Source organism: Homalodisca vitripennis, chromosome 3, assembly GCF_021130785.1.
Source record: "Homalodisca vitripennis isolate AUS2020 chromosome 3, UT_GWSS_2.1, whole genome shotgun sequence".
NCBI lineage: Eukaryota > Metazoa > Arthropoda > Insecta > Hemiptera > Cicadellidae > Homalodisca > Homalodisca vitripennis.
Window position 1 is genome coordinate 72,782,456 of NC_060209.1, and position 72,089 is coordinate 72,854,544.

Genomic DNA, 72,089 nt, shown 5'->3' on the forward strand with positions numbered 1-72,089 from the left:
TACAAAACCATTACGAGTTCCTCTACGCATATATATTCTTAGTGAAGGAAAAATAATTTTTTTCCGGACATTTTCCACCGTTCAGCGAACTAAAAAACCAACAACACTACGTTTTGAGATCTGCAATCTGATTCTTCTTCAGGTAAATAACTAAGCTAACACATAATTACATACCTGGTTAAAATAAACAAATCATACCAGAGCGTAGTGACACGCCTGTCAGGAATCACGACCACCATGTTCTGTTCCAACTTTCCTAACTCAAAAACATGCACTTAATAAAAAAACTAAACACAACACTAATCATTAAAACTGAACTACGGAATACAGGTCACAATACTTCTTCATTCGTCAACCAACCACCTACGACTGACCAGAAGTCAATAGCAAATGGCGATCGTCATGGCAGAAACAAGATGGCGGCAATAAAAAGGAAAGGGTACAGAAATGGGACCTTTTTTATTTTTGGTTAATGCTAAATAAACTTCTTAAAACCATATTGTGGCCTTGTTTTATTACGAATTTCTAAACTGGTTGTTACATTAAATTTTCTTTTTGGTTATGTTAAGAATTTTCATCGAAAGCGTCCTATTCTTGACTGACGGTTGAGTGATTGGTTAGTCTAGTAATTTAATGTATGTTGTCTCTATTGATTTACTTTTAAAATAACGAGGTTTCCAAAGTGTTATGTTCGCTTTAACCCAGTTTATATGATAGTGATCGGACGAACAATGGTGTGCAATTTTTGACTTTTCTTGTTTTTTTCAATATATCTTATTTCAATTGTGTATGAAGTTATTTCTTACTATATTTATTGTACGCTGAATATCAATAGTTTATTGTATTCACATTTCTAAGGTAAATCCTCATAATTATATCCATCTTTAAAACTATTCAAGTGTTAATTTCACATAATACAAAAAGTATAGTTGTTATGAATGGTAGTAACTGGGTTATACAAAGTGTACATTACAAAACAATGTTATGGCTCACTTTGACTCATTTGAAGTAAGGTTTTGAAAATTTAGATAAGTTGAAAAGAAAAGTTGGATTTTATATATTTTTAACAAAAGAGGTAATTTTGCGATAAAGAAAGGGCATGCAAAACATTTATCAATCATGATAAAATAATCAATGTAGTGAATATCACTTCAAGCGAATACATATTTAAGGAATATTTTGTCACTGAAAAGGTCTAATATTTACGTGTCAGAAAATAGTGACACACAACGCACACAAAACGTATAGTAAACTGTACATTTCAGTATAGAATTATACATGTAAAGTGGTAATCTACAAAACAGACAAGTCCACGATTGCGACTACGAGAATTGTGACTGAAACTGAAGCATGATCACTAGATATGTCGTCACAGCTGCAGCAATCGAAGTTAAAGTTTGTTTGTTGATCTGGAAAAATCCCGCTGCAGAAAATTCCACGCGTTTGTTTAACAACTGCAGCAAAGTTGACTTTAACTGTTCCCTCAGATCCGAGCTCATTTCCATGTTGATCTGCTTGCGGACGAGCGATGCAGTCTCGCCAGCCGCCTCGGAGACACCAGAGCTAGACACAGCGACCAGCATCAGGAAACTGGCGTCGGAAAAGATAGCAGCTCCGATACTACAAAGGACAATTTTGTCTATCATTTGAAAAAAACATATAAAGAAGTACAATAATTCCGTGATGTCTATAAATGTAAAAAGTATGTTGGTCAGCAGTAAGTTGCCATAAAAACCATTGGCTTCGTTCATGGCGTCACATAACGTATGGTAGGCGCTCATGAGGGTCTTCATCTTCTTACAGGAGATACAGCTAAATCTGTGGTTGCAATTTGTTGGGTTCTGGCTTAGTATAGATTGTCTAAGCCTCTCACTGATTACTACTGCTCTGATCCTGACGTTAATGAGCCTGAATCTTTTGGCCATGTTATAGGCAACTTGGTTGAAGAGGATTACCATACCACTTCGTCCGCAGTATACAAAAATCATAAAGACATATGCCATAATTCTCCTTACAATTAATGCATGTTCTTCTGTTTGTGATGTCAAATACTGATGTATTCCTTCAAATACTAATGGAGCACTCGTGGACAGGATTATAATCGTTAACTTTACCGTGTTAGAGTACTCAGATGTTACTAGTTATAAAGTCTGATCGAACTTTTCTAGAAGATTGTAGACCTCTAGATACTGAGGATATTTTGTGGCGTAATTAATGAACATAGTCAGTCCCATCAATAGTGCACTTCCTTCGATCAGACTTAAAGCAAGAATAGAAGTGGGAGATTCTATTTCAGGGATTATTACTGAAGGATTTTGCACCAATTTCCTGTAAATTTCAAACCACTTAAACCCTACTTCTAGAAGAAATAGAGTTAAACTCCACCAAAAAATCGATTTAGAAAATATGAGTCTGATCACTCCAGCAGATTCCGGTACATATTTGAGAGGGAACCCTGTGAATAACTGGCAGTAGAAAAGAGCCCTTTGTGAGAGCACAGGCATTATAATACAGTATTTTTGTGTTAATTTAGTGCTTAGGTTAGTATCATGAAAATTATTAAATTTATTTGCAACATTAATTTTAAGTAATGGCAATAAATTCTATATTTCATTCCATAAATAAATGGGTTTGTAAATTTGTAGCAAAGTTTAATCAATTCGGAAAATATTAACTATAAAGATCAATTTACAAGTCAATGATTTAGTTTAGTAAATATAGAAATAATGCTGTTTGTAAATAATTTTACATTACAAATTTTAAGGTATTGCATAGAGTAAGAATTTGCTTGCCGATTTGTGTATGCACACTGCTGGTTACCAGTAGCAATCATCTGAAACTATTATATAATGGCTTCAACTGTCAAAAATGTACTCTCAATGCCTCGTGCAGACAATTTAAGTACACTTCATATGACAATTATTTAATACTTAAAAACACATTCCAGATAAAATTAAAACCTCTTCGTCACTTGTAAGAAATTTAATACATAGAAATTACTTTAACCTACAACGTGTGACAATAAAATACTTCTAAAATAATCTATTAACTGACGGAGATTAAAAACCTTGTAAGTCAGTTTTATAAAAGACATAATCATATTTCACATGATTCAGCTGATTAAAACATAATAACACTTTGCGCTGAAATCTGTGGAAGAAATTACTAAAGAAAGAAAATGTTTATTTTCGCACTCCAACACAATACAAAGATAAGAGTCTTAGTATATCACACATTATTTATTGCTTACAAAACAGTACTATATAATATAGAATAACCAAAAGTGATTAAATTTTCTTTGAAACATATATATATATATATATATATATATATATATATATATACATATATAATAAAAAAAAACAACTATGAACACCGTAGAGACATGGTTTTGGAGTATATAACAATTAAAGTACTTGTGTTGATTTTGTTTTTTAATGTTAAATTTGTAATAATATATTTATACAAAAATTTTATTTAAACAAATTTCAAACGGCTTTAGTAAACGTTAGCACATTTTTAAGAACAAAGGGAACCAATTTTCGCCGCGATTTCCCCTAAATCACAAAAGAAAAGAAGACATGTGGGGAGACAATCCCATCAATGAAACGTATTTGTGGGGAACCAATCTCTGTCTGGCGTCTGGCCCAGCCAAAGTCAATGTGATGTGTGGACTCAAGCCTACAGTTATCGGATAAAAGTATTCTTCAGGCTACATCGGAAATTCAGTGCAATGGAATATTCTGGAACAGCGCTAGTGTGAAATCTGAGACCGAATATACCAAGCTAAAATAATATTAATTCCATCTATCTGTAGTATTTAATATAAATTTTACGGGATCTGTAAAATGTTTCTGCGGTGTTTCTAAAGGCCTTCCTGAACATATTGTACAAGAATTGTACTGCACGAAGTATTAAAAGTTGAATATATAATATATGTTGTAACAATGGAAATATAGACCGTTAGTCTTCATCAGACAACAAACACCATAATAGCTAAACAATTCAAATAAAAATAAAATATTAATTCTTATTAAGCTCTACCATATTAGTTAAAGGAAAAAAGCTTTAAGGGTTGCAATAATTAATTGAATGAGAAATACATACAAAATATCCTTTCGTAATTAAAATATAACGGCTTTTAAAACCCAGATATACGATATTTGGAGCAGATACTTTACTCAGTGGTGTAAAAGAGAAACCTTATTACGAATTGGCCATAACCAATGTCGCACGTAATGTTGATCATATTTACTGGGGCTATAGAGGACAATTAGAAAGCAATGTGAAGAACTTAAAATGTGCAGAAAATATTGTTTCAATTTGCAGTTTTGTTTACCCAACGGTTTTTGTGATTCAGGAAATTCAGGCAAGAGACTGGTGTTTTTTTATTGGAGATTTCTATATTTTACCTGTATTTAATATATTTGTACAAGTTATTGCATAACTATTTTTAAAACTATATTACGTATAGTATTGGTAACAAAAAGAAACATAAATATAATACATTTCACTATATTATGAAACACGCTTCCTACTTGTGTAAGCTTTTTGACTGAGGCTATAGAGGACAATTAGAAAGCCATGTGAAGACCTTTAAATGTGCAGAAACTATTGTTTCAATTTGCAGTTTTATTTACTAAATGGTTTTTGTGATTGGGAAATTTAAGCATGAGACTGGTGTTTTTTATTGGTGGTTTCCATATTCTGTCTTCATTTAATATATTTGTACAAGTTATTGCATAACCATTTTTAAAATCTCTAGAATACTAAAGTCAGTTATATTCCAATAATAATTTTCCATACAATCAATGTTGTATTCAATAAATAGAATATTAATAACATAAACATCCCATATATTTCTAAATTAACCGCAGTTATAAGAAGAAAAGAAAGTTGATTTTGAATCATGTAGGATAGAACACATATGATATGATTAGAACACGAGACCTCATGATAGTGTTTCGATTACTTCAAAATAGTATTAATTTCACTGGAATTAAAAGTTCTGTTACGAATGAGATAACCAGTGTTTAACTCACAACCACCGGTATGAGCAGCGGAGATAGGATGTGTATGTAACGGGGCAGAATAGCGTAAACTTGACGGAAGCGGTGACACTGCCTTGCTGTAGCTCCTGACACTGACATCCTGCTGTTAATCTGAAGTCTCTGTTGTATCAATCTGGACAGGTGGAAATGAAAGGGGTTACAAATCTACATCAGTCACTCTTACATGTTGTTGTAAAATTGAATCTTCCTGATAATAATGAAACCAAATATTGATAAAATGAAATAAAAGTAACGGTTATCGCAATGCTATGTAAATATGATGTTGTTTCCTATGCTTAAATACAAATGTTTACAAACAGATGTTATAGCTCTTTTAAAATTAAGGTTTCTTTTTTTAAATAATTTATTTCCATACAAATTTGACTCCTTCAAATAACATAGGTTGGAATAAAAATAATGAATACTTTCTTTCTAATCATATAACATATTTACTTAATGTGTAATCAAGAATTAAATACTGTGACGGTTACATTTATTTTACTGTGTAAAATTGGGTACATCAGTTATAATTTCCAAATGAAAATAAATTTTATTTTTAATTCCCGGTTATATGACTATTTAAAAATATAATTCAGTCGATAAAGTAATATGTAAGGATTATCAAACTTTCAAGTTAGGTGTTATTTGCAAAAAGGTGTGAGTTTTTTTGTAACAAACTACGTTTTTGCTATGGTTTTGTTCAAGTAAAACTCCACATCTTTATTTATTTATTTAAATATTATTATATCTACAGAAATTCCTTGATATAAAAAGAATCTTTACAAATTAAATAACAAACAGTGCTTTTAGGTACGTTGAAAAATATGTAATAGAAAACATCTAGTATTGGTAACAAAAAGAAAAATTTCACTATATTATGAAGCACGCTTCCTAATTGTGTAAGCTTTTTGACTGAAGAATACATTTCTAACTATGAAGTAGTACATACCTGTGTAGTACATTTCGTCCGAATTTTTAGGCAGCATTCCACGTATATTGAACAGCTCCCACAATTTTAGTAACACTCGAACTATTGCTAAAAAATGTGGAACTCCAAAGTGCAAGATTATAACTTTCTTAATGCATGCACTTATTAATTAATAAGATAGGGTCCTATTATATTTTGAAATGGAATTAGTCCTATATCATGCATCTGGTAACGATGATCTCTCAGTGTTCATGGCTGGAGGATAACGAAATTCCAGTAATTAATATTTCAGGTTTTGCACTTTTACACATTTTCTGGTTCAAAATAATTATATTTTACTAGTGAGGTTGGATTAAAACCAGTACCTTTATGATATTTTAGGTATACAGTGTTATTGAAAATTATATAAAGAAAACTAAAATCATTATCAATAATAATAACACATTTCAATACTTACATTATGACAGATATCACCTAACCTACGGTGGGTTCTTTATATAAAAATATTTTTTTTAGATAAAGTGTCTCAGTAATCAATTATTAAAAAAAACATTAATCCAATTTTGTAAGTGAATAAACATGTTACATACTTTGATCTAAATATTGTACTACATTTAGAGTGTTCACTCCACACAAGCACTTAAAAGTGTATTCCACCTCGGTTAAAAACCTCCATAGCTACTACCAGCAGAGAATAAATTGATTTTGTAAATTTTGACCACTTTTAAATTTGAGCTTAATTAATTAAACCTGAAAAATTAATTAATCATTATAAGTAATCACAATTATAAGTCATTGTAACAAAATCAGGTTTTTATCTCACTCCCTAAGCCTAAATTATTGATGACAACAAATTTAAAACAAGGTATTTACTTATAAAAGAAATTCAATTTGTTATGTAAATCAAATTGTTTAATCCATTATAAGTGAATAAATTAATTACTAAATTGCACAGAAAATTTATTTCTTCCCTTAACTTAGTTTCCTTGGGTCCAGTTATTATCAACGTGAACTTGAACGATTCGTTATTTGTAAAATATGTAAAATGGTATACAATTAAAAAGTGCTATTTATATTTTAATATGTATGGCTATAACACCTAATGAAGATATTCTTGGCTTTCCAGCAATTAATTTATGGGGTCTTTGTAGTTTAAAAATTAAAATAGGCTTACTTTAGGTATATATGATATCAGTGTTTATGGTTAACAGCTTCTGATTGCAGAAAAGGTGGAAATAAGAAATATGTTGCTACCAAGCTTACGATATGCTTTAAAGAATATACATGGCAACGAATTAACATGGGTTATACAGAACAGTTGATATAATTTAAAAAGACAACGTCATTCAGTAACATCCGTTTGCAGCAATGCGTTAATCTATAGTGAATAAGATGTGTCTATATACAACATTTCCTGTTTCAACTGAATTGGATTTTGTTTGGTGTTTATGAATCAGTCGGTCAGCTATTCAGGACATCTTTTTTTAGACTTATATAAAACTCTTTTATAAATATATATATATATAATATATATATATATATATACATATATATATATATATATATATATATATATATATATATATATATATATATACATATACATGTTTTTCTGATGTAAGACCAAGGCAAATATTACAGCAATAATAATATAATTTTTTCGTATAGTGTTATAAATATTCTTAAGAAGTCTTATGTTAAAAGACTATAACAAAATATTTATAATAAAATTATTAATTGTATTAGTGCCTTACCGTTAAATTTTCTACTCAAATAATACAAATGTGTTCCTTTACACAATATTGACACAGTTCGTAGTATCGTTAGAGACACTTGTAAATATGTAGCGGGAGACATATACATCATTCGTGCCTACTTGAGCTCTCAATACCATTCATTCTATCTGTACTCTCCAACTTCGGTACCAATTATTTTATATATAAAAGATATGGTTATGTATCTGGCTTCGCTAAAGTTGCATAAAACATTTATCATCGGATACATGTTTTCTATAGCACATAATAACATTTTATGGGATTTCACCCAGTGCGGTGTAAAAGTTATTTGCACCAGTATTAACACTGCTCCTAAAATTTCAAGTCTTATCATTCCGAAGCGGATAATATTTTAAATTTATATCAGCTCATATACATTAGTATAGTTACCGTAGGCCTACTGGATGTAGTATGCCAAAAGTACAACAAAATATGTTTCAATTATAGTTTTGAAATGAAACAAGAAGTTTGTTTCATAATTATGCCACACAGTTATTGCCTTCTAGCTACAGCACTCAAGTTTCAAGGAGTTTTTAGTTTTATTAATTTCTTTGCAATATATGGCAATAAGTAAAATATTGTGTATAAAAAAATCCAGTGTACGCATAATATTTCACGATATAAATTAAAACATATATATTCGTTAACTCTGTAGTACTCTCTGACTGCACACTGTTAGTTTATGCTTATATTTGTGCATGTAAGCGTTAGCCTTAAAAGTGCAAAACCCGTGATAAATTAGTGAATTTTAATTAAAATAGGCATTTTTGTGTTTTAATATCATATAAATAAGTCCATTATTAAATATTGTGTAGATAAAAATATCCAGTGTACGCATAATATTTGAATGTATATATATTCATGCATGTAAGCATTAGCCTTAACAGAGCAAACCCGTGAGAAATTTGTGAATTTTAAGAAAAATAGGCATTTTTGTGTTTTAATGACATATAAATATGTCATTTATTAAATTCTAACCCATTAATTTGTTAGTAGATTTGAACTCTGAAAATTTATTTTGCTTAACACATCTGAATCATATAAAATAAATTAATGAAATTTTAATCTGTAGTATATGTTCATACTATACATATTAGAAGATAATTCTTAGTCGTTTTCGTGTCAACATATTTTTTTATGTTTTTTATCGGGGCTCAGAATAAACAGCGAGCTGCTTGGAATGTGGTTAAGGATCTCATTCCTGATAAGAAAGCTAATGCCTTCACACATCGTCGCTTAATGACGAGAATGGCGATCTGATGAACAATCCTAGGATGATTTCAGAGAAATTCAACATCCATTTTGCAGAAATAAGCCAGAGTTTGAGAGATTCTGAGGGTAATTCTTCATTTGTTCCTCCAAAATCATTGTCTTCATCTAGTATGAGTTCCTCTATATTTTTTGCTCCAACTGATAAGAATGAAATCATCTCAGTCGTAAAATCCTTGAAAACAAGCAACTCATCAGGATCTGATGGAGTTTCATCCAGGATTTTGTTGAGCTGTATAGATATATTGGCTGATCCTCTTGCACAGATTGCGAACTCGTCATTTGAATCTGGGAAGTTCCCATCATACTTGAAGCTCTTAATTGTAAAACCTATATTTAAGAAAAAAGGAAGTCCAAATGAACTTAGCAATTACCGCCCCATTTCGATCCTTTCTATATTTTCAAAAGTTCTTGAAAGGCTTGTGCTAACCAGACTTTCCAATTACCTGTCTGTCAATGGACTTTTACATGACCATCAATTTGGCTTTCGTGAGGGATTGTCTACAGTCAATGCAATTTTTAGTCTTCTAACTGAGGTATAAAACTCATTGGATAACAGGAATCAAGTGTTTGGCCTATTTTTGGATCTTACGAAGGCTTTCGACGTTGTGGATCACGGGTTGTTGCTCAGAAAACTTGAAAACTTGAGTATTAGAGGGAAAGCTTTTGATTGGATTGCTTCTTATCTCCTGAACCGTAGACAGATTGTTGAAATTCCTTTTATTGATGATACAGGGTGCTTGAGAAAACAATTTTCTGAGGAGCGAGAAGTACGCACTGGAGTTCCCCAAGGCTCCGTACTTGGTCCTTTAATATTTTTACTATTCATAAATGACATCCATCGAAGCGTGAAAGGTTCCAAGTTATTTTTGTTTGCTGATGATACCTCCTTGGTCATCTCTGGTTGCAATCGAGCCGAGCTTGAAATCCAAACCTTTGTTCAGGCCAGTAATCTGCTGCAGTGGTTGGGTGAAAACTCTCTGTTTGTAAATACATCTAAAACCAATTTTCTTGATTTTGGAATTAGAAAGTCTGCTAAAACGTTGATTGAATCTCAAAACATTATGATTGGAGAGTCAGAAATGTGTCCTTCTTTGAATTTTAATTATCTTGGAATTGTTTTGGAAGATCAACTAAACTTTTTTAGTCACATTGATAAAGTCACGAAAAAACTAAGCAGCTGCATATTTTTGATGTATAGACTATCCTGTTTTGCTAGTGAGGAAATTCTTTTGCTTGCTTACTATGGCTGTTTTTATCCTTACCTTTGCTATGGAGTCTCTATATGGGGATACGAGAGTAAAAAAACTCAATATGTTTTTCGTCTCCAGAAAAGAGCTATAAGGATTATTTTCAAGTTGAGTCGTTCCCAGTCTTGTAGAAGTTTCTTTCGCAGTAATAATATCCTTACGTTCCCATCCATTTATATCCTTCAGTGTCTTTATTTTTACAAAAAGTATCCCCACCTTTTTTCAGTCAACGTTAATCCAGCCCATAATTACTCCTTAAGAAAAAGAAACAACCTAATCCTACCCTGCCATAAAACATCTTTTTTTGAAAAACAAAGTCTTTACTCCTGCATCCGCCTTTTTAAGTCTTTGCCATCCTGCTTGAAAATTGTTGTGGACGATAGGGAATTCCAATATCGTCTGAAAAAATTTCTTATTTCGAGAGAATATTACAGTGTCCGGGAATACGTTGAGGATAATAAATTGTAGATCACTCCTGTTATATTGATTTGGTCTTGTTGTGTTTGATCTGTCAGTAGTGTATACTTTAAGTTACGATATTATAATTTTCTTGACGAATGCCTATGCATGTTATGTTTTTGGCAATAAATGAATTGATTGATTGATATCTGCCTATACGTCCGTAGGCCATTTGGACTAAAATTAGCTATACATTTTAAATTTAGCATGAAACTTTAGCGAAGCCTGTTACGACACGTGGCGTAGTGTCCTTCAGCATTGTTGTAATTAGTATTCAGGTTCAAAAATTAATTATTTTCATTTGGATAAGGTCCCGATTAGATAGATGTCCTTGACTACAACGACACCATCGTCAAGAAGAAAGATAGAATTAAAAATAAGGGATTAACTCTTGTTTTGATCATGAATTAACTTACGACTCTATTGTTTATTAAATCGTAGGTAGAAATCCACTTTAACGTATGGTACGTTAATAAATTTATCACACATTTTTATGACTACACAATATTATTTTTTTCTATTTTTATAGTTAAGAGAATTTTCTCCATACCACTTAATATTTTCCTTTAATTTTTATTTAATTTATTAAACATCTGCATTCTATGTACGTTATTAAATAATAATAACATATTTATCTATATATGAAAAAATATATGTAATTAATTAATTAAAATCTTATTTCATTTCACACTTTTTACTGTGTAATGTAATGACCATAGTAAAATCACTATATTAAAAAGCTTATTTTTCAATCATGCAGTTGTTTTTAATAATCCTCTCGGCTGTGTTACTCTTTATTTGCCATTATTTTCCACCAGTTATATCTCTTCTCTCATATTGATTAATGAATCTCATTAACTGACTTTTTTCCTACACTACCCTCTGTTAACAATAAGCACATATAAACCCTGCATATCGCAGGTAATACCCCACATTGCATTGCTTCTAGGCTCCATTCACTCACAAACATTGCTTATATAATTTAGATATTTGGATTTTCAAACAAAGAGGGAATTTTCTCGTTATTATTCTATAACAACGCTTGCAGAAATACTTAATTGGTACATATATATATATATATATATATATATATATATATATATATATATATATATAAGTTTTTGTTAAAATATATTTCTCTTTAATAATCTTACACATACAATGACTATATATTATATGGATGTAATTTATTATTAAGTGTATGTCAGGTCAGTTTCAAATATAATTGAAAAAATTGTTTTAATATAATCTAAATAATAAATAATTTTCCAGTATAAACTACACCATGGCTTTGTTAGTTAGAAAAGATCTAATCAATTTATTTGTAATTATTTTCAGACAAGTAATGAACTAGAACAGCAATTAATATTAACAGTGCTAACATTCAATTTATAATCCAATCAGTATTAAATACTGCTATTAAAGTTTGCAGCAAGCAACCAATGTTTCGTTGGATGCATTAATAAATAAAAAAAGTTTTACACAAATGTATTCTGACTTATATATTTTAGTCTCCTTGCAACATTTATTCGGCGTTGAAAGTGTTTTAATGTGTTAATGTCAGCATGGCTACTAATAGCTAAGAATTACTTTTGGAAATTTTGACAGCTTTTAAATTGGATATTAAGCAACTTAAACTGAAACATTCCATAACCAAGGAAAGTCTGCAGAAACAGGGAGAGATCCAGACAATGCGATATTTCGGACAAAATTTAGGTAAATAATATTATGAGTAAACTGATAAAAGAGTTAAAAAACAAATCATTGTAAAACACTACTAGATTAGAGAAGATTTTCGTCGATTTCCTTTTTATTTATAATTTATTATGTTATTGTGGTTTATTTTTGCCTTTAAACCTCTAGTAACAGATTATTCGTGAAGAACCTTTGGTTCGTTCAGATTAGATATTTACATAATGGTATTTGTACGTTTCGGTAAGTTTTTGTGTTGTAGTTTGAAAGCATGTAAAAAACAAAAACATGCGTTACGTTCCGTGACCCTAAAGGAATTTTTTTTTCATTTTTCAAAACATGCTTTGATATCCCTCCAAAAGAAGTAGTCCCTTCAAAAATTTTCTATATTTAATGACTTTTTACCCTCGCTAATTAATGGCTTTCTGACATTTTAATCATAATTCCTGGAATGAAATAATTAATCAATATTAGTAAAAATATATTATTTAAATGTATACGCAATTTTATTAAAGATAAAACCTCGTAATTTGATATTTGTTTGAATTTCTAGTGTTGATCATTTGAGGTTTGTGAGTCAGTAATGCTCAAATTAAAGGTGTGATTAAATATGTTAATTAACGAATATCATCGCATGATGCTTTAAAATTCCAATACTAACAATTTTATTTAGGACTATTGAAGCAGGATATTTTTGAAGTTTAATTTTTTTATTTGTAACAGAAAATATATTTCCGGGTTTAGTAACTATGTACCTGACACTGGGAACCGGATTAACGAAAACTTAAATTCGGTTAGATTGTAACATTTGAAAAGATATTAAGCACAATAGTTATATTTCACACCTTTTGCTAAATTTAACAACTATTAGTTGATGTTTGACAAGACTCGTAAGTTCCCGAGCACGGACCTGCAATACACCACTCCCTTAATTGTACTGTAACAACTGAAAATTGATTAAAACATTTTTGAATAAATATAAAATATTTTTTTTTATTGAGAAAAGAAAATCCTGAGCAAATCAAGCCGTTCCAAAAGGCTGGTGCATGCATGTGGTTGTTTATGTTGGCATATATTATCAAAAACAGTTTAGCAGATATATTTAGCATGAAAGCAGATCTATTACATAGTAGGCTCTGTGGAGTTATATCTTTACTCCAATTCTTTTTATGGAAGTAGGTTGTAACACTAGGATGTAGACGAAAGTAGATGAACGTATGTATATGATTTCTCAATCGATGCAACATGCTAAACTAAAGTATGGTATTAAGAAAAATATTTATAGCTGAAATGTACCTACAGGTGTAATATTAATTTAACTTCCTGAAGATAAAAATACAACAAGTAAAACATATCAAGTACATATATTGGTATTTACGTGTTATAATTAATACAAATGTACTGGTAGAAGACGTAGAAATTCACTCACTGCTATAATTAATTACTAACTCTATAGTGAATCTATACACCTAGTAATTTTAAAGAATTAAAGGAAATGGCGTTATTCATCGACTCTATACATTATACTTGTATTAATAATAAATTGAAGAAAAGCAAACACCCGATAGCTCAGAACTATCACTTTACTAAAAACTAAAATCTAAATCTCTCTTTAAATATAAATTTATGTTTAAAAAAAAACTACGAAAATTCTAATTATAGTAAAAACACAACAAGACACAACAGTAAAGTTCTTGTTCCAGGGAGCAATACAGTAGCTTATTTGCCCAAGTGACGTCAGGTCCATTTGTACTATTGATGTAACCTGTAGTTCTGACCACAAAGGCTACAGATTATGTCATTGCCAGCGCCAAGCCGCGGTTTGTGTTACAAGGGCTAGACTATCTCACCTTCCCCCTCAAGTTTACGCCGGTTCCGCATCGTTACTCGTCCTATCGCAACACTGATTGGCGTGTGGTTAAGGATATCACAGATGTGATGATTTAATACTTCTAGTAACTTCAATGGTGAATTGAAAAATATTTTATATAAAAGTAATCTTCATTGGATAAATCATCCGTCAAACCTCAAAAAAATATGAATTTCACTCGATAGTCAAAACTTAGTTGTGAGAATGAATAGGAAATTTAAAATACCAGAACAATAAAACAAAATAGTATGAAATCTAACTATCTAACATAATAAAAGTTCATGAAAAATTTCAGGTAGCCTAGAAGGTGATAGCCGCCTAAATAATTGACTGAGGGATTCCATTTAATTCCAGCTTCCAAAATGTTGTAGGATCCCTCTTTTCTCTATGAGAACTTTCTATAAAATGTAAGTTTTACGAATGCCTATTTTAAAAAGTATTATTGGAGTTTAAGGAAATATGTTTCTAAATACAGTTAAAACTTTAAAAATTGAATTGCTGAACTTTGAACAGTAAATACGAGATGTTTAGTTACATTTTCAGGTATTGCAATTTATTGTAAATTTACAATATATTTCTGCAATATAGTACTAAATATAAATTGTATTTTTTAAGAAATCGCGTATTAAGTGTAACGGAGTTAAGATTAGGAAGGTGTATTACTCAAGGTGCTAAAGAATATTATTGCTTTCTGTTATACCTCTAAGACAGACATAAAATAAACTTTCCAAATTTTTATATAGAAAATTATGAGTTTCATGAAAGTGTATGTCGATCCCTGATGTTTGACAGACCGTCACAGAATTATATCATCCAATTGGCTCACAGATTGCCTGTTAATCTGTCGGTACACAGGACATATCGAGAATATGACTTGAGCGAAGCATATAAAGTTATATATGATGTGACATACTCCAACTTTGAAAACATCAAGAAGTCAAACAATATATTTAACTATATACACAAGTACCCTTACTATATTGTTTCAATTAGTGGTATTTAATAAGTCCATTATTCTTTTTTATGTGGGTTTAAATCACGGCTTGTGCTTATAACATAGTTTATCATAGTAACATAGTTTCGTATGATATGACTCATATACAGGTATATCTGCAGGTAAAATTTGGTAAAATATGGTTATATATTTAAAATATAACAAAATTAATATTTTCTACAAATAAAATGTATATCAGAAAATTCTGAACTGATCTAAAACTTAGTGTCATTATTATACTAAACAGCAATTACCAAAAATAAATAAGATTTTTTATTGTACTAAGAAGGAATATTACCAATAACGTTTTTGTGTTTATGAGTTGTATGTATACATTACTCTGAAATATGTTTTGTGAACTATTCCTGAAAGAATGTTTTTTTTTAAGATTAGTTTACTAAAGAATAATTGGACTGAAAATGTATATTCGTGAAGCTACATAGAGTAAAAATAACTATCCTTCTTGCATAGAGCCTATCCAACCAAGCTAATTAAGTTTGTAATTGCATTGAGTGTAACGCTTTCTGCCTTGCTGTGGCAACGAAACTATATTGCAATGTATGTATGTAGCTGTAGTCAAGTTTCTTTATAACCTTATCATAAATTTATATTACAGAAACTTTGATTTATCATCACAATAAGATGATGTTTAATTGATTTGTTAATCAATGTTATTCAATATTTGTATCTATTTTTAGTTTATACGTAGTAATAATCTATCTATAAGAGATATTAAAGAAAAATTTAAAAAAGTTTACTGGTTGTCATAAGTATCAGTAATATGGGATAACTATTCTTTAAACTAAGTAATATAATATCATTATATGTAAAGTGCTACAGAATGAATTTGGTTACCAAAATATAAAAAATGGCGGATGAGTTAAATTTTATGAAATAATAAAATGGTTTCTTTAAAATGTTTATGCATTATATCACTATAAAATGCCATATTATCAACGTAATGACTCATTTTTACTGCTGTTATTTTATTTTATGATAAAAGCAAGTGATCAAGCTCAAAAATAAGTTGAATCCATTTGTCAGAAGTTTCACATACTTAACTTTATATGATTAAAAATTATACATGGTTTAAAAGGAGCAAAAATGTAAAAATAATTATATAACAGCTAATAATTAAGTTTATTGAACAAGGTTTTTACATAAAAACGCAAAACATAAAATTGAAAAGAACGGTGTTGAGAACTCTCCACGGAGTATTTTCTCCACTTTGAGGTAATTAGCCAAGTAAACAGAGCTACATGCTTTGTTTGGTTATGTTAAGTACACTAGAAAACCTACCAAGTACACTTGTTTCTACCTAATTGAATGCATTTTTTAGCGATCTTATGAAAGCCAACTTAGAAACATATGTAACCAAATAAGTGATACGTATAATCAGTTTTGATATTTTTAAGCTGTAACAATTACCTATAAGTTTATCTTTTTTATCTAATATAATGTTCAAAATTTTGACCACATTTATACGAATAAGATACCTGTTATCAACCCTTTAGACCAACTAGACGGTTTTAAATGAAACTTTCTTTAAACATTTTCCAATTTGTAATATTTTTTTAACTTGAATTAGATTATTATCAGCATAAAGTAATATGGCCAATCAGCTGCAATTCAATGTGAGCAGTAACCCTAACCAGCTGATATGTGTCTATTATCTTTATAAATATGGGATAATATAAAATAAACAACTATTTATATACACCAATGTTCTTTAGTTTTATCTTGGGTAACAACTTTAAGCCATATTCTTGATATATTTTTATTCAGTTTAAGTATATGAGTTTCATGGAATTTTCATGGAATCCAATTTATATAACTTGATAGTTTAATAGCAATTAGTGAATTAACGGGAGCCAGTAATTGAACTATTTTGTCAACGGCCGCGGTCAAGGTTTATCTATCTTTCCCTACACAAGGGATTTCCTTAATTTTAGCACTGTTATTATGTTATTATGTGGTCCATTTTCTCATAAATATTGCAATAACTCAACAGCACTATATGATGTACGAAATTTGTAGGCTGAGCGTAAACGCATTAGAAGGGTTTAAAAATGTACATTTTCGTCCTCTGTCAGCACGATATAACAATAACAATAAATAAAATTACAACAACATAGACAATAACTTTTACATGAAGTTTCCTTTCATACAAGCTCCATCGAGTTTCATGATGGTGCATGTCACTTCATGGGAGTTCGTGAGCGTTAGCAAATTTCATAAACATAATAGTTTCATAACAAACTGAGTACATTCATATTTAATGTTAAAATGCAAAATAGTAATACATTTAGCCTAATGTAATGAGCAACTTATTTACAATCTTCCATTCAACCTCAATGAATACTTGTTACAAGACACGTCCTTTTGTGTTACACCATCTTAGATTCTTATTTGAATATATAGTGTACCTCCATGTTAATTGAACAATATTGTTATGTTCCACGTATATTATTTCTCAGATGCCATATAAATAACTGTTTTTTTCTTTTTTTCAGAGAGCTTCATTAGCGAGTGGTTAGAGTTTGTTGTTACTAAATTGGATTTATAGTATACTTTATGATGTTGCGTCTTGTTGATGTGTTTTACTTCCATCCTTGAATGCTTTATCTTAGCGTAGATCGTTTTGTTTACACTGCAATTAACATACATCAAAGCCTCAGATGTATAAGATGTGCATTATTTCATACAAAATGAATGCCAGAGTTGAACATTACATGTAAATACTATAGAAATCAATTAATTAATGATTGCAAGATTTACTGTAGTACTTGTAGTATAGTGTTTGAACTTCAACAATTCTTAATATATCCTTTTTAATATAAGGATAAGGACGAAAAAAGAGGACAATATGGTTCTTACGCCTTTCTTTAATCATATGTTTTTTTTTTAGTTACAGATAATTGCCTAGTAGAAAGTACGTTAGTTTCCGTGAATGCAGCAGCGGAATATTCTACTTTAAACTAGGGTTCGGCAATAAGCAATAATGTTTTTTTAATTCTGTCTTTAATGAATATAAAAAACCTTTTAGGAACAACCGGAGCCAGTACTTTTAAATCCATTAATGTATATAATGAATATCAATGCTGTTTATATTTGTTAATAATAAATATGTTTATATTTGTTAATAATAAATATGTTTTTATTTAATGAATAATAACATGGATTTGGTTTGATGTTTTAGATTCGAAACAGTTTTACTTATTACGTTGTATGTTTTTTTTAATTTTTTGATAAATATTAAACAAACCCATCTCATTAATTGCTTTAGCAGGACTTTTACTGGCGCTATCACACGTACTTGTGAAATATTGTTTCCATAAGTAAGTAAACAGAAATCTGTTTAGATTTCATTATGCATTATATTCCATTGTTTTAAATATTTGCTACCGATCAATTTAGAAACGATACATTAGATCACATATATTAAAAGGTAGGAATTAAGTATGAAGATAATATTATGTGATATTATAATGTTTCTTTCTTAATAGAGATAAAAGTACTAAAATACATTTTCACGTCTTATTATCACACTTACTTTAAAAACACATTTGTCACAGAAATAGTCAAATACAAAATAGCTGAATCACAATACGTGAGGACATTGTGGCGTAGTGGTAACAAATTATTATCCCATTATTAAAAATGTAACGGATTTTACCCGCATCGTAAGAGATTTTGGTTCGAGTTCCGATGGAACATGTACTTTTTATGAACCTATACCTTTGTATACTTATACCTAAGCCATTTTCAATGAGTACAATTCTCACGGTTACTAACATATGTTTTGAGGGGAACGACTTTCGTTCGTTGGTCTTAGACTTGAAACCAATTCTATTCTGAAGATTCTATCGTGATATATATTTATCAAAAGACACATATCTTTTGTTAAATCTGTAAGAGTTTAAGGGTTTTTATGATAAAGTAGGTGGTATGACTGAAAGTGTTGTGAAATTAATTAATCAGGTTGATATTGCTTTGGATAACATCCATGTAGGTAACGAAAACAAATAAAAGTTAATTAGTTTCACAAACATCCCGTATACATCACAAAGGTCTGAAATTAAATGAAAATACCTGATAATTAGTTTAAAAAAATACAGTATAGTAGTTTTAGCAAACTCGGAACTAATTTATTATTCTCGCAACTTTATTTTAACGGTTACAGTATTGTGGTACTAAAGAAAATCATCTACGTTTTACACAAAAAATGTGAGTATTAATTAAGCAGCTTGTTACAATAATAATGGTCTGTACACTACTCTATTGTAGTGTAGTAAAACAAAACTTTCTGGTAAGAATAAATCTAAAAATTAATTGCTATAAAGGACATAGGTAAATCAGAGTGACCGTGATAGCATGAATTTAAGGCTACACAGTCTTGATAGCACCTACCTTAACGCGAGCCTCTTAATAACACGAATGTTTCCCAAGTCACCTTGATACTCTTGCGATCGGGGTTTAACTCTATATCATATTGATACACAGTTGGACTTTAATTAAAGAATTTAAAAGTAAAATTATTTTTCAGAAAGTTTTCTATCTTTTATATTAAACATTAACTTAAATTTTAAGTAGATAAGGTAATAATTATTTCCTGTTTTTATTAGCTTCGATAATGTATGTAACGAATCATCTCATGTAAATACATTAATGGTTTGTTGTAATTTTCCATATGTTTATAATTTGTTTTAATATGTTGTATATAGATCAAGTTTTCGTACTTTTTAAAGGAAATATACACGTTTTGTTCTGCTGGCTTATTCGATAGTGGAAGAATACTTTTTTTAGAACTTAAATAATAATATGGTTTATTGAAGAATCGCAAATTCTAACTAAATTTGTACAAAAAGAATTATTGTATAGCTCTAACCCCACACATAATGTAAGTTTAGCAAACATTAAGTATGCATTGCTTGGTTAGTATTGCGATACAGTTATCAGAGAAAAAGATGCAATCTAAGTCTCACTGTTAATTTAAAGCCTGTTATAAGACCCACCATACTTATCTTTTGAAAGAAGTAATCTTCTAAGATTCGTATATGTCTATTTATTTCTTTGGTAAAATAAATAAGGAAAAACCAATCGTAGAACAAAAGCCGTGTGTAACTTCTTGTTAAGAAAACCCCGTAACATTATTTTTTCTGATATTTTCTAATGTTTTGTTCCAAACCCGTTTTAAAAACTAAGTCTGTACAAGCACTTGGCTTTAAAATATATGAATCACGATAATGGTGAGGTGGCACCTGTGAATGTTGGGTTTCGGCCAACTGCAGCAAGTTATCCCTCGCTATCGGCACCTATAATGTAGACGTACGAAGTTCAGTATAAATAATGTAAAATATTATACCTGTGATTTTAGCACCACAAATTTAGTGTTAATAAAACTGGCTAAATTGTTACACATAGAGTTCAAGTACAGGATGTTCTCTGAGGTGTAACGGATAGAGGGAGGTTAGGGTTGGGATAAGAGGGATAGATAGAAGTAAGCTAAGTTATACATAGTTCCAATGTGATACTGAGTTTTTAATCTGATTACAGTAACTGTGTTGTTATCTGTCGTGCTTATTATGTGATCTCAAAGTTACGTTAACCTTAATTTATAAAACTCTAATTTTATAGAAAATAATAATATGTATTTGGAACAACTCTCATCATCACGTTTATGCACCAAAAATGCGTGAAACCTATTCTGTTTGTATAATTTGTAATCTTTAATGTAATACCCATACTAATGTGAGTAATTTACTCAATAACTGAATTTAATATTTATTTTTAGGTAGCATTTTGTAAATAAACATTTTTGTATCTCAAATGTTTTAATGGTTCTAAGTTATAACTCAATAGTGCATTAAAAGAAAAGCTTGTACTCGTATGTTTAAAATATTTTACTTTTAAACTTTTTCATATCAAATTTGTTACCGAGAATGGAGATATTGAATACATGTATCTCCCATGAGAATAAATGAATAATGTTTTCAGTGCTACACAAACCAGTACTTTGTAAAATGTTTCTTATACATTCAAGCATACATAAAGAGTTTTGTATTCATTTCTGCATAGATTGTTCCAAGCCTACCATTTTCTACGCTACTGTAAAACATATGATTCGCAAAACCTGTTATAACAGTATAAAATGTATGCACAAATATAATAATAGATAATTTTGAAATTATATTATTTTTTTCTTTATTAAATAGGAAATGGAATTTTAAGGTATAAAATCAATTATGTATGACATTAAACCATGTACAAATTTAGAATTTGATTTTACTATAGAATTACATTTCGTTCTAGTTGTTTTAAACACATTAAATTGTAAAAAAACTGTTGGCTGTGTTAATCCATAATGGTTATATTCTTTTGTATCTTAGCAAAATCAACTTTGTGAAAATAGTTCACGTTTCAATACCAGAAAGACCCACTTGCATCAAAACAGAATCCCATAATTAAATTGTTTTAGAAATACGAAGTCTGTTAATTTACTCGCAACAAACAATACTAAAAATAATATTACAAATGGTTTAAAAATGTACCTTTTTAATTTTTTGAAACATGTCAGTTTAAATTGAAGTTTACTTCTAGGAATGGAGCATTATTAAATGCTTTATATTTTGAAATTTCAAGCCATTCCGTGATTGCATTTGATTCTTTATTAATGCAAGTACTTCAACAGCGTAAATGTATAATCAATGGAAAATCGACGTAAGGAAGGTCATCCTTAATCGTTGTATGAGTTTAATAAGTCAATTAAAAACTATATACTAACAGTATAGTTTTGTTATTTATAATTTAAGCTAATTGAAGTCAATTAATTATAAATTGATACGTACATGTGTTATGTTGTGAATTGTCTGACTTTTTATTTAATATCCACTAGTTTCTCAAATTCTACACATGTTTACATTTCTGAAACCTTTTGGCAAATTACTCTAAGATACAACATGCTCTATAGAGCATGTTGTATATTATAATATAATATCTTACTATTATAATAGTAAGATACAGGTACAAAAATAAACACCGCAATACTACACACATACTGTTTAGTGCGATTTTTATAACCGTACACTTGAGCTCGAAAAGCTGCAGTTGTCTTTGGGTGGAGAGGGGGTATTGTAAAGGGCGTTCTAAATACATTTCAAACGTCAAAGTTAAGCTCTAGTCCTGACTTATTGTTGGACGAAGACAGCTGATAACAACTGTGTTGTTTTATTACAATGCCGACAGTTTAAATACGTCCACTCAGAAGTACTTTTAAATGTTTGATAATAGTTTTTAATTTCATACAAAATATATATTGAAAATATTTATCATAGCACTCTTAGGTGTGTGATTGAATAAAAGCACCATACAATTTAAATTGTCATAATGACTTGAAAACTCCTCCTGATGACCGATGTGACAAGAAAAGGGCTCTAATTAAGAGAAAACGCATTGTTTCATAGCTCCTATCATTATAATTAAATTTGTATAATGTTCAAGCTGACTTAAGCTGTTAAAATAAAGAGGTAAAGCCGAGATGAAAAAAAAAATAATTTCAAGTGATATCTGCTCAGTTTAATTTCTGAACACATTTTTGTAATATTTATCCAAATGTACTGTTTCATCCACGACTTATAAAAGAGCTGATAAATAAATAAAATAGAAATAAAACTAAATTCAAACAAATTCTGGCTTTAAAACCTATAACGGAAAATAACGACGGGATGGCTCCACTGAATGTTGGGGTTCGGCCAACTGGCGCGGGAAGTTATCCTTCGCTATCGGCACCTTTAATGTGGACTGGAATATGTTCAACATGTCATATAAAATATAACTCGGAATTTTACAGACATATTCAAAAAACCCCTGACAGTACCTTCGGCTACCTTTAACGATACACAATAAGTAGTAATTATTATTATACATAAAATAAGGTAATATTTTCCCATTGTAATTAAATTAACTGTGTTTACAAGACAAATTTGTATTTAAATGTTACAAAATCATTAAAAACTATAAAAAAGATAATAGATGATTTGGTTTAATAAGATATATTCCTATTTGTCATAAATACAACTCTTTTGTGTACCTATGGATGGAATTATCCATAGGTACACATCCTTAATCGTAATTATTTATAAATTAATCTGCTGTCCTGCTATTACAACATATTCACACTTTCTCTTTGTGGTCCTTTGGTTTGCTAAATTGAGTTCACACTTCTTTACATCAAAGGGGCTCGGATAATGTCTCATATTTTATTGGTTAAAGCGGTGGACTTTGGTAACTGCAAAAGTATTTATGTAAAATAGGGGATTGTTTGTTTATAAAAGTTTTACGAACATTTAAAACCTATCAGTGTTATAAATTTAATGGATTTATTATTCGGTAAAACAATGATAATTAAAAAGTAAATGATTATATTCTTACCGTAAATAAAATAAATATATTTTAAACAGTATCAGGTTTTTTAATGGAGTTTGTTCCCAGCTGCAATATCATAATCTGACACAGAATTGATAAAAAAAGACATTATTAATTATTCGTTTAGTCAAATTAGATTAAAATTTTAAAAAAATTCAGTCTAGGTTTACAATACCACTCTTGATATTATTTAATTAAAATTATAGTGAAAAAATTGTCAACTGTTAAAATTTTTAGGAGATATTCGTTATAACATGTTTGAATATTGATAGAATATTTGTGCACATACACATTATACAGTATATTGCAATTCTATTACCGTGTTCAATATTGAATATAACTGAGCTTTAAGTTTTGACAAAGAAAATTATTATGCATCTCAGGGAAGAACTGTGACTTAACATGTTCATCCTCAAAGATGTTCTATTTATACTGTTGTATTTGTCAGTGGTGATTTTATGCTTTTTAATAGTTCCTATTGTACATATATCATATCTAATACTAATTATAAAATAATAATCCCCTTTATTTTAATTTATTTGGAATGAGTTATTTAGTATTACATAATCAGATATGAATAAACATTCATATATCGTAACTATTTAATTACGTTTTTAAAATAAAAGAAATTATTAACTTTTTAATAAATGTTTGTGGTATAGATCAATTTGAACCTTTTCTGTATTCGGTAAACAATAGAGGAATCAAACATGAACACAAATAATACTTTAAGCTTCATCTAAGCATAATAAAAGTTTAATTATTTCCCTCAGAATTTCTACTTGTGAGTATTTATTGGACTGAGGGAAACATATTTTTCACCTAACATTACAAAATACTTTGGTCGATTTTAATTATTTTTTGCCATCTGAGTTATTCTTTGTTGCTTATTATGTTGTTGCAACTAACAGGTTGACACAGATTTCTAGTAATCTTTAATTGTATCTTTAATTGTCTAGTAATCTTTTGTCTTAACTATGTCAACTTTCTAGTTATCAAACCTTCAGTAATTTGGTGCTTTTCTATTTCGTTACTCGTGAAATGTATTTTTAGTGCATACTTGTAAAGATAGTCTTTAACTAACATATATGGGTAGTTTTATAAAATAAATTTACTATAACAGTAAAAGTAACTAAGAGGTAGGTTTGGCTTTAGTCGTGTACCCCAATTAAAGTAACTCACGAGGAACCCTATTTCGAAGGACCCGTGGGGCTATCCTTGTGAACCGTTAGCACATAAGCCGTTAAGTAATTTAATTATCTTGTGAGTTGGGGACGTCCTCCCTTTGAGTATTCATTTACACAGTTGAGGCACTTACCTGATCAATTATGTTTACGCTTGACTTTGCACGATATTTATATACATACAATACAAATATTTTGGCAACTTTGTGAATTTCTAATCGGTTTAGAGTGAATAGACCTAACTACCTGGATCTAGACTTTTTTAATTCATCTAGTTTTTTATTAAAGTGTGAACTCATAAGTTGTCTAAAGGATCCGACAGGACCTTCTTGATATAATCTCCTTGTCCGACCGTCTCTCATCTATCAATGTTATAACTCTTGGTAAAAGTATCCCAGAGAATTGAAACTATGTACTTTTATGGAAACATCAATTACTATAGGGTAAAATGTCAAAAGATCTCTGCCATCTGTACGCTTGTTTGTGCGATAGAAATATTCCAGAAACTTGATACTTAATGATTATTATTCATATGATAATCAACAATATGATAACAACTAATATGTATATATATATATATTTTAATTTCAATAAACATTGAATCACAAAAAGTACTTGCTCCGCCGGGAGTCGAACCCGGATCTCTCACTTGCCGGGTGAATATGCTACCATTACACCACAGAGCGCTTACTTTTTCCGATTCAATTATTTTGTATTTGGCCGTATCTGTCACATATGTGTTTAAATAAGCAAACTAACATATGATCGGAAGACCAAATACCTGTCAAATGACTTTTATTTACGTTAAATTGTATAAATGGCAATAGCCTTATTTAATTTCAATAAACATTGAATCACAAAAAGTACTTGCTCCGCCGGGAGTCGAACCCGGATCTCTCACTTGCCGGGTGAATGTGCTACCATTACACCACAGAGCGCTTACTTTTTCCGATTCAATTATTTTGTATTTGGCCGTATCTGTCACATATGTGTTTAAATAAGCAAACTAACATATGATCGGAAGACCAAATACCTGTCAAATGACTTTTATTTACGTTATATGTATATATATGTATATATATATATATATATATATATATATATATATATATATATATATATATATATATATATATACATATGATTCTCTTGGTACAAGGACGAGCTATATTCATAATACGCTTAAATATTAATACGCAAATAGCTTTCCATCTGTACTGTCTGTTATCTCTTTCCTTAAATTTTTTTAACCTTGAATACTAAGCTGTATCGGTTTCTTTCACTCATTAAAGTATTACCTAGGTACGACAACGTCTCAGCACGTTTTGCTTACTTTGAAATTGTATGCAAAACTTCAAATCTATTGCTCATTTTATTCTTGGATGAGCTGCATACAGATAGAGAGACAGATAAGATCAAAAAGAAATGAAATTGACACTAAAATGATATATCAAACAATTTATCCTTATCTACGTAGAACTGAAGAGTCATGCAAAACCTTTAATATAAAAATGACATCTTTTTTCACATAGCCTGCAAAATAATGTATTACATTTTTTTGTTTAGGTTTCATTGCGTTGTTTAAATAATAAACATAGCGGTCAGCTAGGGAAGATAATACTACACAGGAGTGGCCTAAAACCAATTCTTGTAAACTAATCTTAAAGTTTCTTATTTACTCTATAATTTTTTCATTTTATGATGTGAATAAATATGCCACATTTTCAAACCATCTACAATTATATTTAATTTGCTTACATATTAATTTATTCTTCTGCTATTTACCTATAAGAAACATAAAAAAATAAGCAAAATGCTGCTGAGTAATATGCACAAGAATCGAACTCAGTTACTTGTTATATATTAATGAAGCTACAAGCAAAATTTTATATTTACATGTAGATTTGTCTTGAAGATATCATGTGGGCAGTCATACAGGCAGAAACACAATTATGTCTAGTCTTTTAGAGAAAGTCTTTGCTAACCCACAGCCAATGACAACTGTAATGACAAACATCTCTGGACTTCAGGATAAAATAGTACTATACGTTCCTACAGTTTCAGCCTTATAATAGTATAGCAGCCTTTAAAATGGTCAAAGTAAGTACTGGATCATCAACTCCGGGACAGAATTAAATAAAGGTCCTCTCCTTACTAAAGAAATATGTAGAATTAAGTGATTTCTTTTAGGTAATATGATAAGATGTTGAGTGTTGGTGTTATTTCTCTGTCGATTATCAGTGTAAAAATGTGTAAATTCAATAAAATGTGTTTTAAGTAGAAAACCGAATAATACGTACCCAATGATTTAAGATTCCGTTTTCATTTGTAATAGTCATACGGGCCTCTGCGCTCACACGTTACCTGGAACTGTAGTCATGGAGTATTAGGATCATACAGACCTTTTAGCGATCGGTCCCAGCGTGTTTTAAACAAAGAATTCAATTTCTAGTACCACGTGCACACATTAAAAATTGTTTTATTGAAATTGAATTGTATGATAAAGTTAGTCTAAATAACCAGAATAATACTCCTAACATACTAACAAAACCACATTACTAATTAACCTAAATTTTGTTTTTTTTAATTGATGCAATGCACTTTCATGTGAAAACATTTCTCTAAAACACTTTGTGAACAAAGCACTATTTATAACTAATTCGTTGGTATTAAATAGGACAGAGAACAGTATATCCAATCAGCTGATATAAATTAGTTGGTGGATTATGTACAACATCCCGAGAGGCATATGAAGAGCTCAAAGCTAAAAGGATGAGGGTCCATTAATTGTTGTTTTGGAGCTAAACACTGATTTCTTGTATTTTATTTCTTATAAAATATTGCATGGTATCTAACTAAGCTGAAAAGATGAAGGTGTACAAGCTATAGAGGTTTGAAAAATACGTTGTTCTAGGCTAAAAGGATGAAGGTGCTATAAATGCTGGCTAAAAGGATGAGAGTCCACCTAGTTCAGATTGCTGACCACAGAGGTTTCTGCTCTTAGTGCTGTTGTTTGTTGCCCATCTGCTGATTGTTTGTGTTTTGGAAATTTGCATTCCAGTGTTTATTTTACAGCTTCAGGTCAATTGTAGTGTAGATTAGTGTTGTTTTGTGCAGTTTAAAATGTCCTGACAACGAAAAATTCTGTAACAATGAAAAACTGTGCAAAAACCACCTTGACTTGCAGGTAAAAGAACTTAAATTTTCTGTGATTCCTGCGCAGGACAAAACAAAAAATGTGTTGTTTTCCGTATGCTTCACTACATTGTAACACTATACTAAGAGACTTGAAAAAATAACAATGATTTTTCCAATCAGATTTAGAGTAATTTCTTGCGACAACCAGGAAATTTTTAAGTCTTGGACTAAATTTCTTTCTCCTTTATATGCAAAAAGTTGTCCTTTCAAAACACGACCTGTACGACAACTAACCATAGTTTCCCATCACCCTTGAATTGTGTTACATCGTCAGTCTTTTTAATGGCATAAATGAAGAAAGTGTTGTTACTACTAAGTCTAAAAAGGAAACACGTTTCCCTGCCAGAAGGCTGTTTTTCACCTGCCAGAGCTTGCATATTGTGGACTTTTACCTTTTAAAAAAGCAAAATACGATGATATTCAACATTTAAAAAGATTTTGCTCTGTAAAGTCTCAATCATATTTTGACACACTTGCCATATGCTTAAACTGTTAAATGTATCCATTACAAAACAATCTTGTTATTGAATTTGTAGGTAATCAACATAAGCAGATCTGTAAACAATTTTTGAAAATATAGGTCTATCTTATCAGTATTTGTTTGTTTCATTTCAAGACTTGTTAGCGGACCCTCATCCATTTAGCCTAAGATTTAGGGCCCAGCGCACACAGAGCAACTGCTTTGCAACTTACAGTTGCAAACCAGTTTGGCGCGCAACTTTTTGGTGACCTCGGCAATGTATTGGAGTGGGGAGACGCACACGGCGCGACCGGTTTTTGACGATCTCAAACTCAAACCAGTCTGAAACCAGTCGCTTGCAACCGTGAGCCCGCGGTTGTGCAGTTGCGTTGCAGACTTCAGTCACACGTGATCACGGGGTGTTTTTGTTGGTGTTTTGACGGCCGCATATTGTTAATTTCACTATGGGTGACCAAGAACTAAACATTAAAGCTAGTTGGAGCAGTGGAGAAGCATGAAACACTTTACAATTACAAACTCCCAGACTATGCACGGAAAAGATGTATCGGAGAGAAAGCATGGAAAGAAGTGGCCGCTGAAGTAAATATGACAGGTAAGAAAATGTAAAGCACAAATTGATGACATGGTAAGCACAAATGGTCAAGGAAATGCCAAAAAAACACAGCGTAATAGGCCTACAAAAATACTCCACTAATTGCACATTAGACGCAACTGATTCACAACTGACCCGTTGACGTGTGCGGACAGAAGTTTTGTTTCAGTTGCAAAACTAGTTGCAGACGCAACTGGTTTTGCCGACTTTAGTTGTAGAACAGTCGCTCTGTGTGCGCTGGGCCTTAGTGGCATTAAAAAATAAAATTACTACATTTAATTTTAAAATTTATAATTATAACCCAAATACATAACATATACGTTCCCAGTAAGGTACTGCATGAATTAGTAACCAAAATGAAGAGCTCTTTATTTTAATTATTTTTTCAATTTAGTTTTAAATCTTAAAGTCTTGATTTCTCAAAACTTGTTATTTTGGATCCTCATCCTTTTAGCTTTGAGCTCTTCATATGCTTTTGTTAGTATTCACATGTTTTTAAACTAAACAAAAATACTCAACAAATACTTAATTGATCAACAATGAAACTTTGTTCAAAACCTGTAGTGCTTGTTTGTATTATGTTTTTTTTAACTGAAGAAGATAGTAAGAATCAATTTTAAAAACATAGTGCTAAACCTTTTCAAAAAAATAAAAATAGCTTATTATTTCAAATTTTGTTATTATTCCAATTTATTCATCGTCGTTAACAAAAAAAGTATTGTAAGCTAATGTTTTACGTGAGGACAGCTAGTAATAACTTAAAACAATTCTGCTCCTTACTAAAATCCTGGCTATTTACAAAACCTAATATTGCTTTTTTAACGAGTATTAATTTAAGTTTTATGCAACCACTTATTACATTGTTTACATCTTTATTACATAATTTTTTCATAGTAGTGTGTACGTGTAAATGTATGTTTTGGAGTGTGGACGTTCTATAGTATGCATGTAAGTGTACGTATGTGATTTTTCTGATATTTGTATGTAATTTTATGTAATATATTAATTTAATTTTCCATTATTCTAATATATTTTTTATACATTGTTTGTAAAATTATTTATAATTTTAGTACATAAGATTGTATATTTGTATTTTTTCAAAGATTTTTTTTATTTTTCATTCTTTGCATTGTCTAATTAGTTCCTAGTCACTTTGTTTTGTATAAACGTCGGCTATATGTATTTATTTTGGTTGCAGTTTTCTGTAGTCTTGTGCAGACGTCGTGGAGAGCAGTCTGTTGACCTTTTAGTTTTTTTTTGTGTGAGAGCAAGCTATAAACTGTTTATTTGTGTATTGTGTATCTGTTACACTCACCAGCTACTTGTTTTTGTTCAAGCTACAAGTTTTCTCATTTATTTGTAAACATGAATGTAAATGTTGGAAAATAAATATTTATTTATTTATTTAGATTGAGGCCCAAGAATACACAATAAAAAATTATTGTTTATTATTTGTAAATATTTATTTCAGTTTATACATTTGTATTATATTTTTACGATATTACCTAGTTTTACTTTTTGTAGTTCTAAAATTAAAATTTCATATAGTTATAATATTTTTTATTTATTGTGTACAAAAATGAAAAGCTTTATAGCTTTTTATTGGTAAGCGTTTGAAAATCCTATCACTCCATAAACTAAAAAATCGTTTCTGTCTGCACGCACGATATACCGATAACGAGCTAACTTATAATTTTCAAATATGCATACAGCTTCAATTATATACAAGGAGCATTGAATTCAATTATTTTGCATGGGACTTCGCTAAGGGTAGTGAAAAGGTAGTGAATGGGTAACCACGATGGCGACGACTATATTGTAGAATAAATAAGTTTATAAATCAACTGATCACAAGCATATTCAATTTTAACATGTAACATAAATGAGCTACAGTCTTGATATTTTGTATACAACCTCAGCAAAGATTGTTATGCGCTATATCGTATGTCGTATTCCTACTTTGTAACTAATATAAGAGGATGAATTCCATAAAATACCGATCTCGCAAAACTTAGCTTTATAATAAATAATACCTTAATGGAATAATTATAACATTATTATTTTCAGCTTAAAAATTGATGTAATAATATTCAATAAGAATAACAACCACGTTGATATTTATGCGAGTAAATGTTAAATTCGTACTTTTAAGGTCCGAGAGTTAATTCGTATTAAATTTGTACATAATCTAATTTTTATTTAATTCTTGTATGAGAAAGAAATCCATCGTCATCTGCGCTAAATTTGGTGAAATTTGAAATGGTAGAGGATCAAAAAGATAAAAATACATAAAAATATATTTCAGACCATATTTTTCCTTTCCAAAAATTTAAAATTAGACATATATAAGTATAAAAGTATATAAGCTTATATCATGGTAATGATGTACAAACAAATGAATAAATTGATAGTCATCACTTTTAGCGAAACAGCCGGTCCGTATAAGGTACTGCTAGTATTTGATTTAATATTTATTGACGTGTTTGACGGTTGGTTTTAAATGTTTCAGGCCAAGAAAAATGTAATATATCTAGAGGAATTGTTCTATCGTTATCAAGTAAATACGGATTATGTCCTTTTACAGCATAAGGTTTTACGTTCTATTATTACTCGCAGAATGCAACTATATATTGGGTATCTGAGTTTCCAAATACATTAAAGGAAGCAAACTTGATTTAAGTAAAATATGTATCAATTTTTTAATATATTTTAAACAATAAGCAGAACTACAAATTTCTAATGCTGGTAATGCTTAAGAATATCAGTTAGACATAATTTTGGTTTTATCTCCCATGCTATGCTCGTTTGTTCTGAACTCACGAAAATTAATAAGAGACTGAACTATACTACTTGAATCCATAGCGAGAATCTTAGGACCTAACAAGACAGAGAGTAAATAGTAACACACAATGAGGATGCATGACTAGCAAACAACATAGGCAACAACATATGCACATTGGACATATACGTGTCGCAGCTTACCTCCATCTAACTCTCTAATACCAACACTAATTTAATCGATTCCGTTACTTCGCAGAAAGAATGTTGCATCTGTTATCTTTTTATTCATCTCGTTTTTATTGATTGTACGGTAAAATTTTAAACCCTTTAACATTATTTAATAAATTTTATGTAATTGGTATATTTGATAATTTAAAGTTTACTTTTCAATCCACGTTATTAGATGTATACTATCTTATAGTATTGTGATTTTAATATTTTAGTAACCATGAAGAAAATACAGATCTCGTAATGGTAAGATAATTATTAACAGTCTCAAATAGATGTAACACATTTATTTGAAATAAATTTTATTATTATTATTATTATTATTATATATATATATATCTTATTTAAATGTTGTAAGAAGTATTTTTCTTACTACGTTTATTGTTCGCTGGCATATAAATATTTTATTGTATTCAACTTTCTACCTATGCTGAATAGCTCATAATTATTTTCATCTTTAAAAGTGTTAATTTCACATAATGCAGAAAGTATTGTTGTTCTGAATGGTAGTAACTGGGTTATACAAAGTGTACATTAGAAAACAATTAATTATATGGCTCACTTGAAGTAAAGTTTTGAAAATGTAGATAATTTTAAAATAAAAGTTGGATTTTATATATTTTTTACAAAAAAGTTAATTTTAAGTAAAAGAAAGGACATACATAACATTTATCAATCATAATAAAATACTCTATGTAGTGAATATCATTTCAAGCGAACACATATTTAAAAAATATTTTGTCGCTGAAGATGTTTAATATTAACCTGTCGGAAAATAGTGACACAAAACACACACGAAACGTTCAGTAAACTGTACATTTCAGTATAGAATGAGGCATGTAAAGTAGTAATTTACAACACAGACAAGTCCACAATTAATTACGACTACGAGAATTGTGAGTGAAACTGAATCATGATCACTAGATAGGTCGTCACAGCTGCAGTAATCGAAGTTAAAGTTTATTTGTTGATCTGGAAAAATCCCGCTGCAGAAATTCCACGCGTTTGTTTAACAACTGCAGCAAAGTTGACTTTAACTGTTCTCTCAGATCCGAGCTCATTTCCAGGTTGGTCTGCTTGCGGATGAGCGATGCAGTCTCACCGGCCGCCTCAGAGACACCAGAGCTAGACACAGCGACCAGCATCAGGAAGCTGGCGTCGCAAAAGATACCAGCTCCGATACTACAAAGGGAAATTTTGTCTATCTATGTTTTTATAATGAACATAGGCTACGCTAAACTTTATTTTTTTGTTCGTATTGTATTTGCCCATATGTATAGGTATTTCTTAGTAGTATAGTAAGTAACTCTATAGTTTATACGCTACTTTAATTAAGTATTTTTTTACGGATCCACTTGCATGTTACACTTGTTTATGAACTATATTGTTGTTGTAATTTTTCTTTTCATTCACGATGTTGATGTTATTTGGCACTTGTTTTGGCTTTTGTTTGCTTTAGCATGTATGCATGTAAACTATTTATGTAAGTTGTTTTTATCAAGCCTCTTGTATTTTCATAATATCTATATCAAATGTAAAATGGTGTATACCGTATGTAAATAAATAAATAAATCAAGTAAATACACATTACGTGCTTTTATAACATAAGGTTTTACGTTTTATTATTACTCGCAGAATGCAACTATATATTTGGTATCTGAGTTCCCAAATACATATAAGGAAGCAAACTTGATTTAAGTAAAATATGTATCAATTTTTTAATATATTTTAAACAATAAGCAGAACTACAAATTTCTAATGCTGGTAATGCTTAAGAATATCAGTTAGACATAGTTTTGATTTTATCTCCCATGCTATGCTCGTTTGTTCTGAACTCACGAAAATTAATAAGAGACTGAACTATACTACTTGAATCCACAGCGAGAAAGCTTATCATAATAATCGCGCCCCAAACCAAAGGCTATTAACTGTTCTAATGGCGGTAGTAAGTGTCCCTAAGAGGCTCAGGACCTACTGAAGCAGCCAGACTTCTTAATCTCCTGCAAGAGTATTCTGTAGATAAGATTTGTTTTCTGTTTAAAATAAGATGTTACCTCTATATTTAATAATTATGAATAAGTTTTTAAGGTATAAACTAATCTGAAAAATAAGTAAAATGTATGTTTATATGTAACTAGTTGTAAATCTATCCACAGAATGAAAGGAGATTTTGAAATATTTTCATCAAAATAAAAGTTTTTTTTAATTATTTTATTATATTAGGAAACTTGTTGATTACCTCTCATCGGTCTGAGAAGAAGTTTTAAAAAAATTGTTGTTCGGTGTTGGTTTGTTTCCAAGTTTTCCCTACCAAGGTTGTCTAGTCCATGAACATTCCTGCTCACAGCCAAAACACACCTTATTCCCAGCAATAGAGACGCATTTAATGTAGAGGGTGTCAGTAACTCAGTAATCCTAAGCTCCTATACGACTCTCGAATTTATGATTTAAATGCTCTTGACTGCTTTTTTAAATCTTAAAACTATTTCAAACTGTTCTATGTCCCTGGATAAGAGTTGCTTCCTCTTTACCACTTTTTGTCATATACAGATAAACATTATTCCAATATTCTATTATAGCACAATATTCTAGAACTTACATAATACAAAACCATTTATCTGCATTTTCAAAACTTTACTTCAAATGAGCCATATAATTGTTTTCTAATGCACACTTTGCATAACCCACCTACTACCATTCAGAACCACTAGACTTTTCGAGTTATGTGAAATTAACACTTTTAAAGATGAAAATAATTATGAGCTATTCGGTGTTAACGGTTCACAAGGACAGCCCCACGAGTCTTTCGAAATAGGGTTCCCCGTGAGTTACTTTAATTGGGGTACACGACTAAAGCCAAACCTACCTCTTAGTTACTGTTACTGTTATATTGAATTTATTTTATAAAACAACCTATATATGTTAGTTTAAGACTTTCTTTGGAAGTATGCACTAAAAATACCATTTCACGAGTAACGAAATAGAAAAGCACGAATTGGTCAACGTTTGATAACTAGAAAGTTGACATAGTTAAGACTATGAACAATTAAAGATTACTAGAAATCTGTGTCAAACTGTTAGTTGCAACAACATAATAAGCAACAAAGAATAACTCAGATGGCAAAAAAAATTAAATCGACCAAAGTATTTTGTAATGTTAGGTGAAAAAATGTTTCCCTCACTCCAATAAATACTCACAAATAGAAATTCTGAGGGAAAAATTCAAAAATGCTAAGATGAAGCTTAAAGTATTATTTGTGTTCATGTTTGATTCCTCTATTGTTTACCGAAAACAGAAAAGGTTCAAATTGATCTGTACCACAAACATTTATTAAAAAGTTAATAATTTCTTTTATTTTACAATTAGTGAAATTAGATTACAAACTCAGTCTCTTAATAGAGAGAGTTAGATGGAGGTACGCGGCTTACCTCCATCTAACTCCTCTTATCCTAACACTAACTTCATACTGTCCGTTACTCTCCAGAGAACATTTTGTGTCTTTACTCTATTTGAACGAATATGATTGAACTTTTACGGCGTTATGACAGATAACATCACAATTAGTAAAATCAGATTACAAACTCAGTCTCGTAATATAGAGAACTACGATGCAGCTTACCTCCATCTAACTCTCTCATCCTAACACTAATTTCATACGGACCGTTACTCTCCAGAGAACGTCATGTGTCTGTACTCTATTTGAACGAATATGATTGAACTTTTACGGCGTTATGACAGATAACATCACAATTATTAAAATCAGATTACAAACTCAGTCTCGTAATATAGAGAACTACGATGCAGCTTACCTCCATCTAACTCTCTCATCCTAACATTAATTTCATACGGACCGTTACTCTCCATAGAACGTCATGTGTCTGTACTCTATTTGAACGAATATGATTGAACTTTTACGGCGTTATGACAGATAACATCACAATTATTAAAATCAGATTACAAACTCAGTCTCGTAATATAGAGAACTACGATGCAGCTTACCTCCATCTAACTCTCTCATCCTAACACTAATTTCATACGGACCGTTACTCTCCAGAGAACGTCATGTGTCTGTACTCTATTTGGAATGAACTTTTACAGCGGGATGACAGATAACAGGACAGTTAGTGTAATCAGATTACAAACTCATTCGCACATTGGACATATACGTGTCGCAGTTTACCTCCATCTAACTCGAATACCAACACTAATTTAATCAATTCCGTTACTCCTCAGAAAGAAAGTTGTACCTGGACTTTTCTCTTTTTATATTGTTTTACTTAGGGTAAAAATTTACATAATTTAACATTACTTTTTTAATTTTAGATCATTGGTATATTTGACATTTTGAATTTACTTTTCAATCCACGCTATTAGATTTGTACTATCTTATATCATTATGATTATAATATTTTAGTCATCATGAAAAAATACAGATCTCGTATTGGTAAAAAATTTAAAACAGTCTTAAATAGATTTAACACATTTTATTTAAAAAACATTTTATTATTTACACACTATATCTTATTTCAACTGTGTATGAAGTTATTTCTTACTACATTTATTGTTCGCTGAATATCAATACTTTATTGTATTCACCTTTCTAAGCTAAATCCTTATAATTATTTCCATCTTTAAAACTATTCAAGTGTTAATTTCACATAATACAAAAAGTATAGTTGTTATGAATGGTAGTAACTGGGTTATACAAAGTGTACATTACAAAACAATGTTATGGCTCACTTTGACTCATTTGAAGTAAGGTTTTGAAAATTTAGATAATTTGAAAAGAAAAGTAGGATTTTATATATTTTTCACAAAAGAGGTAATTTTGCGATAAAGAAAGGGCATGCAAAACATTTATCAATCATGATGAAATACTCAATGTAGTGAATATCATTTCAAGCGAAAACATATTTAAGGAATATTTTGTCGCTGAAGAGGTCTAATATTAACGTGTCGGAAAATAGTGACACACAAGACACAAGAAACGTATAGTTAACTGTACATTTCAGTATAGAATTATACATGTAATATGGTAACCTACAACACAGACAAGTCCACAATTGCGACTACGAGAATTGTGACTGAAACTGAATCATGATTACTAGATAGGTCGTCACTCCTGCAGTAATCGAAGTTATAGTTTTTTTATTGATCTGGAAAAATCCTGCTGCAGAAAATTCCACGCGTTTGTTTAACAACTGCAGCAAAGATGACTTTAACTGTTCCCTCAGATCCGAGTTTAATTCCAGGTTAATCTGCTTGCGGATGAGCGGTGCAGTCTCACCGGCCACCTCAGAGACACCAGAGCTAGAGAGAGCGACTAGCACCAGGAAAAGATACAAGCTACGATATTACAAATGACAGTTTTGTCTATGTTTTGATAAAAACATATAAAGAAGTATAATAATTCCGTGATGTCTATGAATGTAAAAAGGATGTAGGTCAGCAGTACGTTGCAATAAAAACCATTGGCTTCATTCATGGCGTCACATAACATATGGTAGGCGCTCATGAGAGTCTTCGTCTTCTTACAGGAGATACAGCTAAGTCTGTGGTTGCAACTCGTTGGGTTCTGGCTTAGTATAGATTGTCTAAGCCTCTCGCTGAACACTACTACTCTGATCCTGACGTTAATGAGCCTGAATCTCTTGGCCATGCTGTAGGCAACTTGGTTGAAGAGGATTATCGTACCACTTCGTCTGCAGTACACAAAAATCATAACGACATATGCCATAATTCTCCTTACAATTAATTCATGTTCTTCTTTTTGTGATGTCAAATACTGATGTATTCCTTCAGATACTAATGGAGCAACCGTGGACAGGATGATAATAGGTAACTTTACTGTGTTGCAGTACTCAGGTGTTACTAGTTGTAAAGTCTGATCGAACTTTTCCAGAAGATTGCAGACCTCTAGATACTTAGGATACTTTGTGACGTAATTACTGAACATAGCCAGTCCCATCAACAGTGCACTTCCAACGATCAGACTTAAAGCAAGGATAGAAGTGGGAGATTCTATTTCAGGGATTATTACTGAAGGATTTTGCACCAATTTCATGTAAATTTCAAACCACCCAAACCCTACTTCTAGAAGAAATAGAGTTAAACTCCACCAAAAAATCGATGTAGAAAATATGAGTCTGATCACTCCAGCAGATTCCGGTACATATTTGAGAGGGAACCCTGTGAATACCTGGCAGTAGAAAAGAGCCCTTTTTGAGAGCACAGGCATTCTAATACAATATATTTTGGTTAATTTAGTACATAGGTTAATTGCAATTAATTTATTTGCATCATTTTAATATAATCACACGATGTAACTTGCTGTTGTTGACCCTAATTTTTAAGTAATGCGAATAAATTCTTTATTTCATTACATAAATCAATGGTTTTGTAAATTGGTAACAAATTTAGGTCAATTTGGAAAATATTAACTATAAATATCAAATTATAATTCAATAATTTAGTTATTGTAAAGTATAAAAATATTCTGTTTGTAAATATTTTTAGGTAATACATAGAGTAAGAATGCGCTTGCCCATGCAGATTTGTGTATGCACACTGCTGGTTACCAGTAGCAATCACTTGAAACTATTATATAAAGGCATCAACTTTCACAAATGGACTCTCAATGCCTCGTGCGGACAGTTTAAGTACACTTCATATGACAATTATTTAATACTTTTGGAAAGATTTCAGAATTAAATAACTGTAATGAACTACGTAGCAAACATTCAGTAGTGTTTTTCCTAGCAACAAAGTTTCTATAGTGAATAGTGGATGAAAAACAATTTGGAGTGCAAACAATTTTAGATTGACAGAATCAACATTTCCTTTGATTCCACTTATATCGCATTTAAAAAAAACAACAATACAGGTGATCTTTTATATTATTGCTTACAATTAATTATTGGATGCCTTGCTGCATATGCCATTAAAGCTTAAACATCTTAAAAACTCATTCCATATAAAATTAAAACCTCTTCGTCACTTGTAAGAAATTTAATACATAGAAATTACTTTAAACCTAAAACGTGTGACAATAAACTGCTTCTAAAATAATCTATTAACTGACGGAGATTGAAATCCTTGTAAGTAAGTTTTTATAAAAGACTGACTTATAAATATGCGTTTTTTATAAAACTCATATTTCACATGTTTCAGCTGATTACAACACAATAAAACTTTGCGCTGACGTCTATGGAAGAAACAACAAGAAAGAAAGAAAATATTTATTTTCTCACTCCAACACAATACATAGATAAGAGTCTTAATATATCACATATCGGATATTCTAAATTATTTTAACAATGACTAGACTAAATGTCCAAAATAGACTATTTATAAATCATTTACATAAATATTTCTTTAAAGTTGAAGAATACAACGTATATAAAAACTAAAAGATTATCTCTATAATTTTCATATTTTTACAGTTAGATGAGAAAATATAGGGCTTCAAAGGCCAACCTGATCTGAGGTTCCGGTATATGAACATTAGGTTTAAAAAAAATATCATCTCTCAAAATGGAAGTTATTATACAAAGCTGATAATAAATGCTCTACTTTAACAGTCCCAGCTAAACAAAAGGTGTAGTCCCTTACATAATAATGTAATAGGATTAATTAAATCATACAAATCATAAAAAGAATGTGACGTGCACATAAGAAATTATTTACTTTTGTTAGGCTTAAGATTTTACCATGTATTTTGTGCTCTTCTGATAATACAACCCTTTGTTACTAATACTAGTAAACTGTGCATTTTAAGGGTAAGAATTCATGTTTTATTATGGTTTGTAATTGTAAGAATTGTTGACTTTACATAAGGTAACTGCACCATATTTATATATATATATATATATATATATATATATATATATATATATATATATATACATATATATCCATGAAAACCTAGTGAATAGGTTGGATTATTATTACACGATGCTTATGACTCTTGATAAACTCGTATTTCTGAAGTACGAGATTTTCATATTTTACCATTAAATGTTACTTCTTTTATATATCTCTGAAAGCCTCATATATGAAAACTACGAGAACTTCACAGTTACTAAAGAATTTGATTCATGTTAAACATGTTCAGCCAAACGTGTTGTGAATCAACTACGAGATTTTCACTAACCCTATTTGTGCATTAACCGTGATCAATTTGCTGGACTGTATGAAAACAATAATAGAGGTGTTTTAGCAAATTCTAATATTTACTAAACTGCCCAAATTAAAATATCTGTAGTTTATGATTTAAGAAAATGCATCAAGAGGTCAAATGCTTTTACAACTAGCAATTGAGCAAGAAAAAAGCAAGCGATCTCTCAAATACGTAGAAGAAAAAATTGGCAAATTCATTAATGGTAAAGCCATTCATTAAAAGCCTCAACCTAGTACTTCCAGCGATTTCGGTAAGTATTTTAGGAATGTATAATTTAATAACATAAGAAAGACCTACTGAAAGCACAGTAAATTGCATTGTGTGTTTCAGATATAGATGGAACTCTTTTGGAAACTAAAACTATGGACTCAACCGGAAACATACAACTGATTATGATTCCCTTTGAAAATATTTCCGATTTGGACTTTACAAGTGATGTGCTACAGGATAGAGGAGATTTTTCTTCCAAGGCTAACAAATTTCATATTGGTTTGATGAAAAATCAAGCCTAGCTACGTTTATTCTTGCCGCGTTGCACCAGAAAATGGATCGTTTTATATAACAATTTTACAATTTATTTTAATTTAAAAAATGTAGGATAATTTTTGTTTTTTTTTATTTTTCCACTTATATAGCAAATCTTACTTTACCTTATAAAACTCGTTGAACTGCAACACTTTATGCGGGAGGTGAAAACCTAAATAATTTATGTACATTTATATATAACTTAAATATTAATTAAAAACTATAATACACACAATCTTAGCTTTATCAAATGGATGAGCAATTATATTTAAAATAAATACTTTAAAGACATAAGTCTACATGCAATTTAATGGCAAAATAGTGTATAGGTTATTAAAATTTTTTAAATTCCTTTTTATACATTAACAAAATATTAAAGTAATTTGTTCTGTTATCTTTGTTAGTGGCGGGAAAAATGTGGTCTTTTTTGTAATTATGTCCTCTTGATCAAATTATTGTAATAAATTATGTACATTAATGAAATTAAATATAAATTCCGATATTTATCACTTATAAAGAACTTTGTGCAAAACATTAATGGCACTCTTCTCCTCCTCGTGTTGTGAAATTCTCATTTATACCAAATTTCAAATCAATAGAGAGTAAACGAAATTATCAAAAACTGTCTAAAATAGCATGTTTAATAAAACATCTGGCTCATCTCTGTAGTTGCCTTTACATGTGTACACTATTGGTTTTCAAGATTTTTTAAACTAATAAAGAAAATACTTATATCTTCGGTCACTAGACTCAGATCTAAGTTGCTTTATATATATTTGGAAAGCCCCTGTCTCGAAGTAACCAGCCTTTATAACGTGGAAACGCTGGGAAGGTTTAAACTTCAACTATGGTTTTATGATCATTTAAGTTTCTCACTAAATATTGCTTACAAAATAGTAATACATAGAATAACCTAAATTCGTTCACTTTTCATTCAAATATATATATATATACGGCTTTAGTAAACTTTGCCACATTTTTAAGAACAAAGAAAAACAATTTTAGCCGCGAATTCCCCTGAATCACAAAATAAAATAAGACGTTTGGGAATCCCATCCATAAAACGTATTTGTGGGGAACCAAACATTGTCTGGCGTCTGGCCCAGCCAAAGTCAATGTGATGTGTGGACTCAAGCCTACAGTTATCGGATAAAAGTATTCTTCAGGCAACATCGGAAATTCAGTGCAATGGAATATTCTGGAACACCGATAGTATGAAATCTGAGACCCAATCTACCAAGCTAAAATAATATCAGTCTATCTGTAGTATTTAATATAAATTTTACGGGATCTGTAAAATGTTTCTGCGGTGTTTCTAAAGGTCTTCCTACATATATTGTACAAGAATCATTCTGAACAATGTCTTAAAAGTAGAATATATTATATATGTTGTAAAAATGCAAATATAGACCGTTAGCCTTTACCAGACAACAAACCCCAAATTAGCTAAAAATAAAAATAAATTATTAATTCTTACTAAGCTCTCCCATCTTCATTAGAGGAAAAAACCTTTAAGGGTTTTAATATTTTATTGAATGTATCGTTACGTATGTTTATAGAAAATATCGTTTCTTAATTAAAATATAATGGCTTTTAAAACCAGATACGATATTTTGAGCAGATATTTTACTCAGTGCTGTAACGGAGAAGCCTTATTACGAATTGATCAGAACCAATGTCGCACGTAATGTTAATCATGTTTACAGAGGCTATAGAGGACAATTAGAAAGCCATGTGAAGACCTTAAAATGTGCAGAAACTATTTTTTCAATTTGCAGTTTTATTTACCCAATGGGTTTTGTGATTGGGAAATGTAAGCAAGAGACTGGTGTTTTTTTAATGGTGATTTCTATATTCTATCTTTATTTAATATATTTGTACAAGTTATTGCATAACAATTTTTAAAATCTCGAGATTACTAAAGTCAGTGATATTCTAATAATAATTTTCCATACAATCAATGTTGTTATTAATAAATAGAAAATTAATAACATAAGCATCACATATATTTCTAACTAAACCGCAGTTATAAGGGAAATAGAAAGTTGATTTAAAATCATGTACGATGGAACACATATAAGATATTATTAGAACAGGAGTCCTCATGATAGTGTTTCGATAACTTTAAAATAGATTTAGTTTTATTGGAATTAAAAGTTCTGTTACTAATGAGATAACCAGTGTGTAACTCACACCCACCGGTATGAGCAGCGGAGATAGGGTGAGTATGTAACGGGGAGTATATAGCGTAAACTTGCCGGAAGCGGTGACACTGCCTAGCTGTAGCTCTTGACACTGACAACCTACTGTTAATCTGAGGTCTATGTTGTATCAATCTAGACAGGTGGAAATGAAAGGGGTTACAAATCAATATCGGTAACTGTTACTGGTGTTGTAATACTGAATCTTCTTGATTATTATGAAACCAAATATTGATGAAATGAAATAAAAGTAACGGGTATCGTAATGCTATGTAAATATGAAGTTGTTGTCTTAGCTTAAATAAAAATTTTTACAAACAGTTTTTATAGATCCTTTAAAATTAAAGTTTCTATTTGTTTAAATAACACTCAAATTATTTCTATACAAATTTGAATCCTTCAAATAACATAGGTTGTAATAAAAAATAATGAATACTTTCTTTCTAATCATACAGCATATTTACTTAATGTGTAATCAAGAATCAAACACTGTTGCGGTTACCTTTATTTTACAGTGTAAATTTCGGTACATCAGTTATGATTTCCAAATGAACATAAATTTTTATTTTTAATTCCCGGTACTTATATGACTATTGTCCATAGAATTCAGTCGATAAAATAAAATACGCTATGTGAAGACTTATCACACTTTCAAGTTTGGTGTTATTTTGAAAAAGGTATGAGTTTTATTGGAACAAAACTGTGTTTGTTGCTGTAGTTTTGTTGCCGTAAAACTCCACTTCTTTAATATTTAAATATTTTTATATCTACGGAAATTCATTTATATAAAAAGAATCTTGACAAATTCAGTAACAAACAGTGCTTTTTGGTACATTGAAAAACATGCAATATAAAACATCTAGTATTGGTAGTACAAAGAAACATAATATAATACATTGGAAAACACTACATTATGAAAAACGCTTCCTATTTGTGTAAGATTTTTGACTGAAGAATACATTTCTAACTATGAAGTAGTACATTTCGTCCGAAAATTTTAGGCAGCATTCCGCGTATATTGAATAGCTCCCACAATTTTAGTAACACTCGAACTATTGTTAACAAATGTGGAACTCCAAAGTGCAAGATTATAACTTTCTTAATGCATGCACTTATTAAGTAATAAGATGGAGTCCTATTATATTTTGAAATAGAAATATTTTTATATCATTCATCAGGTAACGATCATCTTTCAGTGTTCATGGTTAGAGGATAAGGGAAATTCCAATAACTATTATTTCAGGTTTTGCACTTTTGAAAATGTTCTGGTTCGAAATATTGTTATTGAAAATTAAACAATGAAAACTAAAATCATTATCAGTAATAATAACACATTTCAATACTTAAATTATGCCAGTTATCACCTAAACTACGGTGGATTCCTTATATAATAAATATTTTTAGATAAAGTGTCTCAGTGATGAATTATTTTTTAAACATAAACTTTGAGCCAATTTCGTAAGTGAATAAACATGTTACGTACGTAGTAAACTGTTAGTGTACTCCACACAGGCACTTAAAAGTGTATTCTAGCTCGTTTAAAAACCACCATAGCTACTAATAAATTGATTTTGTAAATTTTGACAGCTTTTAAATTTGAGCTTAAGTAACTAAACCTCAAAAATTACTCAATTATTATAAGTTAATTAGAATTATGTCATTGTAATAAATCGGGTATGTACCTCACTCCCTAAGCCTAAATTATGTATGGCAACAAATTTAAAACGATGTACTTACTTATAAAAGAAATTCAATTTTTAATGTAAATAAAATTGTTTAATCCATTAGAAGTGAATAATTTAATTAAAACATTTAACAGAATATAATTTTTTTCCCTTGACTTATTTTCCTTGGGTCCAGTTATTATCAACATGAACTTGAACCAGTCGTTATTTATAAAATATGAAAAATGGTATGCAATTAAAAAGAGCAATGTATTTTAATATTTATGGTTATAAATCCTAATGTCGATATCCTTGGCTTTCCAACATATAATTTGTGGGGTCTTTGTAGTTAAAACATAAAAATACGCCTATTTTAGGTACATATTATTTTAGTGTTTATGGTTAACAGCTTCTGATTGAAGAAGTTGAATACAACGATATGCTTTAAAGAATATACATGGAAACGAATTAACATGGGTTATACAGAACAGTTGATAACATTTAAAAGACAACGTCAATCAGTAACATCCGTTTGCAGCAAGGCGTAATCTCTGGTGAATAAGATGTGTCTATGTACAACATTTCCTGTTTCAACTTAATTGGCTTTTGTTGGGTGTTTATGAATCAGTCAGCTATTCAGGACATCTTCTTTTTTATACTTATATAAAATACTTATATATATATATATATATATATATATATATATATATATATATATATTATATGTATGTGTGTATATATATATACATATGTATGTATATATATATATTTTTTTTCTTTTGCTGATATGAGACCAAGACAAATATTACAGTAATAATAATAGAATTTTTTTCGTATAGTGTTATAAACATTTTTTAAAGTCTTATGTTAAAAGACTATAACAAAATATTTATAATAAAATTATTAATTGTATTAGTGCCTTACCGTTAAATTTTCTACTCAAATAATACAAATGTGTTCCTTTACACAATATTGACACAGTTCGTAGTATCGTTAGAGACACTTGTAAATATGTAGCGGGAGACATATACATCATTCCTGCCTACTTGAGCTCTCATTACCATTCATTCTATCTGTACTCTCCAACTTCGGTACCATTTATTACTATATTCAAGATAGGGTTATGTATCTGGCTTCGGTGAAGTTGCATACAAAATGTTATCATTGGATACATGTTTTCTATAGAATATAATGAAATTTTATGGGATTGCACCAAGTGTGTTGAGGTGTGTGTGTGAAAGTTATTTATTCTATGATTTCCCTTTGCCATCGTGTATACTCGTAAGATTAACGTAAAAATATGTCCAAATGCTCAGCCAAATCCCAATGCATCATCATCGAACTCGATGCTGCTTTTATAGAAACTTATCTTATTTCAAAATCGCAAGTGTATAAGGTCAGTTCTTTCCCGAGGTATTGAGTGGACAGACAGACGGTTTCCCCAGCCCTCCCGTGATAGGCTTCATTAACATTCAGCCAAAAGTCTATTAAGAAAAACATTTTAAAAATAAATATAATTATTTTAAAAATATGTTATAAGATAAACTACTTTACTCATAATATTTGATCACAAATGGAATTGGAACAGAATATACATGCATGGTCTTAATCAGCACTTTAATGCAGTTTCAATCTATTTGGTTACCTCTTGACGAGGTAACATTCACATAAGTTATGTATTAGTATAAAACTACAATACGTAAAGACATATGCTATTATTTTCTATCCTTCATATTTAATGGAGAAGTTATTATTTATTTTTAATATTAAGTGGACGTGTCCTTGGTGGATCTATCGTAAAAAAGCAGATGTTATTTGTGAACATCCATAAATGTTTCGATAACGTAGAACGAATTTTTCGGATTTTGACAGAACAGAGGTCTTCAAAACCAGAATTTTAGTAATAATAATCTAAAAGAAAATAAACTTATATGTTTATAAAATTAGAGTTTTTATTTGGATTCAAACGCAAATCGAAAATTCGATCACAATTCCATCCTGTTTTATGGAGTTGCGTAAGTACGGGCCGTTTAGTAAGTAGCAAACTTTGCAAATAACAAACGGTAGAAAATTTGTGAACCCAAACTACCTACGTAGTGAATAGAAGTGTCCTCTATTTTTTATTAAAAGCGTAAACAAAAAGGAAAGTGTTCAACTCCAAAGTTTTGTCGGTTTATCTGACCTTCACTTCGGTATGTTACTCTCTGGCAATACTCAGAGAGCTGAGTCAACGTTCTCTGGAATTGGTTCTGAGGAATTTGAATATTGCCTCAATCCTCAAACACAATTCATATACACGTGAAACCAGTTTAACATCATCAGTGTAAGTTTTTTATGTGTAATATTACTGTACATCAAACATATTTTAACGATTAAAATTTTAATTTTCATAAACCGCATACATATTATTATTAATTTTATAATAAATAATATTTTATAAGTTTATTCCTTTCTTTGGTTTCTTAAAAAAATTTTAATTTAAAATTTTCAAATACTGTATTTTACTGTTTTTTAAATAGTAAAAATTGTTATTGAAACTTCGCAAAGCCTGTTACGTGACACAGATTATTCATAGGTTCAATAGTATAGATTTTGTTTTGTTTCAATGCCCCTTTTTTCATACGCAAACGTACACTTATTTATAAGTTTAACTATCAAAACAATTATTACAGTTTATACAGCCCTTTAAAGTATACATAGTTTTAGGTTCTGTATTGATACAAAATGTGAAGTTGACGTTCAGGGCTATGTATATAAAAAATTAGACACAACCGTGTTACCAAGTGGTCCACATAAATTATTTTTTATACCGTACTTACGTCAGTTTTTAGTTTTAGTCGTAGGTATCAGCACAGAATGTATAGCTTTAATCTCATCGCTCAGGCCTATTACAGAATTCTGTAACTTCCTGCCCAAAACATCAGATTACTGATGAGATCTTATGTTTGTAATAAAATATTATTCGAAAACAGTTTTAGTAAAATATACAAATGTGTAAACTAAATAAATATAAAAAGTATTTCGAGTATATAGTAAAATATTATATATAACATTTTCTACAATAAAACCGCGTACAAAAATTAAACCCAAGGGCCCAAACGCACACAAACGTACAAACTTGAAAAAAATTCCAATTTCAGCTGATTTCAAATACATTTAACCTGATTTAAAAATAAGTATTTGAAGACAAAATTATAATTTTACCTTGGTTTCTGCTTTAAAACAGCAATTTGTATCCTAAATGATAAATGATACATAGTACTAGATTACACGTGATCTATAACAGTACAGTGTATCATGTTTGATACGCCTGGTGATGTAAGTCTGATGATAACAGTTACACACCAGTGGAATATTTTAATTTAATATTACTACAGTAGCTAATTTTTAAATTTCTTTCACAGAACATATAGTAAAAGTAGAGCCAAAAACTTAGCTTTTACTCTTTTTCCATGGTATTTGATGCATTTTTAAGGAGGTATTAATATCTTTTCTTAGCAATATCAGCAATTACTTATTTATAGTGTTTCTTACATAAAAGTTAACTAGAATCCACATAAACATATTTATGTCATACACTCCATAGTTATATACGTTTTGTATATCTAGTTCTACTACTAAAAGCAAAACCTATAAATAACTAAAGTTCATGCATTTTAAATATATTTTATAACACACATACTTAGAACTATATAACTTAAACTGAATAGAAAAAATTGAAGCATTGGCGTTTATATCTTGTTATTGAACAAAATTAAAATACATTATACATGTTTCGTATGATAAGTCTGTAATCAAATTTAAATTCATAATTATTTTGTATCGTATTCTAACACTAAGGTATTCCACATAGTTTTACTAAAATCAATATGTGTTCTATAATATGTCACTATACATAATTTTCGTTTACTTTGACAAAATTAAGACTGGACCTAAACCTTTTTTTAAAACGACTGAGTTTTAACGTGGAACTAACTAAAGTTTAAAACTGTTAGTCGTAGCTTATTTTAAATATTAAAAAGTAATTCTTTGCTAGTTTTGAAGTTAAATGTTCTTTACATGATGTTGTTTATTATCTTCGTCTTAAAATTTTTTTAATAAATATTACACCCTTTATTAGTCCAAACATAGAAGATTGAAAGGGTCACAAAATAATGCTTTAATTTTTGTATTGATAGAATCATTCTGTTTTATGAGAATATTCATGGTGTAACATGGAACTAAACATAATTTTCATTGTAGCAAGAGGTAGGCCAATTTTACATACCTCGTAATATTAGGAAAACGCTTTATAATATTTCAATAAACTTACTAATACCAAACTTAATGAACAACATAGAACATGAAATAGTTATGGTTTATCATATTTATGTTAGCTGCATTTTAATAAAACTATACTATACCCAAAACAACTATATTAATCTAATTACAATTTCAATAAATTATTGGAATACATACCAATCATTATTAAGGTGACAGCAGTGACGGAGAGGTAGGGGAGATGTTCTCACACACTCGTACATCGTATATGACCTCTCGAAACTTTTTGTCAATATTTTGTTACCGAACACGTGACAGTCGACACCAACTCAACACAAGTACTCTTGGCTTTTGTATATTTCTAAAAGCCACATCAATCACTTTTGACATCTCCAGAACCAAATTTTGAATGGATTGTTCTCAAAACTAAGGTTATTCTATTTGCTGAAATGATTTGTACCAAACTGAACATTTAATTAGTGAAAAGCTTAATTGACTTTGCAACAATAGAAAAGGACTCTTTGTGTGAGACATTTCTTTTAAGCCTTGAAGCCCAGGAAACCTGACACACTAACAGTTATTGAAATAACCTTTAGTCATTTAATGTTCTTTAATAACACAATGCAGACTTCACAATACCATTTGTTTTGTAGAATTATCATTATTTTAGCACTTTAATACTGTATAAACACACTGAGGATTTACCTAATTATGGTATCCTAAATATTTATAATTATTAGCATTACCAAAACTATATACGATTGTTCAATACGAACTATTGGTAAACTGAAATATTCTGGTACTCTGATACATACAATATTTAGAAACGATCATACTAGGTACGAGCATACATCATTTCGTGCATATGATTTAAGTCGAACAGTAAATAGATTTTTTAACTCCTAATTAATCTACATAATATAGAAGTATACGCTGAATTCTGAACATTCATCATAATTTATGAAATAATGTAGAATTTATTTCTACTTAATCCATCATTAAAAGCTAACTGTAATGAAACGATCTTTACTTTATCACTATACGAGCAATAATTTTGCACTTCACACAATTTTAGACCCGTATGAAACCGTGTCTCATTTTAGAAATACGTTTAGTTCGCATTCAAATATTTGTATAATTTTTCTTGTAACGTGTACAGTAGAACCAATGTTTGAGATACTTTGAACAGTAAATAAAGACAACAAAACTCTTGCAATATTATGAATGTGTGTTAATTATTCTTATATCTTTAAAATAAAATATCTCCCCGAACTGTATGACTGAGATCGTATAAGTTATTGAAATTTAAATTGGTTCTCATGGGGCTGTAAACAATATGGCTGCCAGTACAGTTGGTTTTTAATTAGCTGAGCGATAAGGAAGGCTATCACTTGAGGGTCCGGAAAACATAATTTGTGTCTGCTTGTCTGTCTGCACGATATCTTGAAATCTAATAGACCTATGTTAGTCTTAAATAGTTCTGTGTACTTTGTTTACTATTTCTTAATTACGATGTAAGGCCTGTGAAGGAACCTTGATGTTTATCTACTGCTCGTTTTGCCATACAAGATTATGATTATTTTTTTCACTGAATGAATGCAAATCTACGGAAAAAATTCAGTTTCCTTCATTTCAACATATAAAAATATGACTTTGGTGATAGTATACGTCTCTCGATAGAATTTTCCCTAATCGTTATTGAACATTTTTAAAATTTCTCATGAGTACCTATGATGGTAATGAAGAAACATAAACAGATTAAAAAAAAGACCGATTAGTACCATATACAGTTTTAAATGTAACATTTTTATTCAGATTAAAAACAAAAAGATAAGTAAATGTTAGAAGTCTGTGATAAAATTAACGTTATTGCGTTTTAGTAACCTACCTAGCTCGCGGGAACCATTGAATATCCAGAGAATAGACTTTGCACCCATATAGGATTGTGTGACGGGCGTTTAGATTGTTTGAGCTGAATAAAGGGTAGATAGCACTACTTAAGTAAATATTTGATTGATATTTACAATCCATTTTAATCTAATAGTAAGTACCTTGCTTGTTTTCATTAAATATACAATACTTGTTATATTTTATTGTTGTAATATTTTACAGCATGTTTAATAATCTCCTGTAATGTATTTATAATAGCTGTTTTCTTTAACGCTAGAATAGAGCTAAAACGTGACTTTTGTAAAGGAATAAGGTTTTAGCATTGGGTGCATATCTGAAATTGTTACATAGTCAAGGCCTGAATTTTTATTATTTGAATACTTCTATGCAACTTAACTCAATGAACAAAAATGTGAATATGTCATGTCAAGATATCATGATATATAATTCATCTGTGGACTTTAGATTTGAAATGCATTTAACTTCACTTCTACATAAACTAGAGTAATTTCTATGATTGTGCTTGCCTAACCACGAAAAGTAGCTGAAAGTTATAAGATATCCCATAATGTATCTTTTGTAATTTTTTTTCTATATGACTATGAATTTAAATCTACCTTAGTTAATATTATAATTGTAACACAGTAATAAGACCAAATATATTGATGCGATTTGGAAAATAAAAACATTATTTTAATGGAAATTATGATGACAAAGTAAAAATTTACAAAAATCTTTTTTCGGAATACGCCCTATTAGCTAGCTAGATAAAAATGTCATTTTGGGCTAGTATACAACTGCGACCTGTAGTTATACATCTGTTCTTGGTTAGTAAGAAACTACTATACCAATTAGAAATGTAGCCTCGAAAAGGGTTTTATATAAATGTACAATAATATACCTTTTAACACTTTTTATATATTTCATTTTACAATGTACATTTAGAATCCAATGGATTCATCATCAGCTACTTGTAGGTTAAGTAAATGAAGTAAATTATTTGTGAAAGGATTTTTTTTGTATCAACAAAATAAAGAATTTTCTCTCAAACATTGTATAACATATAAAAAATAACCCCAAAAATTTCAGTAAAACTATGCTTTTTATATTTTAGGTAACACTAAATATTTTACACTAGAATGGAGAAATATTCAGCTAGTAGTAGTATTCGTAGAGAAAACACTCCTGATTTAATATTATGGAATGCTATAATGATTTTGAATCCAAAGTAGACATGTTTATGGTTAAGCGTTTCAATTCTAAAAAAGTAGTCCCTAGTAGTGTTAACATTGTTGTCAGAAAATATATGCCGCATTTATCTTAAGGCTATTTTGGTCAATGTAATCTACTTCCGTCCAAAGTTATTTTCAGGGATATTAGCATTTGCGTTGTGGAATGTTGCTGAAAATTTATACACAGATACACAGATCTGAAAAGGCTTCTTAGGTCAAAATTCGACTACTCCCATTCATAGTAATCTATTTCCGGTCTATACACATCTATACACATGCATGTTAAATATTACCTTTCTAGTACAGTGAAGCATTATAAGAACCAATTATTGTTCTTCCACGGGCTAACCTATTTCAGCAGTTAAGGTTGGTTGAAATTTATGAAATTGAAAGCACAAATATAGTTTTCATAGGAGTTGTAACCCTATTTATCCTATGAGTGATTCATCTTAGTAAAAATGGTTTTTCCTCTATTTACCACATAGAGAACGTGTTTAATCTTTAATCTTTCTGGGACAACAGGAATAAAAAAATATCCATGATTAATTTTAGGTCCCGTAAGTAATTAAGGACTATGAAAAATCTTGCCTTTTTTAAGTTAAGAGCATATTTAAATATAGAAAATTGAATACTCTCTCTGTCTGTCTGTCTCTGTCTGTCTGTCTGTCTGTCTGTCTGTCTGTCTGTCTGTCTGTCTCTCTCTCTCTCTCTCTCTCTCTCTCTCTCTCTCTCTCTCTCTCTCTCTCTCTCTCTCTCTCTCTCTCTCTCTCTCTCTCTCTCTCTCTCTCTCTCTCTCTCTCTCTCTCTCTCTCTCTTCTCTCTCTCTCTCTCTCTCTCTCTCTCTCTCTCTCTCTCTCTCTCTCTCTCTCTCTCTCTCTCTGTCTCTCTCTCTCTCTGACTCTCTCTCTCTCTCTCTCTCACTTTCCCTATATATATATATATATATATATATATATATATATATATATATATATATATATATATATATACAAAATTAAGTCACTATGGCAAATAAATGTTTATTGAGTAAGTGAGAAGTTTGCGGTTAGATTAGTAATAATTAATTCTACTACAATTAAGCGTCAAAGTGAAAGCATAAACCCAGACACTTCATTTATACAGCGACGGTATACAAGTGTTTGACATATACAAAGCTATTCCGCTACCTATTTAACAAAGGTTGAGTAGTACGTTTCATTTGAATCTCTATACCTTCCATTGTATCCTTTGCGGCCAGGGAGATCCAATTAACTGATTTAAACACACCGACTAGAGCCCTAGACTATTGCCACAGGTCCATTAGTAATGTTCTTTAAATCAATTCTGTTTTGTAGAACCGCAAAGATTGTAAACCTTTAACACCGATAGTTTGTGCTATGAAAACTGTTGTACCATCCTAGTAAATATAAACTACCAATTAAATGTTCAATGTCAATTTTCATAAATGAATGATACTAACGGAGCCCAAATATTCTAATTCTAAATTTAAAATCTCAGAATATTTTACTTCCAAATTATCCTTTTATCTTGTAGCAGAAAACATTAAACGTTGTATATGGAGCAAGCCATTAAATAGCCAATATAACTTCTGAACAACATCTGAATATTTATAATTATAATTATCATACATAGATTTGGCTGTGGCAAATGAAAAACCAGTTTGTTCATTTTAATTAAAATCATTTTATTGATTGAAAACAGTTAAAATTATTTTTTTCCATAAACAAAGGAAGTAAGTCTCAATTTTCCTTTTGTGAGGCACTAGTTATAATAAATAGTAATAATAAAAAAATTAAAAAGACTATTATAATAAATCCTAATTAAAATTAAAGTTTCAAAATAAAATTTCACGAAATAATACAAAAATAAATCATACACTTCTAATTTTTTCAAAATGAATTCTGACCGTTTATGTATTTTCATATCATACACAAAATGCAATTTATATTATATTAATAAACATTAAGCAGGTTGAATTATATTCATGTTACTTTTATTTTAGTATTAAATACCGTTCTACTGTATTAATGCCTTTCTTCCCAGGAAAGATTTAGAATTGATTAACTTATCCTATATGTACGGTATTTCCTTGCAAATATATATATTTCTAATTATTGCAAATACTTAACAAATATGCCAGTAATTTTAGAATTTGAACTGGTACAGGTGAATCTACCTATTTCAGTCATCTAAATTTATGGTAAAGATCACACATTCCCACTAAAAACATAATAATACGCATAAGTCTAAAATAATTAATGGTATAACTAAATTTTTAATATAAAATACTTACAGGTATGGGGAGTGCACCTGAATATTTTTCGAAATTAAAAATAACGCTATGCAAATTATTTAGTTGGCAGGAAAATTACTATTCTGTCTATCACATTAATACGAGCTATATAGGCTACATGAAATTTTGTATACATTTATATTGCTGTATTGGAAAGTTCCATTCTACATGATTTTGTGATTCCTGATTTTTGTTTTGTTATTTCAAATTGTCTATTACATGTCTCAGCTAAGTGTTTACTATCGCGTGAAATTAACATCTTCGTGGCTATAGGCCGGTAGGTTCCTCCAGTGAGTAGTGTAAACGTTATGTAAAACATAATGTATACAATATTGTTTTCAATTCATCATTGAAGCTATTAGAAAGATCTAATAATCATGTCTGCTTTTCCCTCCCCCACCCTCCGATCTGTGGTGATAGGGTGAGTATCGGGGCGGAACCGGGGTAAACTTGTGGGGGAGAGTGAGACAGTCTAGTCCTTGCAGCACAGAAAGTGGCGTGGCGCTGGCAACTACATAATCTGTTGCCTTTGTTGTCGCTACAGCAGGTGACATCAACAGTACAAATGGACCGTACGTCACATAGACAAATATGCTACCGTACTGATCCTTTGGGATAAGAACTTTACTGTTGAGGCTTTAGCAATCATCATTCCCTTGTCACGATGATTAGCATATCCGAAGCTTTGTAACAATATAAAAGTAAATTTAAAGAGAGATTTAGATTTTACCTTATAGTCAAGATTATAGTTCTAAGCTAACAGATCCTTGCCCTCTTACTCTCTCTAGATTATATACGACAGTATTTATGAATATTGTTTGTATTCGTAAATATAATGTTAAGAGGCGTTGAATAATGCCATTTTCTTTGATTATTAAACATTACTAAGTGTATTTCTTCAATAGAGAGATAGTAATTAATTATATTATTGGGTTATCTCCTGGTCCTACCCGAAAATCCTTATTACTTATAGAATCAAATACCAATATACGTTACTACTTCTTGAGTTTTACTTTTAGTATTTTTTTCACATAACGAAATTATCTGGTTTTACACCTGTAGCTACATTTTGGTTCTAAGTATTTTTTTCTGATGCCATGTTCTAGTGTTTTCTGTATGTCATGTTGATTTACTTAAGAAATAATATACACGTTTCATTTGCTTTCGAAATTTTTATCAACATTCGTCTACTTTCGAGTGTTGCAATCTACTTCCGATATATGAATTGGTGTATACTAACTCGACTGCGCCTTACTATTCAATAGATCTGCTTTTATGCTAAATACATCTGCCAAATTTAAATCATTCTCAACATTATGTGCAAAACGTAAACATGTGCGAAAATAATTCCTAGAAAAAGCAAACACCCGTATGCAGGTAGAAACCTTTCGTAACGGCCTAATTTCATCATGATTTCCTTTCCTCAGTCGAAGAAAAGTTATTTCATATGTTATTAAAACGTGTTTAGTAAACTTTCAATTACGATTGTACAAACAAATGATTGATGCATTGTAGCTACGAGTGTTGTGTAACACCAACTAATAGTTATTATTTTGGTAACAGTTGAGAATTAAAACTATGATACCTAATATCTTGTTCAAATGTACAGTCTAAAACGAATTAAAAGATGCCTGAATCTGGTTCTCAGTGTAACATTCATACATCTGGAAATATATTTTCTGCTACAAGAGTGCTATGTATTTGAGAAGGTTAACGCATATACCAAAGTTATAATCCTTGTAATTCAGAATTGGGACAAGGCAAAACATTTTTTTATAAACATTTTTTTAAGCCTTTATCTTTACTTCCCTGTGAGCATACCGAGCCACATTTAACAAGCACAGAACTACACGGTGTTTGGTTACACGGTATAAGGTGATGGTTGATTGGTTGGTTTACTGATGTTTATTAGGCTGAACGCCAACGCAATAAGTAAGCAAAGACAAGCAGCGTTTCCTTTATTAGATTTTAACTTTTGTTATAAATATTGCTAGTGACTTCCCGAATTTAGTTCAGAAGTTATATTGGCTATTAAATGGCTATTTCCATATACAGCGTCCATTTTATTCTGCTACAAGATACAATGATACTTTGGAGAATCTTAATCGTAATTTTAATAAGCAACATCCATGTAATCGCACACGAGAATAAGAATAACAAATAAATAAGCAGGTTTACCATAACATTAAAATAGTTAATTGAGTTTTAAAATATTGTAGTTAATCAAAAGCGTGTTAAGATCTATATAAAATTCATTTGCAAATTAATAATCCTTATGAATGAAAGTTACAAATTTGTATTAGTCTGCTCACACTATTTAGAAAATGCATTCAGTACGTTATTTGCAATATTTAATATCAAAATAACATAATGAAGTATAACTAGTGTTCTGCATCCTCAAAGAATTAAATTTAATTTCCATCCTGACCAGCATCTGATAATATGCCCTTCATCCCTAGAAGGCGTCATAAGGCGCAAAAGGGGAGAGAACTTACACACATATTGTCTTTGAGTGTGTATCTCGATGTTGTCCTGTTTCTTTTAAGGAAATATAGTATATTCAGTCCCTTTAGAACTAAGTTAAACGAATAAATATGTTAATTGTCTTTTTGTTACACTAGATATTTAGTTAAACTTTTAGGTATTGCAATATATTAAAAATTCACAATATAATTCTACATCATAATATCAAATAAAACAATTATTTGTCAAGAAATCGTATATAAAAAATAATGGGTCTAAAATATGTATTGGCTGGGAGGCTGAAAAAATGTATTGTTGTCTGTCTGCACGATATCTCGAAAATAAACATATTTGCAGACTTGAAATATTTAAAATGATTCATTTCTATATCAGAAAACTATTTTTAATTCGGTGCGTGGAACCCCATGGGATTTGTCAGAGCGTTAGCCAAAGTATTTACACTGATCTTATACGTAGCCTATGTAACTAACTACAATCAAAACTTGTGACATTATCACATCTAGTTAAATGAGGTAAAAATAGGTCTGTAGTATAAACGTAAAGGTAAATTTTATAGCTCTAAATTAGCCAAAATCATTCTATTTATCTATTATTTTGTTAAAGATGTGTCTAAGTTAATTTTTAATTATTCATACAATCTATAAAAAATAAATTCAATTAAGTTAGAAACAAGTAAGGTTTGTGTACAATATTTCCTTTCCTTTTGTGTGTTTAACATAAGCAAACAATGAATGCAGCTCTATTTACTTGCTAATTACTACAAAGAGAAAACAATATTCCGTGGAGAGTTCTTGACAACGTTCTCTGCACGTTTATGTTTCGTTGTTATATGTCAAAACCTTATTCAATCAACTCAATTATTAGCTACTTTGCAATTATCTTCATATTGCTGTTTCTTTTAAATAATGTACAGTTTTTTAAATGCTATGTAACGAAATATTACAACTTCAGCTAAGCGGGTTAATTATTAAAATAGATGACTTGTTTTATTAATATAACAAAAGAATATCAACAAAGATTAAACAATACATTATTATTTAATTAAATATTGAATAAAGTTTTAAGTAAGGCCTTAATAACATTTTTGATATTGGACTGCTCAAGTGCAATTTACATCTGATAATATTCTTTTACTTAATTTAGCGAATATTTACCTCATATTATACCTGGTAATTATGACAAGGATACAGCTAAACGTTTTGTAAATTAACTATTAATAGCACACACTCATTAATATAAAATAAAAATAATAGCTTTAATTCACGAACTTATAATAATAAACAGTTTCACTAAAACATATTTCAGATAAGGTTTTTAAACATACTTGAAAAACATATATTGTAATATAGTACCGTCGGCACAACAAGGTACAAAACGTTTCACTTAATGCAATTACAAACTTAATTTGGTTGGTGGTGTAGGCTCTGTGATACTAGGATAATTATTTTTACTGTACACAGCTTCATAAATATACATTTTCAGACCTTTTATTCCTTAACAATTAATTAGTAAATCAAAATATTCTTTTGGGATTAATTCACAAAACAATATTTCAAATGAATATGTACACAACTCTTAAACATACAAACGTTATTTGTAATAAATGTTTGGTTTTAGTACAACACAACGTCATATAGTCTATCTGTGTGTCTGTGTTACTACATGAAAAGTAGTTTTATATTAATTCAGCAGAATATTTTCCTAAACATTTGACTCTTAGGGAATTTAAGTTTATAACTGTTTTAACATATAAACGTATTTTACCAAATTTTGTATGGAGGACTACAGTCATATAGTATCAAATTTATGTATATGAGACATATAATACAAACCTATTTTATCTTGAAATATAAAGTAAATCCTAAAATAATTTAAATTAATTTAAATAGTAATGTATTTACAAAAATAGGTCTAAACATTTTCCATAACAATTGGTTGAACTACATACTCGCTAACATAAGAGTGTAATAAATCGTACCTCTATGCACGTCCATATGGGTAGGAGTCCGTCCAAATGATATCGCAAATACTGTGGATATTCCAATCCTATACTTGTAAAGGTATAAGCAGAAGTCGTAGCAGATACTAATTTAAAGATCGTAATGGTTATATACAACGTGACTGCGTTTTGAACACATTTTATAAAAACTCTTGAGTATAAAATAAATTATATTTAGTATTGACTTCTTAATATTTACAAAGTTAGAGTACGTCTGAACATGTGTCACGCAATAATTTTCGCTTAAGTCAAACGACTCTCTTATAAACAGCCAAACGGGCAATCTGTTATGTAACTGAGTGACAGATGTCAATGACGGTCAGTCAAATACTAGGAGTCGACATGCACTTTCACGGAAATCATTCTTGTCAATGTAGAAATGAAGTTTTTGCCAAATAATCAGGCTATAAATTAATTTGTTCTTTATATAAGTTATCTGTTAGTAAGACACGTAAAAAAATGACGTTACATGAACAATTTCAAGTCCGAAACGAAACTTTTTCTTGAGCTATCTAGCTGAAAGCAGATACATAGCAAGATAGAGAGACATACAGAAGAAACATTATGGCAAAAATCTTAGTGGTCCTTACCTAAGCAAAGTATTAAAAATGTCATGTTTACGTCAAAATATTACAGTCAGTTTTAGGCTTTGTTAATGGTGAGCCAATTCCATGGAGGGACATAAATGTTTGTTGTATAGATTTAAAGATCTATGTTAAAAGTTGGGTAAAAGTTTTGATTTCAGCACACTCTTGTTTTTTAGTATCCCCCTAGCTCACCTGAGCCTTTATTATTTGAACATTCTTAACCTAATGGTAAAAAATAAGAATGTACGTGAATCATGTAGCAGGATATCTCAAGAAAACGCTTTTCATTAAAAATTTATTTATACATATACAAGAATAAGTTCTATGATTTGTAATGTTTGTGCCAATTTCGTAACTATTATGATTGTCTGTTCGTCTATCTGTCCGCAGTATATCTCTACAGTAAAATGAGCCGTATATTTACATTTTTGCATGCAACCAAATCGAAGCCCATTACACGGCAAGCAGTGTGGCGTATTCTTATCTTAGTCATATTGTATAAGTTAAATAAGCCAATACTACATAAGGATCCTAAAGAGCGTTACGAAAAATTTAGCGTAAAAATGGTGAAAAGACAAATGAACGGACTGCCTTTTTAATTCATAAACCTAGAATGAATAGACCTCTGGCAAAGAAAAAACTCTAGTATAGAGTCTGAAGTTCCTAGATTACTTGTTTCAAGAGTTATCCCACACGCAAGCAGATGATAGGAAGACGGAATTTTTACCTTATGACTCAAAAACATACTAGAGTTCTTCCACACATGTACATTTTTTCAAATTATTACACAGGTGGATGGGAAACAGGAAAACGATAATATTTCAAGAAGGTGATCATTTATGAGTTCACACTCTAAATAATTAACTATTCTAAATTAAAAGATCTAGATCCAAGTATCTAGCTAAACTATAAACATTTCATATAAACCAACTAAAAACCACATACTATCTAAAATATTAACATAAAACTAAAATATATTTTTACTGATTAAGGCATGATAGATCCTAATAATTTGTTCAGTGCATAATCAAGCGTGAATATAATTCATAAAGTAAGTTCTTCATCTCTGTAAATGGACGGACAAAGGGAGGACGTCTCTACCTCACAAGGTAATTAAATTACTTACGGTTTATGTGCAGAGGGTTTACAAGGATAGCCCCACGGGTCATTCGAAATAGGGGTGCTCGTGACTTTTATTGGGGTACACGTTGAAAACCAAACGTTCCTCTCAGTTACTTTTACTCTTATAGAGACTTAATGTCGTCGCTTTGTAATGCATTTTATTTGGTGTTTATATTTTTGTATCATTTACACAACGCTGAGTGATAAAATATTATACATAACGCATCACATACAAATACTATATATATATATATATATATATATATATATATATATATAAAATTTGTATTAATTGCAATAGGCTTATTTAATTTCAATAAACATTGAATCGCAGAAAGTACTTGCTCCGCCGGGACTCGAACCCGGATCTTTCACTTGCCGGGTAAACACAGTTAGTGTAATCACATTAAAAACTCAGTCTCACATTGGACATATTATTTGTCGCAGCTTTCCTCCTTTTAACCCTCTAATACCAACCCCAATCTCATCCGCTGCGTTACTCCTCAGAGATCATCAAGTATGTCTTTTCTCTTTTGTATTAAATAAGTACTCCATTTAATTGTACTAATTTAAAAAATTTATCATTATATTTTTAATATTATAAAATTTATTAACATGTAAAATATACTTTCCAACCCTCAGTTATTAGATGCGTTTTAATTCATAAGATATCCATTAAGGATGAAGTATTTCACAAAACTCAAGAACACATTATATCTTCTCAACAATTATGTAAACTAACAACATCCAAGCTATAACAACTTCTCTACTCACGCCAATTAAACTTGTTTTCATGCCTTTGTCTCCTGACTTTACAAAAGTAATTACAGGAAAACGGTTGAGAAAGTACTTAGAGAGTTGCTTTTTCACATTTAACAAAGGGCGATGTATTAATTTGAAATAAAATTAAGAATATTTATCTTCTATGGCAATAATTTTACAAGTTCATTCATATGTTACTGGAGTTAAACACGCACATTAATATTCTCTTCTCGCCTTTTTCCAAAAGTACACAGTATATATTTTGTTAAATGAAAAGACGCTATTTCCTAAAATAATCGATATGTTTACTTAAAATATTAAATCGCATTATATTTTATTAATAAATAAAAAAGGTAATTTTTTAAAGTAAGAACATTTTAAGGAAAAGAAGCTAACAAGGAATATTGTTATTGTATTGCAGTCTATAAATTTAATTTCAATGTTAATTAGACGATTAAGGATTAAGATTTAATATCTAAAATTTCACATATAATTTTTTATTTGTGACGTCACGCTATTGACTTTTTTCCATGCCATGTTATTTCCTGAACTACTACTTATTTTACCTCTCCTCCCAGTTTGGTCTATTTATTAATATTTTCCTCTTGCTTCACGTACGTTTTACTAATTTTCCTTTTTCTCTATTTTATTTCATAGTTATTTTATAAGGTTCTACCACATACATTTTATTTCTGAAAACTATGAAGTCTAAATAAATAAAATTGTCTTTAATAAGAAAATATGCATGATAAAGTAAGTTCTTCATCTGTGTAAATGGACGGACAAAGGGAGGACGTCTCAACCTCACAAGGTAATTAAATTACTTACGGTTTATGTGCAGAGGATAGCCCCACCGCTCATTCGAAATAGGGATGCTCGTGACTTTTATTGGGGTACACGTTGAAAACCAAACGTTTCTCTCAGTTACTTTTACTCTTATAGAGACTTAATGTCGATAAGTTTGCGTGACCAAAACATTGAAATAACTAATAAATCTATCACCCTCGAATAAAGATAACACAAAGAGGTTTTGAAATAGGAATATTATATTACAATCGGTCCATTAGTTTTTACGTGATTGAGTAGGACATACTTGAACACACATACGAATACTCGCAAAAACACTCGGACAGACACCGTTAAGATTTCTATAAAACATATTATATGTATATAAAAACAATCAATAAAATATATATTTAAAACAAACAAACAATATATATATATATATATATATTTCAATTACTTTCCCTCAAATATATACTCTGCTTCATATTTAGAAGCTCTTATTGCTTCTTTTTGTTTTAGGCTCATCTTATTTAGAAGAAAACGTTAAAAGATATTATATGTACTCTGGCAATAAGAGCAACTTTTAAAATAACAAACTACTGTAGTTGTGGTAAACGTGTGTATAAAAACGTTTATTCTGCTAGAATAAAATTTATGTATTATAGTAGTACGATACAATTTAATAATTTACATTTCCATCCAATAGTTTAGCAATGTATTAACAGAATTGAGAGTGGTTCATTACAAGCTTTCAAAACTATTCTTTATTAATTACTAAAATAATTTTAAAAATAATATTTTTAAAATACAAATGTTTACTTTAGTCACCAAAGCCGTAAGCGATAATGAAACAATCATAAAACACTTTTGACATTTATTTATTTATATAAAGTACTACAATGGATAATTTGAATTCTGCTGCGTAACGAAAAAAAGGTGAGAAATTACAGTGTGGTCGTCAGGATCCTTTGATGTAAAGTGGTGCGAACTCAATTTAGCAAAGTCAAGCGCTGCAGAGAGAGAGAGAGAGTGTCAATGTGTTTTAATACCAATATTCTTGACTGTTAGTATATTACTAATAAATTAAACAATTTAAATGCTATTACCTATTTACAAGTTTAATTTATAGTGTTTTCTTTTAAAAAAATATATATTTCCCTCCTACAGTAAATTTTGAATAGTTCGTGAGATTTAACTTTGTAACAGAACAGATAGAATTTCAAAGTGGTATTTTCTTACCATTACACTCAAATTTTAGCAATAAGAGAAGAATATTAATATCTTGATAACAATAACAATTTGCATAGCTTTATCACATGAAATGTTCATTTTTTCTGCAATATGTGCTTTACTGATCTCAGAGAAGTGTATAAGAATAGGAAAACTTTATTTTAATGATATTTTATCTGTAATCCACACATATCCATATACTTAGTCGGAGTGCCTGTTAGGAAATCAATATAACATTGTTACCCAAATATGGTGTACAAAATACTTTTATAATCGAAGGTATATATAACATGAGTAATGCTGAATATATTACAGATGCTCACATGGTATGTGTCGTTGGGGAACAATAATACGGTTTTAGAGTTAATGGGCAACGAGTAATGTTTGAATTAAGGAAATCTGATTTTTGGGAGGGATTATAACATAACTAAATCTTCACTGCGGCCTATAACAGAATAGTTCAATTACTGAACCCCTTGGGGCGCTGCGGTTCGCCGTTAATTGACTTTGTTATTACTACATAGACCCTATTGTATTTTTGACATCAGGAAATGCATGTATTTAAGAATAAAAATGTTTTGATATATAAATAAATTTTGTCGAGTTTTAATCGTAGTTCCTGGTTGAGCTAAAGAACATGGACTTTCGAGCCAAAATTCTAATGATAAATAAACACATATACTCACGATATATTCGCGTTTGTGCGTATCTCAACCAAATTAGGGAATTGTTGCAATAAAATCGAATGATTCTCTTATTGCATTGATCTCAATACCATCCTCAATGATTACTTATAAATATTTAAGTTGATATTTCCTAATACTCTTCTTTTTTTACGACTAGACTGATTTATTGCTTTTGATATAGAAATTCATCATCTATATTGTATAATCTTTATGATTGTATGAATTTTATAAAGAAAGCTTTAATTATTAAATAACAAATACATGCTATTATATAAAAATCTAATGGTGTCTGTTTGTGTATTCATGTGTGTGTGTGTGTGTGTGTGTGTGTGTGTGTGTGTGTTTCTTTTTACTCAATCATGTAAATACTATTGGAGCACTTGTTCCGAAAATTTACATGGACATTGTTAGCATATAGGCTTATTCTTATGTCAAAAATCCTCTGGGCTACCCACCAATGGTTTCCAAAGTTCTACAAAGTTCCATCTTCCAAAACGTTTAGAAATATTAGTTATGTATCATTTAGTCAATGCTGTAATGCAAATATTAAAGACAAAGTTACTATTTTAAGTATTTACTACAAATTTAAAGTCTTATACAATTTTAATTTTTTGTCACAGTTAGGCTTTTCTGAGACTTGAGTATGTATAGATATTTTCTTTATCAAGGACACAGAAAAGAATGGACGTAAACCTTTTCATCACCTCAGATATTATTTAATTTAAAAAAAAAACCTTAACCAAAAACCTCAGAGTGGGAGCAAGGAAAAGTCTGAATTTCCACAGGAAGCTTAGCGGTTTTCAACTATTTTTTTATCCAAGTTGTTTTGTTTGGCATGGATAATTTTTTTCATGACGTACTTTCTAAATATGTGCCTGTAAAGAACCTGGCACGTACGAATAGTCTGTGTATCATATGGTCTTGAACCTCTCAAAATTACGAAATTAAAACAATGTGATTGTGAAAGTAGAGGTAAACATGGGAACTTGTTTATCATCTATCGTTTATCAGTCTATCGCGTAAAATGATAAATGAATTTATTCCATCATAATAGTACATTGTACAAAACATAAGACTGACTTGGAATTAACTGACCACTTCTAAAAGTAATGTGGTCAGTGAACAACAATACAAAACATGATTGTTATCTGAGTCCAGAAAGACAGTACAAGTTGTTATCAGCCTGGCTGCTCTCCGTGGCGTCTAAACACTAATCACTAGATATGGTTTCAACAGAAACTTTTCACTGCACACAGCTGCTATGCTTAATATTATTTACAAGAGCAAATGGTTAATACAAAATTATTATACTTATATATACTAAAGACTACAGAAGCTATATACATATGAATAGTGAAATAAAACATTACCTACATTATTGGAAATTTATATAAATATAGCCTATACATAATTATATAGTATACTATTCGTAAAACGAGTTACAGTTTTCATTTAAAAATAATAAAGTTCTAAGCTTGTTACAAAAATGTCCACTATTTACATGTACTGTAATTTGACTTGAAAGGCAATTTGTTGAAAAAACTCGGACCCTTATAAAGAAATGATCTTTTAAAAATGGATTTATTAACTTTTGGTGTTCTACGACGGTCTATGCTTCTGGTGGCATAATTAAGGTCCGTTGTTCCCAAGTTACCACTTTTAATGTAAAATAGTCTCAGAACTTTAAAAACAAATAAATGCTGTAGTAGCAATACTTTAATTGACAGAAAATGGGAAAGGAGCTATCCCGTATTCGTTTGTATGTTATAATTCTCATAAAATTATTCTGTATTACTCTTAGCCTCTCTATTAAATATTTAAAAGCCCCTCCCCAGCAAACGATTCCATATTGAAGTCTAGAATTTACCAGAGCAAAATAAAGAGATTTTATCACAGAAGTTTCGCTAAAAATAAAATTTTCTAGTAGTCGATTTAAGTTTGTTTTGCAATAGAGTTCTATGTTTTTCCCAAGTTAATTTTGAATAAAAAATTATCCAAGGTATTTAAATTGAGTTTCCTTCTTTATACACTTACAATCACATAGGTTATCTATGCTCCCTGTAAAGCTTAATTCGTGAAATTTGAAATCATTATTAAAGTTGAACTCATTAAAATAAAAATTTACGTATTTGAATTTATCAACGTTAACAAACATTCTATTTACTTTACACCTTCGTCTTAAAATTAAAAGATCCTCATTAATTTGGTCCCACAATAATTATGAATTTCTTTTAGAATAAAAGAGTGCAATATCGTCAGCAAACGCGCTAGCCCTTCCGTTGAAATTGTGCTCTAATAAATCATTAATGAAAATTAGGAACAAAATGGCAGATATGACACTGCCTTGTGGCACACCTGATTTGACAGGTAGCGGAGCGCTGACTGACTGGCCAACTCGCACACGCTGCTCCCGCCCGCTGGGAAGCTACGGAACCAGCTCAAGGCTACACCCCGCACTCCCACCGACTCCAGCTTTAATAGTAAAATATTGTGATCCACTAAATCAAATGCCTTTTCAAAACCTATAAATAGGCCGGTAGATTTTTTACCCTCGTTCAAGCTAGAATAGATCATGTTTGTAACATAAATAAGGGCACCTTCAGTTGATATACCTTCCCTAAAACCAAACTGGTATTTATTTAAATAACTAAGTAGTCTTATTTTCATTAATTTTTCAAAAATCTTAGAAAATACTGAAAGCAAACTAATTGGTCGAAGGTTATCCAATTTTATAGACGCGCCCTACTTATAAATTGGCACAACTACACTGGACTTTAATTTTTCTGGAAATTTACCAGTAACGAAACTTAAATTTATAATTGTAGCAAGAACATGAGAAATTAAATGGGCGATGTGTTTAACCAATGCTACAGTAACGTTATGAAGACCTGACGATTTTTTATTTTTCAATTTTTTTATAATTTGCAACACTTTGTTTTCATTTGTTGGAAGAATAAAAAAAGAAGAAAGTCTAGGAGTTAAGTTGTTCATTGACATCGTTTGATGATTTGCTCGTCTGTACTTCGATTAGGTATTTGTTGATTGTGTCGGCTACTATACGAGGATCAGATAAGATTACTCCGTTATCTAGTTCTATTATATCAACAGATGTTTTACCGTTAGACCCGCTTAGAGAGTTTACAATTTTCCATTGACGGGCTGTATCTCCCTTAGCTTCGCCAATTTTTGCAGAATAGTACCTATTTTTGGTTTGACTGATTTCCAATTTTAAATTATTACATAACCTATTGTAAAAAATAGAAAAATTCCTATCATATGGCCTGGACTTAAACATTTTGTAAAGTTTAATTTTTCTGTTAATTTTATTAATTAAATTAGAGTTAATCCAAGGAATTCTGAACCTGGCCTTATTAAATTAACATTTTTTGAGTTTTGAATTGTTGTACAGTTTTCCATAACATCACTCAAAATATCGAGAAAACAATTAAAATTATCATCAACATATTGTGAGGCAAAACATACATTCCAGTTAACATTACCAAGCTTCAACGAAAACTGTTCAAAATCTACCACCGTTGGAAAGTTATTGTTATTGTTTACATTAAAACCACTATACTAATTTTGCAAAGTCGGAAAAAAATATTCTTAAGCCTAACATACAATGATCTGTCAAACCTACGTCAAATATCCCAGGAATGTGTGGTCAAACAGGTCTGGAACGTATTTTGTAAAAATATGCAGGTTATTGAACATAAAAATTACAAAATGTAACAACTATCTTTACGCCATAAAAACATCAGTTTCGTTTTATTTCGGTCCTTTCCTAGAAAATGAAGCGAAATATTTTGTTAGCCGTAAAGATTTCCGGACATGTGTATATATGAACTTTAAAATTATTTCGATGGCAGAAAACCACCTGAGAAGTTTGTACGGTTTCTCGTGGGACACTCTGTATAGATATGCAAGAAGCTATTAAGGAAATTGTGTATGTAAATTACTAATTAGTTTAAAAGCATCATCGGACGTTACTGTCTAGGGAAATAATAATTAAATATGACTCTGGCCCCGTGAATCTGAAATGCATTGCTAAACTGTAGTTAGCAATGTTTTATGGCTATACCCATTATAGGTATAATTATGCCTCACATATTGTATTTTAGTAATTGCTCATTGTATTGAATTGAAACGTTATAAATTAAATTAATTGTATATTTATTTGTCAACAAGAGATCCTGCTATTCAATAAATTGACTCTGTGCATTTGTACCGCTTGAATTTGTCAATACCCAATCTCATAAAATATGCAAAACATACACTGTACTGTCTCTAAACACAAACAAATATACACCATTTCATTTATGGCAAAATTTAATGGTCGACCTTAATACTAACACCATAACTTAATAATTTTAAAACTTTTTTTATGAACAACAAGAATACAGTTTTGGCTCTCCCTCTCACCACTACGAGCACCTACAAAAAATAAATACAGTATATTTTCAGCAATAATATATGTAATTTATTTCTTAAAACAACAGGTAGTATTAGTGAAATATACAATTCAAGTTTATCATATATCAATTCTGACAATTATACTAATAAGTGTAAAGATTACTTGTGTGATACAAAAATAAAATTACTTCTCTTTAATACAAGCTCATTTATTAAGTCTTTAAAAGTAGTCAAAATAATTTTGTGAATTTTTAAAAATTTTCAATTTAATTATATAGATTTGTTATTCAAATTTTTAAGCCGTCTAAAAAGTGTGTTTTTGGAAGCTCCTTGAAATAGGCATTTGTTTGGGCGATTACTTCCTCGTTAGACGTAAACCATTTTTCACCAAGCTATTTCTTCAAGTCTGGAAATAAGAAATAGTAATTGGAGCCAAATCTAGTAAATACTAGTGGATATTGTAATTATTAGAAATTTAATTCCATAATTATTGCCATCGTAACTACACAGGTGTGCATCCGTGCATTGTCTTGATGAAACAGACTCTTTTTTCAGATGAGGACGTTTTTCCTTGATTTCTTTGCTCATTATTCAAATAATGACGCATAATACTTTTTATCTTTTTTCTTTGTTCGGTTTTTCAAATAATTAATGTAGATGATTCAGCGAGCATCCTAAAAATCCGTGGCCATACCATTACAGGCCAACTTTACCGGTTTTCGCCTCCTTTGGAACACGTTTGTCTTCAAAACTCCACTGTTTTGACTTTTATATTAACTCTGGAATATAGTGAAGTATCCATGTTTCTATCATTAATTAAATATCATCACATAAACTCATCAGGATTATCCCCAAAACAACCTCAGAGTCGACCATACGACTGCGTTTTTCAACACTGTGAGCAAATGTGACGTCCATCTTACCGAGATTTATTTTACACCCATCTTTTGGTGAGAGATCGAAGCCACTGTACCTACCGATAATCACGTGACCTCCTCAACTGTTTCACCACTTTGACTCGTGGATCAATTAAAATAATATCGTGAATTTAATAAGTTATTTCGGGATAGTCACTTATACAGGGCGCCATGATTTGCATTCAATATTTCTAAAAGTGCGACCACGTTTAAACTTATTCACCCCATTGAAAACAAAGACAAACACAGGAAAATATGAGCTAACTTTCTCCAATAAGCTTTGATTTGTTTCGGTATCAAATACAGATGTTTAATCACTGCTCAAAAATAATTTTTATACACAACAACTTCAATCGACAACAACAATTAAACTATGTGACAGATACAGCTGAAACTTTATTTAAAAGGTTTATTTGCGATAATACGATCGCCACCTCTTGGATTGTCTAAGGAATAATTGAACGACCCAAATAGAAAAGTATTTTTTAATATATATAAAATAAGTATACTTGTCCCAATAACACAAATATATAAATATGTAGATCTCGTTAACCTACTTCGGTAAAACAGCGTGTATTCTTTTAATCTCCTTTCATTCAAAAATATTTACGATGGCATATTTGTGTTTGGTTTGTTGTCCCGATTTAAAAAAATATACACATACTAGCAGTTGCTCGCCCAATTTCACGCAATATCTCAGTTAGTTTTTGCGCGTGTTGAAGCACTTTGTGTAGCATTTGCCAAACTTGTGTGGCATACTTGATTTTGTCTTCTTTCCCGATAAATAAATGAATAAATCAACACACACACGTGTATATATATATACGTATGTGTATACGTTTTTTTATACATTCATTTACAGGTCTGAGAAGTCACTTATGTCAAAAGACAACTTAGATAGGTTTTATAACAGTCTTTAAACATATAGTAAATAATAGATAGCAGTTTTATTTTTTTAACAATAATCCTATATTCATACCAGGGACCTTATCAATGTCTTAGTAAAACTTCAGTACAATCGGTTAAATATTTTATGCGTGAAAGAAAAGAAATCAAACCATTTCACTTTTGCATGTATAATATTATCAGGATGAATTTGTGCTATACGTACTTACAAATATAAAGGAAATAAAACTTTATTTATAAAAAAATTAATTTTAATATTCATATAATAAGCGTATTTTTTTAGTTTATAGTTTGTTTAATTAGACAACGTAAGCAAACAATGAATGCTGCTCTGTTTACTTAGCTAATTACTGCAAAGAGTAAACAATGCATGTTAGAAGTTTCACAACTTGCATGTTCATGTGATATTATACTAAAGCCTTGTTTAATAAACATAGTTATTTTTCTATAAATGTTCATTACTTTAAACTATACCTCATATTTATTTTTAAAAAAACCCAAAAGATTTTGTGAACTCCTTAAAAATATTTATCATCTCAAAATAAAAGGGTGGAAGTGAAGTTAAAAAATTATGGAAAATGGGACTTTGAGGGGGTGGAATGGTGGGTTAAAACCATTCCAAATTATTTTTAGAAACTCCCTCGCAATACATTGACTTTTACTAAAACTGAAATATGAGTAGTAGAATGTAGAATGGGCTTTCATCCATAATAGAAGTTCAGTGATCGTCAAAATAACAGAATATGCCACCAAAGTTTGGGTTTTAACAAACTTTGGACATTCTATAATAAAAAAAGAATATTTAAAGACTACCTCTGGAACCAAGGCTGTAGAGTGGAGATCTATTGGACCTAAATCAATATGTTATATATATCCAGGAACTTATGCATTTAAAATCAAATGTGTTAATATTTCATTGAAAAAAATTAAACTGTATTTAAGATTTAAAAATAAATGTAAATTATATTAACTAATGTTTGCAAACTTTTCAAAGCTTCTAGACTTTTTTCCACACTATTCGTACTCGTAGTCTTAATATCCTATGTAACTTCGACAAAAAGAAATATTATTCTCTCATTTTTGTTTCTTTTCATGTCTAATAATTTGCAACACCAGTACTGTTATGTAAAGTTAAAAATTTTAATTTAATGTTGTTATAGTGAACACGTTCTGATTCTGATAAATGTTAGGTAGGTCTCCTTCAGCAAATAATACCCGTATTATACTACAGTACAATTAACGAATATGTATATATATATATATATATATATTGCAAAGGTAATTCCACTATTACTTTTCTATCCCCTAAAGTATAAATAGATTAACTAACGCTCAGTTAATTACCCTATTAGAATGTTTTCCGATCCCAAGTGATTTAATACGTGGAATTATAAGTCTGGTATGAGCATGTTATATAACAAAGTACTTATTGATTTAACTTTATAGGAGAAACCAAATTCTTCTCAAGGCCTAATAAAGAATATAAGCCAGAATTTACGGTATAGTTGAACAAAACCTAGGAAACAAGTGCACTGCAATGTAATACTGCTGGGCACTTAAGGCACAAAGCGATTCACTTAATTTAAATGAATTATGTGATTAGCTTGGTTCCGTAGCTTCTATCTAAGCAAAGTAATTATTTTTAGTGCATTAACTTCATGGATACATATTTTAAGTCCAATTATTCATCGTAAAGAATTATCAGACACAATTATTTCTGAAATAAGCTCAAATGAATTATATGATATAATGCAGTAAAGGGGAATTTTACACAAA

General features: G+C 30.1%; 1 protein-coding gene across 1 annotated transcript; it reads right to left on the minus strand.

The window, feature by feature from the left end:
• Positions 1 to 835: 835 nt before the first annotated feature.
• Positions 836 to 1,619, minus strand: LOC124358656 (putative gustatory receptor 28b). Its single transcript, XM_046810960.1, has one exon. The coding sequence runs from the start codon at positions 1,581 to 1,583 to the stop codon at positions 1,323 to 1,325; it is 261 nt and encodes an 86-aa protein (XP_046666916.1). The 5' UTR covers positions 1,584 to 1,619; the 3' UTR covers positions 836 to 1,322.
• Between the last annotated feature and the right edge of the window lie 70,470 nt (positions 1,620 to 72,089).

Bases quoted from the DNA above. Each gene is read 5' to 3' on its own strand.
- LOC124358656 (XM_046810960.1), bottom strand. From the start codon at position 1,583: ATGCTGGTCGCTGTGTCTAGCTCTGGTGTCTCCGAGGCGGCTGGCGAG.